This window comes from Macaca mulatta, chromosome 5 (genome assembly GCF_049350105.2).
Source record: "Macaca mulatta isolate MMU2019108-1 chromosome 5, T2T-MMU8v2.0, whole genome shotgun sequence".
In the NCBI taxonomy this organism is placed as follows: Eukaryota; Metazoa; Chordata; class Mammalia; order Primates; family Cercopithecidae; genus Macaca; species Macaca mulatta.
In genome coordinates, this window is record NC_133410.1 from 164658274 (window position 1) to 164730362 (window position 72089).

Here is a 72089-nt window from a genome sequence, read left to right on the forward strand (position 1 = left end):
TTACATTTTGAACTAATTTACAAATGCATGTCTTAGAAAGAAAGCTGCCCTTCTTCCAATAAGGATTTAGAAGTAATTAATTTAGTCATAATTATTATTAATTTTAGTCAATTAATTATTGGTAGCATAAAGATTATAGCTAAGAAACCTTTAAAAGAAAGCTGCCCTCCTTCCAATAAGTATTTAGAAGTAATTCGCTTATTAATTTTTATTAATTTAGTTTATTAATCATTGGTAGCATAAAAAATTATACCTAAGAAACAAAAACTCATAAAATGATAAGAACCATTGATAATTAGACATTGGATACATGTATTGAAATGTCACACTGTACCACATAAATACGTACAATTACTATGTGTCCATTAAAGATAAAAATAACAGCAAAAAATTTTTAAGCAAACTATAAAAATGAAAAATGAGCCGGGCGCGGTGGCTCAAGCCTGTAATCCCAGCACTTTGGGAGGCCGAGACGGGTGGATCATGAGGTCAGGAGATTGAGACCATCCTGGCTAACACGGTGAAACCCCGTTTCTACTAAAAAAATACAAAAAACTAGCCGGGCGTGGTGGCGGGCGCCTGTAGTCCCAGCTACTCGGGAGGCTGAAGCAGGAGAATGGCGTGAACCCAGGAGGTGGAGCTTGCAGTGAGCTGAGATCTGGCCACTGCACTCCAGCCTGGGCGACAGAGCGAGACTCCATCTCAAATAAATAAATAAATAAATAAATAAATAAAAAGAAAAATGATAGGAACCAGATAATTATCTCTGAAATTATTGTATAATTCTAGCACAATTTGGTTTCTTACAAATTTTCTTTTACTTGTGCATTCATATATCTCTTGCTTAGATTTGCAAGTGCTATTTTTAATCTAAAACCAATATCGATCGGTTTTTAGCCACACCTGTGTGATTATATACTTTAATGATAGGCCTGTCTATCTTGACATAATCCTTTGATTATATACATGCTTGACCTTTACAATTAATCTCATAAAATGTTACTTCCTTTTCTCATTTTTATGTGAAAGAATTGTGGCATTCTTGACTATAATATGTCTTTTGCTCAGATCTACCGTAAATGGTGGCATATCTTTCCCATGTTTCCCCCCTTCATACTTTTGAATTATAGTTACCAGCAATTAACTGTCTATGCTGTTTTGGTCATGAGGCACAGATTTTTTAATCTTAAAAACAAAACAACCAAACTTTAATTTTCATAGAATGTTAAAGCTCTTGGTATTTCTTCTGGGGGTTTCTAACCATTTTATATTCTATTTTTCAATTATGTAACTTTTCCTACACACTCTACAACACAGAATATCCCTGAGAGAAAATCGAACGTCATACATATCATGAAGATGGTTTGTCTAGCAGCATTCCTGCAAGAGTATTTACAAAAGTCTCCTGCTTTTGCTTTTATTTTCCTTTGTACATTTCCAAAGAATAGCTCAGGTGCTCTATTTCAGAAATGTCTTATGGTAATAGCACAACTTGTGCTATTATTTACTTCATCTGGAAAAGAAAATGTAAACAAATAAACCCAGTGGGTCTCTTCTCCTTGGTGAGAATCTCATCTAACTTATTTGTTAAATTTAATTTAATCACAGACCTGAAATGAGAATCCCCAAATCTATAGTTTACACACAAGACATGTTTAAGGAGTATTTCAGAGACAATTGTTGATTGCTAAAATATTAATTTTAATTCTTAAAATGTTAAATTATGTTAGGATTATAGAAAGTTGTCACAGCATATTATTAATTTTATAATTTCCTACTATATTTCTATGCAAGTGAACAGAAACAGGTTGGACCAATATTTTAAAATGACAGACCATGATTTAGGCTTTCAGAGCTTGCTTACTACTATAGAGTAATCATCATTTCTGTTCATTAGAGATTAAATAACAGTTAATAATTCATGTGCATACTTTAAAAATTGTGCAAGTCTGTTTGAATATCATATAGATTCTGATGAAGCATTATTCTTTACCACAATTCCAATCTAATCTTTCTTATATAACTCAAAAAAAATTAAAATAGTTTATTTTAGGCTGGGTGCCGTGGCTCACACCTGTAATCCCAGCACTTTGGGAGGGAGGCCGAGGCAGGCTGATCATGAGGTCAGGAGTTCAAGACCAGCCTGGCCAATATGGTGAAATCTTGTCTCTACTAAAAAATACAAAAATTAACTGGGTGTGGTGGCTTATGCTTGTAATCCCAGCTACTTGGCAGGCTGAGGCAGGAGAATCACTGGAATCTGGGAGGCAGAGGTTGCAGTGAGCCAAGATTGCCCCCCTGCACTCCAGCCTGGGCGACAGAGCGAGACTGTGTCTCAAAATAAAAAATAAATAAATGATTAAATAAAATGGTTTATTTTGTTTGCATATACTTTTTATCGCAAAAATTAAAATCATCTCTATACTGCCATTATAGCCCTAAAGTTTAAAATTAGAAATGAGTTTTTTTCAAGGACTGGAAATAATGAGAGTCAAGACAAAGAAGTTTTTCAAATTTCTCATTTATAGTACCATCCATCTAGTTACTAACACATGCCATTCAATGTTTCTCTCAATGGTCCTTTTGTTTTTTGGTCATTCATTTTTTTACCACCATGACAACGGGTTCTGTAGTTGCAAGTAACATTTTAAAAATTTATATTCAAATGTATCATTTCTCTTAATGAATAAGTAAGGTATTCTTTGATATGGCACTAATCTGTCCTTTCTTACAGAGCTGTTTTATAAAATAATTAATGTAATCATATTTGCACATACTTTACAGGTACCAGCAGATACAAGGAAAGAGGGACAGGCAGGGAGGAATGACCTCAATTTGTGGATTCTTACATTCCAGAAAGATAGTAAATTATCTTTCGCCAAGAATCCTCTTTTGCGTATCCTAAGACCAACCCAGTCACCATAGAACCTTGTATAAAGTACATTTTAGTAATTTTCATTTTATCATACTTTTTAGTGTTAAAATGAGAAGTCTAAGGGAAAAATGCAAGAAGTATTTCTGAATTTCTTAACTGCACTTGGCTTATACTAATGGTTAAATGGTTTCTTGTTATCAACATTGACCTTTGTAGTTATTATTAAATTCTGCCAGAAACACAGATATTCTACCATTCTAAATATTCATTTTATAATGTTAAATATTAAAAATGCCTAATGGATTAATGGTATGAATGGGAGGGACATAAGTATATAGAAGTACATTCAATATACTGTGACTTATTAATATTTTTTTCAAAGTTTTTCATCCACTAGTGATGTTATGTCTGGGCCTCAGTTTCTGTGCCCATGAAGAGAAAATCTTTAAATCATTGGTATTCAACCTGCATTTCAAGGAGTTTCACAAAAGCCTCCAACTCTGATGCAAAGGCTGCCAATACCTATGAGTAGATTTTGGACCTGTGAACCACTTAGCTTTAATCTTGCACTAGCTTTTCTGTGTTTTACAAACCAAATCTTTGCCTAAACTTTTGTTATTGGAAATGAATCCAAGTATAAATGTATTTTAAACTATAGCATATGGTTATTCCAGCTTTGGATATACTCTATGTTTTTATAATTCACTAGATCAATTCAACTATGCAGTCATCCCCTAAAGCCCTTCTCTAGCTTCTCCTATTTTGCTCTACTGAAGTCACCTAGAGACTCAATCTAAGCTCATTTAGCAAAATTTTTTTCTGAGATAAGAAATGAATTGATAGCACTAGCGCTAAGGCCTCTTTCATGTCCTATAGATCTTATTCATCTCTTTCCCTTGTGCCTTTCCTCAGGTCTAACATTTTTTGTTTACCTTAGCTTTAGGCCTAATCTTCTCTATGACAGGTAAGTACCTGTCTGACTCTGGATTATTCATCATTTCTTGGCTTTCTTGGTATCATGCTCCATCTGCCCATGGTCCCAGGTATTTATAAATCATCATGAAAGTCATCACATTGGTAGAATTTGCAAGCTTTCTATTTATAGGTGAATAGTTTTCCTATCACCTGTGTTGCATTAGGCGGCGAATCCTAAGCCAGGTTTCAATTCGATTGTCCTCTCACCTTACTCTTTCTTCCGTGTGGTTTGTCTCAGACCTCACTCTTAAATCTTAAGATTCAATGTAAATGAAATTTCAAAGCCTACTTGATTCAACTGTTGGTAAATGGTCATCCTCCAAAAAACACATACTTCCAGTCTAGCCATCAGGGAAACATCAGAAAAATCCCAGTTGATGAACATTCTACTAAATACCTGACCAGCATGCCTCAAAACTGTCAAGAGCATCAAAAACCTCCTTGGAAAGTCTGCAAAACTGTCATAGCCAATGGGAGCCCAAGAAGACACGATAGCTAAATGCAATATAGTCTCCTGGGAAAACATTCCATTAGGTAAAAACTAAAAAATCGGAATAAAGTATAAGCTTTAATTAATAATTTGTACTTGCTGTTAAATGCCTAGAACTTTTTCCCTAGATAGATTTCCTGTTTATTTTCTTCAATTTTCTACTCAAATATAACTCTTTGTGAGGTCATTTCTCTTCATATTGTTTTTAAACTATCCATCCCACTTTCCCACTTTATTTCTCTATGGCACTTATCACCATTGAACATATCACATATTTTACATATTTATTGCTTGTCTCTTTCCACTTCAAAGTGAGTTCCAAGGAACTAGGTATTTTTTGTATTTGTTGTTTATTGCTAAACCAACATTAGCTAGAAAAATGTCTGGCACATATAATTGCTTAGTAAATATTTGTTGAATGAATAAGTAGATGGATGGAGACTAGACTACACTGTGGAATTTAAATAACATCACTGTTTGATTCCTGCTCTAATTCTTTCATTTAATATTTGCCTAGAACTTACTAACCTAGAAATTGGGGTTGCAAAGATAAACATTATAGTCTTTACCTTTAAGGAACTCTCATATTAGTGAGGGGTAATTTTTAAAAGATAATTGTTATAATAAGATACGGAAGATTCTATGAAAGAGTCAAACATTTAATGAGCTCAATCAGGTTGAGTCTTGAAAGACAGGTAAAACATAAATGAAAGCATGGAAATACAGGAGGTGGTTGAAATGGTGGAAGCAGCATGAACAAGAGACTGGGGTTGGAAGGCATGGGATGTTCAAAGACTTCTACTGGGCAGTGGGGAGGAAGTAGAGAATAATAGTCACCTGACCTGAGGCAGCAGTGGTGGTCAGAGTTTTTTTTTTTTTTTTTTTAATTATTAAGTCTATGTGATTCATCCTATTTTGGGATATGAGTGCCCTAAATAATTTAGAGTTGCACATATAATCCCTTCAAAATGTTGAAGTTTCAAACCCAGAATATCTAAATTTCTTTCTAGTTGGAAAAACTGTATTTTGAAACTGGAAGAAATCAGAAAAATATCATCCAAAGCACTCTTTCCAATTTCCTTAGAAATATTTCAGTAAAGAAGTTAACTTTTTCATAAAACAGTACCATATGTGATACATTATATATGTGTCATGTTTGTCATATCAAATTTGAAATTTTTGTGTAAAATTTGACAGAATTATAAGCAGATGGATTTTTAATAAATAATCCATCACTTTTAGATAATTATCACTTTTAGATAATGATCTCTGAGAGAGATAATAAAAATTCCTTTTAATCGCTAAACTAAGACTTATTAATTCCTTGTTGCTTATTAAAAATTCATCTCCCCAATATCTCCTCCAATCACAAGTTTGAATCAGAATCTTGGGGGTGGGACAAAGAGTCAGAATTTTTAGCAACTTTCCTATTGATTCATATACAGATACAGTTTTAGAATTTTGGCTTGCAAGCTCTAGCTTGTGTGTGTACATAAGAGAGAATGAAAAGCAACATTTATTCTGGAGCTGAAAGACACTTTTGTTGTTCTTCATTTTTTCCCGTTCACCTTCTACAAGATTATCTGCTACAAAACTGTCTTCAATAAGCAGTAAGAGCTTGCTTATTGAGGCATATTTTAGATCAAGGACTACGTCATATATTTCTTTTTGTGTTTATGGCCTACTTTAGTAGACTCTACACATAATAGGTGGTTAATAAGATAATTTTAATAATAATTTATTCTAAATCTTAGTAACTTGTATTATTATTATTATTACTACTATAGATGGAGTCTTGCCCTGTCGGCAGGCTGGAGTGCAGTGGCACAATCTCAGCTCATTGCAACCTCCGCTTCCTGGGTTCAAGTGATTCTCCTGCCTCAGCCTCCCAAGTAGCTGGGATGACAGGTGCGTGCCACCAGGCCCAGCTAATTTTTGTATTTTTAGTGGAGACGAGGTTTGGCCAGGATGGTCTCGATCTCTGGACCTCAGCCTCCCAAAGTTCTGGGATTACAGGTGTGAACCACTGCATCCAGCCCAATAAATTGTATTTTAAAGTATTTTTCTCTATTTTAGTTATCACTGGTCTTAAAGAACTCTAATCCACTATTTCCTCCCATAATCTATATTACTTGAAAGCTGTCATTGATTGAAATTTTAATTTTTTTTCACTTTACAGTGAAAAAAACTCCGTATTTTCTTAAGGGCGTGATTTTCTGCCCTCTAATATATCTTTATTACTATTGTCTGCATCTTCTTCAACTTCTCCATATCTCTTCAGTGTTGTTGGAGTGATTTATCTGTATCAAAACCTCCATGTGACAAAGATCAGGTTAAAGCTCTCAAATGGTGCACCTCATGGTCTTTTTTATTTTTCTTTTAATTTCCATAAGATATTTTCTTTTGACAAATGTATTTTATATCTATCGACCTATCATTTATCTATCTAATCTCTGCAAATATAATATTTAATCCTCCCAGAGACCATTTGTGTTTTTACTATACATATTTCCAATTTAAAATGAGGAATTTGAAGCCCAGAGATGTTAAGTGATGTGTGTAAGATCACACAGCTGGTAAATGGTACAGACGAGCTATGAACGCAGTCTGATTCCAGAGGACCCATGGCACAGATGCTTTTATAGTCATTTGTGTTTCTACATCTATTTGTTCTTATTTTTCTATGCTTTTTTCTCTTCTCCCTTTTGAGGAAGATCGTTGGATTTTTTTTTTTTTTATTCCATTTGCTTTCCCTTTGCTGTATTGGGATTTATATGATCTCTTTCTATTCTTTTAGTGGATCATTTGAACTTCCACCAAGAATATTCCCTTCAGCCAAGTCCAAAACCGGAAATAGTATCTTACCATCACTTTCAAACAATTTACCTGTCTTAGAAGATTTTAACTTCATCACCCATCTTAATGTAATTTTTATTTAGTCTTTTTCTTCAAGAATTCCTTTTGTTTCTTATCCTCATGGACACATTTTATTATCATACTTATTAATGTTGCCATTATGATTGGTGTGGCAACATTCTTACTGTTTTAATGAACATTTCCCTGACTACTAGTGAAAGGAAACATATTTTCATGTTTCTTCCACATCCAGATTCCTTCTGTGAATTAATTCCTCATCAATTATTTTTAGTTTTCTAATTCTTATTGGGTAATACAATTTATTTATTTACCAAAGCTGCAAATCAATCTTAAATTTTATGCTTTACAAATGTCTTAGTTTAAATCACTGGATCAGTTTTTACTTTATAGATGTTATTTCAAGATATAGAATTTTCATTTTTATGTAATAAGATTCATTAAGAAAAAATATTAATTAAGAACATTCTTACTGTTTGTATTTCTGTATCTGATTTAAGACATCCCTCTATTCATCTAAGTTCATGAAAAAATTATCTCATCTTTTATTCCAAAAGTTTTAAAGTTTTTCTTTTTACACTTCATTCTTTAATCTATCTGGAATTTAGGTTTATGCTTAATGTGAGGTGCAGATCAAGTTGATTTGATTCTCCACATGAGTAACTGTAGTCCCAGCAGATTTATTTATGAGTTCACCTGTTTCTCCCTTAATGCTTTCCCTTGACGTTCTATGAACAGACACTTTTGTTTCCTGTTCCTCTATTCTATTCCATTGCTCTATTTTTCAGTCACATTGTCATTTTCACTGCGGGTGTGTATGTGTGACACTTTATACAAAATCTTGATACTTGAAGGGGATATACCCTCCCATCCATTTTCCCTTTTTTAAAAAATAAAATCTAGAATCATTTTGTAAAGTACCACAGAAGTATTATGCAATTTAAATTAAAATTGAGTTTACTGGCTAAATTGGACAGGATGGATATAATTTCAAAAATAGGAACATGATATATCTCAACATTTATTTAAGAATATATTAAAGTCGTTCAATAAAGGTTTCTACTTTTAATAAATTTTACATTTTTGTTGTTAGATTTATTTCTAGCTAATTATGAACTTTTGTTGCTATTGAAAATATCTTGGGGCTGAGCATGGTGGCTCACATCTGTAATTCCAGTGCTTTGGGAGGTGGAGGTGGGAGGACTGCTTTGTCCAGGAGTTCAAAAAAAAAGCCTGGGCAACATAGTGAGACCTTGTCTTTACAAAACAATAAAAAAAATAAAAAATAAATAAAATAAAAAAATTAGCCAGGTGCGGTGGCACATGCCTATATTCACATCTACTCAGAAGGCTGACATGGGAGGGTCGCTTGAGCCTGAGAGATCAAGGCTGCAGTGAGCTGTGATAGTGCCATTGCACTCTAGTCTGAGTAACAGGGTGACATTCTGCCTCAAAAAAATAAAAAATAAAAAATAAAAAATAATTCTTAGGCCAGGCGAGGTGGCTTACACCTGTAATGTCAGCATTTTGGGAGGCTGAGATAGGTGGATTACTCGAGACCAGGAATTTGAGACCAGCCTGGCCAACATGGTGAAACCTTGTCTCTACCTAAAAACACAGAAAAATTAGCCTGGCATGGTGGCACGCATCTGTAATCCCAGCTACTCAGGAGGATGAGGCATGAGAATTGTTTGAATCAGAGAAGTGGAGGTTGCAGTGAGCTGAGATGGCGCCACTGCACCCTAGCCTGGGTGAAAGAGAAAGACACTGCAAAAACAAAAACAAAAACAAACAAACAAAAAAACTTAAATATAATTTTAAAGATTACATTTTCTCTCTATTTCTGTTGTGTAAGACTCAATATGATCACTAATTTTAACACTTTCTATCTAGATTTTTTGTTTTTATATGGATAACTGTAACAACTATAAATATTATTTTGCTATTGTTCCCTTTTTATCATTTTATATTCATTTCTTATTACATTTATTAGGATATCTTTATGACATTAATTTATCTGATTTGTTGACATTGATAGTGATATCACTAATTTTTCATCACTGAATACAATGTCTGCTGTGGTCTTACTAATATATGTATATTAGTTGGAGTGAAATAAAATTGGTTTAAGAAAAAAAATCAAACAACAAACTATCTCTAAAACCTAGCACTACCAATGTGGAAGGTCCTTGTTGATGGGGAAGCTCTGCTCCACCCAGTCTTTCAGAAACTAGGGTTGTGCCATCCTGTTCCACAATACTCTATGTTTGAGGTCTTTAACCATTGCATGAATCCCTTTGGCCATCTGGTGACGCTATGGCTCTGCCTCAAAAGAATGCTTTAAAGTAAGTGCATAAAATAAAATGTATGTCATTTTAAGACAACGAATTGTAATTGTAAAGCAGTTTCAATACTGTACAGTTTCAAACACTTCTACTAATGTAGATTTTAGTTTACCTTCATTATTGAAGGAAATGCTAAATTGCAGTTAAAAACTTCTAACATTACAACTACAATTTTCTTCTCACAGATCCAAAATTCTATCCACAGAATTTTGGGTTCTCGTAAGCCCCAGGTTAAGAATGCCTACTCAAGGCATAGTTAATATTGTCATAGCTTCATAGCTTAATCTATATTCAGGTGAAGACAGCCTGTTAGAGGCACAGCCAGTGTATCAATGCCCAAGGAGAAGATGAAACCTATCACTTCTGGTCACACTCTGTATTAGTCAGTGTTATCCAGAGAAACAGAATAGGAGATATATATAGCTATATAGAGAGAAAGACATACAGATATATATGATATATAGAGAGATATATAGATACATATGATATATATAGAGATATATAGATATATATGATATATATATCTGTTGAATCAATCAATCTGTCTATCTATCTATCTATCTCTATCTGTCTATCTAGATAGATAGATAGGTAGATATATCTAACAGAATAGGAGATATATATATCTTCCAAAATCACATCAAACAATTCTTATAATAAATCACTATATATATACTATAATGTATTAGAGTTATTTCTAGCTAATTTTGAACTTTTGTTGCTATTGAATCACATGAACCAATTCTTACAATAAATTATTATATATGTAGTGATATATAGATATATATAATAAATCACGACCGGGCATGGTGGCTTATGTCTGAATCCCAGCACTTTGGGAGGCCGAGGCAGGCAGATCACCTGAGGTCAGGAGTTCGAGACCAGCCTGGCTAACATGGTGAAACCCAGTATCTACTGAAAATACAAAAAATTAGCTGGGCGTAGTGGCATGCGCCTGCAATCCCAGCTACTCTGGAGGCTGAGGCAGAAGAATCGCTTGAATACTATATATAGTGATATACAGTATCACTACATATGTGTGTGTGTGTGTATATATATATATATAGTGATTTATTATAAGAACCAGTTAGTCATGATTCCCTTACTGTATGTAGGACTGCATATAATTGTATCTCAGACTATAGGCCCTATGCTTCCAATTCTTTTATTAGAAAAAAGGTTTTTATTATGAAATGCAAGAAATAAACCTACATTTCTATACAGTCCTTTTCATTTAAAATGATTTTTAAAAATCTCATTATCCTTAATTTTCCATCAGGTGATAAATTAAAAGAAAAATATTATCATAGCATATCAAGAGTTATTTAGTGATGGGATTATATTAACCTTCCAGTTAGCTAATATCCAGTTTCCTTAGCTAGCTTTTACCTAGTTTTTAATTTACAATAGTATGGTATAAGAATATATTTTCTTTTAAATATAAAAATAGAAGGAAAGAATTATTACGTAATTCCTAATCACATATGTTCCTACATTATCCGTAAAGTTGATATTAAAATATCTTTGGAAAATATTCTGGAAATATCAATACTTTGAAACATTTTTTTTTAACATTTTGAATTTTGAAAAGTAGGTTAGCTGTACTAATTCCTAGTTGTTTTCCTCACAGCATTTTAGAGAATTTTCAACATATTAAATGTCACAGAATGAGTGAAAGTTCCAAATCTCAATTTTAAGGCTGACATTGTCCATTCCCTGTGGAGTTTTTCACAGTCTCTAAATAATTCATCCATCATACCTAGTGTTTTCACTTCACACTTTTCCTTTTGAAATAACTCTCTTGAGCTGCACTTCCCAATAGGGTAGACACTGAGCACATGTGGTTAAACTTAAAATTAAAATAAAGTGATAAAGTGAAATAAGCTTAAAAATGCAGTTCCTTAGTCACACTAGCCACATTTTAAGGTGCTCAATTGCCCTGTGTGGCAAGTGGCTACTGTATTGTGCAGTGTAGAAGAACATTTCTATTATTGCTCAAAGTTCTATTGGGCAGTTCTGTAGAGAGGAGATTCTTTTACTAGAATTTTATCCATGTGTTCTATTAGAACTATAACATTGATAGTTACAGAGACCATCCATGAGATAAACAAATTATGAAAATACACAATTTTATCAGCAGCATTATTTTTATAACACTTTTTATCAGGAAAGTAGCAGACTGAAAATGAAGTGTGCTTTTTCATTTCCTCAGTGATTGCCTTGCATCATTTAATTTCAATTTTAGGTAAGATACTGTTCTTTCAAATAGAAATAATTTAATCTATTTTCTTTATTTTTATATTAATCCAGAGTTTATTAATTTTCAGACATTATGTGTTGTACATTTTTGTGGAAGAAATGATTTATTCTGAGTTATATCCTATGGCAACGATGAACTATTCATTTATGAAAAATAAAAGCAAGAAAAATAAAGAAATAATTTCAGAGTTTCTTCAAATGCTTATGTTGCATGTAGTAGGGAAGAGTTTGTACATGGATTACTATTTCATGGTTTAATGAATTTTCCTCTTAGCTAAATGTGAAGAATAATCCTTTTCCTGTTAGTTGTATTTCTTTCCATTTAGTTGATTTTTCCCTACTTATGAAATCATTCTTTCTTCTATTTTTTCCCACTTCTTTGATGAAAGAATTGATTTCCTTTCTTTTTTCTTATCGTGATAGATACCTGGTCAAAAAAAAGAAAAAAAAAGAAAAAAAAAGAAAAAAAAATTAAGCCTGAAGAAAACAAACGTTTATTTCTGTGCTAATTTTATTCACATCCTTTGAATATTAGAAGCCCCACTGTGGCATGTTACCTAAATGCATTTTAGCCTCTGGAGCTGTGCATAAACTGCAAATCTATACGAGCTTTGGTTATTTTACTGTCACACATGCAGGCATCAGATACGGCATTTGGATAGCTAAACGCCAGGAAATAACAGGCCCTTTCTCTCAGAAGGAAACATGGCAAAATAAATATGTAAATAAATAAACAAATCAAACATAGCATTGAATTCAGCTGCCCAGTACTGCTAATTGTGCACAATCCAGATATTAATACAACATGAAAAAATAATAAATTACTTAAAAATTCATGTTTTTACTATGCTTAGTTTAATTATGAATTAACAGATTAGTAAATGTTCTTTCCTCAAACTCAACAAATGCATTCTAGTTTAAAGAAATATTAAGAATTTATACGGAAATATAGCAAAAAATACTTAGTTGCAGCATAGTTTATGATTTGAAAAAAAATGGAAGGACTTAATATAAAACGTAAATGATTAAACAAATATATCTGCAGATGGAAGATTTTTAAAACTTCTTGCCAAATCAATCTATAAATTCAATGAAATTTCAAAAAGAATTGTCCTGTGATTTTTTTCATAGAAGCTGACAAACAAATGTAAGATTCATATGAGAAGAGAGGATAAAGGATTCAAAGGGTCAATTTACTTTTGAAGGAGTAGTGTAAACAGAGGGTTTGTTCTAAAATAAAAATATCAGGATATTTTTTAATCTACTTGGTTTATGATAATGTGGTATTGGTGTAAAATTATGGAATACATCTTGGACATGTGCAGGAGGTGATTGTCATAAGTGTGTTCCTGTTAAAAATACATGTACAGAAAAATACTTAAGGCTGGGCACAGTGGCTCATGCCTGTAATTCCAGCATTTTGGAAGGCCGAGGCAGGAGGATTGCTTGAGTCCAGGAGTTCAAGACCAGTCTGGGCAACATAAGCACATTTCTACAAAAAAATTTTTTTAAAATTAGTTCAGGCATCGTGGTGCGTGCCTGTAGTACCAGCTACTCTGTAGCCTGAGGTGGGAGGATTGCTTGAGCCTGGGAGCTCAAGGTTGCGGTGAGCCGTGATAGTACCACTACACTCTAGCATAGACAGCAGTGTGAGACCCTGTCTCAAAAAAAAATTAACATTTATAAACCACTCAGTGGTTATGTAGTTATATATGGAGTTGCTAACAAATTTCGTATTTCATTTTCTTATTTTTGTTCATCTGTAATTTCTATTGTTAAACAGTGTGTTTGTATTGCTTTATAACTTAAAACAAATTATTTTGTTTATTGATTCTTTTAGTCCAAAGCTTTACTTTCTGGGGACATTAGCATACAAAAGTTGTTATTTTACATGCAATGAATTCCTTCATATGAATCCCAGAAATATAAATTCTTTTATTTTCTTACACTGAAAATCATAGCTGATGTGGCTGATTTATGGCATAATCATTCAGCTCTCTCTAAGTTCAATCAGTAACCTCATGAAAATTTCAAAATCATTTTGTTCTCTAAAACAAAATAAATGTCAAAAGAACTGTTAAATGTCAAAAAGAACTGCTAACAGAATAAATTTCACCTAGTTAGTTACATGTTAAGACTTCAGTGGATTTTGCTTACTTAGAAGAGAATCAAATGTCATTTTGGGCAGAAGTTTGCCAATTTAATAAAAGCCATTGTGCATATTCTCATAGAATCAGTGTTCCCCTCATTTGTGACTTATGTCATGGTTGTCATGCAGCGGGATAATTAAGGAATCGGAGAGACCGAGGGGCTGAGGAGGAATTATTTAATTATTTAGGTGCACCGACCCAGTCGGGTTAACATCCAAAGGACTGAGCCCAGAACAAAGAGTCAAGATAACTTTTAAGCATTTTGTGGGGAGGGGGGAGATTTGTGCAGGGGGAAGCATATTACAGAAGCAAGAAACAAAGACAGTTGTTCAATTAAGACATGCATTACATTATTTCTTACTTTTTAAGGAACAACCTGTTTTATGACTTGAGATTATCTGTCTAGTGACCTTGCAGCTGCACAGCTAGAGAAAGAGAGTCTTCACAATGCCTGGGAAAGGGAGCGATAAGACTCACTAGCCACAGAAAAACAGGCAGTGAATTTTTAAAGGACTTCAACTCTTTCTCTTCCTCAGGGGGAATTGGTTTTTCTTACATACAACTGAGGTTTTGCTTACAGATTTTAAAATTTCTTTTAATTCCTGTTCTAGTCACAATGATCCTAGAGTCTAGGAGGGGTAAAGTGGGCCCTGTGAAGACCAGGCTGTGCCCACTGAGGCTGTGGGACTCTCTGCAGGCCAGGTCCGCAGGCCAAATGAGAGGGCCGATTATAGCGTGTGACCACAATTCACGTGGACCACGTCAGGAGAGAAAACACAACTGGGTCAGAAACAGAGAACGGTGGGCAGGAAGGGTACATTTAATGAAAACAACATATCAGAGCAAAAGATATCATAAATGTTAAAGAAACTCTCGTAAAAAAATATAAGAAACTATTATAGAATAAGGGAAGATGCCATCAGGGCAAGAGAACCAGGCTTTGAATCTCTCCCATCTACAAATAACTTGAGTTTGGACAATTTATGATTTTATTTTACTTTTTAAGTTTCAGTACCCATTAAGATAACATATCCATTTTTAAGTTTTATGGATTACCTGGAAAATAGTCATCACTTAGTAGATAATAGCTCTTATTATAGTTGTAAAAGAAACATATGGTGGCAAATGAAGTTTTTTTTATTTTTTATTTTTATGGAGTAATCTCTAATGAACTCTGCAGATGCCTGATGCTGTCTACAGTGACGAGCTCCTTCTGGACAAGTTTATTGTTCAAATAAGGCAAATACTATCAGAAGATCCACAGAAAATGGAGTTTGTAAGTGGGTTGTAAATGAGATAGTTATAATTTATATTAAATTCCATGGGTCCTTTAGAAATTTATAAATAATAATTTATGTAATATGATGTAAGAAAATGGAAGAAATCTAGTCATATAATAGTTATAATAAGCCAAGCACTGTTTAGTTGGACACTATATATACATTCATATCTACTGTATATCTACTGAATATGTATACATTCAATAGAAACTTTGTACTTCTTTTTGAATAATTTAGCTAATATTTCCTAAATGTCTGTCATTTGCAATACTTTATTAACTACCACTTATTTTGAATAGAATAAAGTCCCTGACCCATTGCCATGCACATTGACTAAAGTAATTGTTAAAATATTTCCTTCAGAAGTGATTGGACCATGACAGCTTTCAAATGACTAAGAAAAACTTCATTCAGGTTTGTACTCTTAGCTTAAAAAATGAATGAATGAGAAGTGATATGTGAATTCAGTTTAAGATTTAAACATCTTTTAGCATAAAAGACAAACATCATATTTTTCTGTTTTAAATAAATACATATGTATTTTTGTATATGTGTATGTGTGTTGGGGGGAGTGTGTCTGTGTGTGTGTGTGTACAGAATTTATTTAGTGGAGGAAAATGTTGCTATTAAACACTCAGGGATAATGCAATTTCAAACATTCTGCAATTGACAATGGGCTTCCTTACCCACTCTGTTCTCAGATATAGGCAGGCTCAAGTTGTTGTCTTCTAGGTAGAAAAGAGTTGAGGAGGAGAGGACAAACAGTAAATATCGGCTGGGCACAGTGGCTCACACCTGTAATCCCAGCACTTAGGAAGGCCGAGGCAGATGGATCACTTGAGGTCAGGAGTTTGAGACCAGCCTGACCAACATGCAGAAATCCTGTCTCTACTAAAAATACAAAATGGGCTGGGTGTGGTGGTGCGTTTCTGTAATCCCAGCTACTTGGGAGGGTAAGGCAGGAGAATCGCTTGAACCCAGGAGCTGGAGGTTGTAGTGAGCCAATATCATGCCATTGCACTCCAGCCTGGGCAACAAAAGCAAAATTCCATCTAAAAAAAAAAAAAAAAAAAAAGAGTAAATATCAAGGCTTGGGCAAGAAAGAGCAGGGAACCCCATTTTCAAAGCAGGTAGTCATTCTGAACCCGCACAATTCCCCATTCAGCAAGAGCATCAAGCTCTCTGCACTGACTGCATTGAAGCTCCCAATATTTCAATCTTGCCTTTTGTTTGGTTGTATTTTTGAATCAAAAGTATAATAAAAAGTAACTGTATTTATTAAGTTATGGAGGAGTTGTACTGTGAATACAAAAACCATTTTGTTTCATGTAGTCTAAAATATGATTAAAAAGATGTGTACAGAATACGAAATGTATACATATATGCAGATGGTCTAATTTTCCACTTCATTTCAACTTTGCCTTTTTATTACTTCTTATGCTTTTCTTTTCACTTGTATGCCACACAACTGAATGTAAAACTGCCACAAATTTGTTTTTTGTTTTTTTAATACAATTCTTTTTTTATTCACCCTTCATCTTTTTGCTCTAGTCATTTTGTTTAACAACTAAGAAAAATAGAAACAATAAGCACCCTTTGTCCCAGTACTAATTTCAAATACCCGTCTCTCAGCTTGGGCAAGGGTTTTCCCATTCCCTATTATCTTCTTTGCTTCTTGGACATACTGCATGCTAAATGTTCCAGAACAAATGCTGCACTTCTTACATTCTTGCTCGCTGATAGTTAATTTTTAATGTAAACTTGACTGGGCCACAGGGTGCCCAGATATTTTGTCAAACATTATTCTGGAAGTGTTTTTGAGGGTATTTTTGGATGAGACGAACATTTGAATCAGTCGACTGAGTACTGTAGATTGCCCTCCCTAATGTGGTTAGGCTGCATCCAGTCCGTTGAAGACCTGAATAAAATAAAATGATTGATCAGGAAGAGAAAAGGGGAAAATCCTCCTGCCTAACTGCTTTAGCTGAACATTGGTCTTTTTCCAGTCTTTTGACTTGGACTGAAACATGAGTTCTTGTTGGGTCTCAAGCCTGCTGGCCTTCACACTGAAATTTACACCATTAACTCCCCTGGTCCCTGACCTTCAGACTCAGGCTGGAACTACACATTGGCTTTCCGGGGTCTTCAACTTTGCTGACTGTAGACCTTGTGGCTTCTCATCCTCCATAATCATGTGAACCAATTTCTTATCACTACATATATATGTGTGTGTGTATATACACACGCACACTCACACACCTATGAATGCTGGGAAACATCATGAACACACACTTTATGGAATAGGTGGACTTTAGTTGATGAGTAATGGGAGTATTGGAGAGTACAATACTAATATTTATCAAGAGTCTATCACGTACTAGGCTTTGCATTCAGGACTCCTTTTGCAAATAGCAGAAACCAATGCTGATTTATTGAAAGATAATTTATTGGAAGACTTGAAAATAGGTGAGATACAAGGTCAAGTAAGTGGCTGACTACCACCAAGGTAATGCCACAGGAACATTGGCTTTGAGTGGAATTAACATTGCTTCCAGTCAATGAATGGCACCAACAAAAGGCTGCTGGCACCACACACAATTGGATGCTGGGCACTATCATGCCAAAACAGATACCACTCTGCTGCAGTGAACTCTAAACCCTTTCTAAATTCTTCTTTCTTAGTGGGAAGGTCTCCTGCATCTAGATGCAAGGTCTAGGAAAGCAACATCTGATTGATAAGGATTATGTAAATTGCCATTATTATTATTATTATCATTGTTATTATTGAGACTGTGTCTCACTCTTTAGCCCAGACTGGAGTGAAGTGGCTTGATCTTGGCTCACTGCAACCTCCGCCCTGTGGGTTCAAGTGATTCTTCTGCCTCAGCTTCCTGAGTAGCTGGGATTACCGGTACACACCAACATGCCTGGCTAATTTTTTGTATCTTTTGTAGAGATGGGGCTTCTCCATGTTGGTCAGGCTTGTCTTGAACTCCTAACTTCAGGTGATCCACCTGCCTGGGCCTCCCAAAGTGGTAGTTATTACAGGCGTGATCCACTACCTCAGATTCCTTTTCAAATCTCAGTCTCTAAAAAGAGAAGAAGAAATTCGGATGCTGAGGAGCAAAAACATGACCAAATCAAAATTTATCCACCATGCTGACTTTAATGATGTTTTAGAAATGAATCCTCAGAACAAATACTAAAAGTACATATCATTACATGCATATCACACATGATAGCCTGAGACTCTAATAAAATTACTTTCCAAAATTCATTTAAAAATGCCAAAACTTCGCTTCAAACACTGGATCTTATTTTACTGTGTCGCAAAATCTCCCTCACATTTCAGTATTAGTATTTTATTCTTTAGATTTTAACCAAATATTTGCTTCAAATGTGTGTGCTTCTGGATATAATTAAAGGTGCACTTCTGGATATAATTCTCCTAAGTATTTTTTGGTGTGCCACACCCACTCAATTTTGTGTTTTATCTTACCTAGATAATTATAGCTCAACAAAGACCAATGAAATCGAAAAAAGAAACATATGGGCAAGTAAAAATGGCTAGCAAATGTTTGATTTATACAGATTCAGCATGAAATGATCAGAAAATATAGATCATTGTTAAAAAAACCTCTTCGACTATTGCACTCACTTATACTGGTCTTAGTCATTTATCCATGTTTAGGGTTTTCAATGTTCACAGTTGTCATCAGCTAATCCTACTTTCCTTTTCATATGTGCATTGATTTAAAAAGGTAATATTTTGAAGTTAAAACTACTCAGAATTCTTAATCTCTTCCATTCAGTAAAGAAATTAGAATATTCCAAGCTTTGCAAAAAATTGAATGTCTTCTCATTTCATAAATTACAAAGAGAATTGTGATACAACATTTCATTTGATTCACAATAAAGTCTTCAGTTCTACAGAGGAGATAGTTTGTTTCTGAGAGCATAACTGTTTTGCCCCATGTCACATAGTATCAACCCAGGTTTTAGTTGTCCTGCCCCACACTGCATTTTAAGATAATGAATGCATGATCATGTTTTCACAATTTAAGTGAAAAACCAAAGATTATAGCCATTGCAGATGGCTGTCCCATTTAATACCTATATTAAAATAACATTTCATAGTATGTGAAGATAGTTGTGACATAGTGAAGAAAATATGTGGCTAACTACAGCTGAGAGATTAGCTAGTTAAAATTGTGCATGAAGGAACCCAGGAAACAGTGATTATTTCTTTTTTCCTTTTCTTTCCCCTGTCCCCAACTACATAGGATGTTATACACAAGTTAATAAGAGTTGCTGGTACAAATTTCAGAAAGAAAAAAATCAATGGGAATCGAAGTAGCTTTTAAATGGGAAAGGCAAGAAGGGTTTGGCTAAGTGTGGGGGAGAAATGGATGAAGAAAATCATGTTTTCAAGTTATTTCTTAGGAGAATAGTAACTTCTTAGCCAGTGTCTGCACTATGCAATATTTAGGAACCTATTATTTTCCTGCAACCCTTATCTTTCTTCTGTTAAGGTAACCAAAAAGGCAGAGAAAGCTGCAATAATAATAGAACTAGATTCTTTTTTTTTTTTTTAATTATACTTTAAGTTCTAGGGTACATGTGCACAACGTGCAGGTTTGTTGTATTTGTATACATGTGCCTTGTTGGTGTGCTGCACCCATTAACTCGTCATTTACATTAGGTATATCTCCTAATGCTATTCCTCCCCCCTACCCACTCCCTACAATAGGACCCGGTGTGTGATGTTCCCCTTCCTGTGTCCAAGTGATCTAATTGTTCAATTCCCACCTATGAATGAGAACATGCGGTATTTGGTTTTCTGTTCTTGCAATAGTTTGCTGAGAATGATGGTTTCCAGTTGCATCCATGTCCCTACAAAGGACACAAACTCATCCTTTTTTATGGCTGCATAGTATTCGATGGTGCATATGTGCCACATTTTCTTAATCCAGTCTGTCACTGATGGACATTTGGGTTCATTCCAAGTCTTTGCTATTGTGAATAGGATAATTTGATCAAGTAGTCTCACTTCTGCTAGTAAAAACTTATTACACTTATAAAGCATCACATTGTAAAGAGAACAATGGTTTCCTGGCACTATTTTATTTCTATTTGTATTATTTTCATCAATGTATGAACAAAATATTATAAACCATGCCCTTTAGTGACATTATAAATATCAGGTAAAGTCTGGCTTATTTTACCTATACAAAATCAAGTAAGTATCTAGGTAACAAAAAACAGGTATTATTGATTTTCATCTGAAGATATTTCTTTAAAAATTATTGACTATATTTATAATGAAATACAGTTAATAAATTGGAGAATAAGTAGTTGTAATAAAAGCAAAATAGAAGACATATTTTTCCTTGAAAAAATAAAATAGAATCCAGAGCCAATTTTGCCAGGTATTATTTATTCTGGCTTCATTTCTTTTAGCCTGTGTACAAGAAAAAATTGTTAAATACAAACAAAATTGTTTCTTGTATTTTAATCTGTCATTTGATTTCCCTTAGAACATTAAGGTCCACATGTGATGAAAGAATAAATAATAATTTATGTTGATCACATGAATTCTATAATCCATATCTTCTGCAGAATTGCTACATTGAATTTTATATTCTTATTATCATCTCAAAATTGTCTCAATTTAAATTCACATACCAGTGCTTTTGCCAAAAACATGAGTTATTTCCCCATGTTCTTCTTCTATTACGGGGTTCTGATATATAAATGAAAATAGAATGAATAGAAGCAACTTGTAATTAATGGATTAAGTTGTATAACAAATAATTGTGTAGATGAATAAATCTCAGTAACTAAAACATCATGGATTCAGAAAAATCTCTTTAGAGATTATAAAAACCTGTATGTTTTTATAGAGCTCTATTTAGTTAATTTGAAATATTACTGAAAATTATGAAGCATGAAAAAAAAAAAAAAGCCAGGGTTCTTAAGAGAAGTTTAAAGAATAACCTGGCCAAAGCCCAAGGTAGCAATTCTTATGACAGATTTTAGGCTACACTAACACATATTTTCCAATCTCCTGAATAAATCTACCTTTGCACAGGGTTGAAGTGTATGGGCACAGTGTCAAGATGAGCAAAGGCACATTTTAAAATGTTAGATATTTGTGGTTATAGTTGTTGTAGTTTAGAAATCCTGCATCTGAAAATGGATTAGAAAAGGGATATTTTTGGTGGAAGGCATAAATTTAAAAGAAAATTACTTAACCTTCATTTATATCATGAAATAGAAAAAAATGACTTCCACAATTTATGTTATTTATTAATTTGTAGTGAAGCATATATAGAACTCCATTTTCTTTTGATCCGTTGTTGGAGATAATGCAAATGTAATTAACTCGCCTATGGTGAACTTCATTTTTCAATTTAATTAAAGGTCAGAAGTTATCTAAATCCTTTTAAACAACTGAAAGGAAATTAAATAAAAGACTGACACTTACTGAGACAAAGTTTAAAAGAAAGACCCAAGACTTAACTTGAATCTGCTGAGCAACTTTGGTGGAAGTGATTTCTGAGAAGGTCAGAAGCAGGAAGTAAGCTCATCCACTTTGAGTAGTAGGAAAGAAGAAATGGGGGTGAGGAAAGGGGTATGAACCTCTTTTCTTTTCATAAAGTTATCCTAAAATTTGCCCAACGATGAAGGCAGTTGTTATCTGGCCTGTGCTAAGGAGTACACAGTGATTTTACTTCCTCCAGGTTCCCTGTATTAGCCTGTTTGCATGTTGCTGGTAAAGACATACCTGAGACTGGGCAATTTACAAAAGAAAGAAGTTTAATGGATTTACAGTTCCACATGGCTGGGGAGGCCTCACAATTATGGAAGAAAGCAAGGAGGAGCAAGTCACACTTTAGGTGGATGGTGGCAGGCAAAAAGAGAGAGCTTGTGCAGGGAAACTCCCATTTTCAAGCCATTAAATCTCATGAGACCCATTCACTATCACGAGAACAGCACAGGAAAGACCTGCCCCATGATTCAATCATCTCCCACTGGGTCCCTCCTACAACACATGGGAATTATGGGAGCTACAAGATGAGATTTGGGTGGGGACACAAAACCAAACCATACCAGTCAAATTTTTTAAAGTAGGGGAAGAAAAGGGAGGACTGTGTCCTTTCTATGGATAGACAAATAGTTGTACAATCCTGATGAGTTTTCTGTGTAAGGTGGAGCAATGCAGCTGGAACAACCCAAATGTCAATCTAGAGGATAACCAAAATATGGTATAAACATACACAAAATCAATCAAAAAAGGGAATGAAATTCTGAGGCATTTTACAACATGGATGAACCTTGAAAAAATTATGCTAAGTAAAATAAACCAGATACAAAAGACATTATGTATGGTTTTTCTTATATGAGGTTCCTAAATTAGGCAAATTTATGAGAGGCAAAAGTATACTAGAGTTTACCACAGGCTGTAGAGAGACGGGTATGAGAAGTTATTGATTAATAGGTACCGAATTTCTGTTTGACATGATGAAAAATTCTAGAAATGAGTAACAGTAATGGTTGCACAACACTTTGAATGTACTTAATGCCCTGAAGTGGTACACTAAAAAATGGTAAAAATGGCAAATGTTATGTTATATATCTTTACCACAGTAAAAAAATTCTAGGGGGAAAAAAGAGAGCAGTGTAGAGCAGTTATAGAAAACTAATTAATTTTTATCTAAAATAAAGAACACTTTAGAATTCTTATCTCCAGTAAATCAAAATATGTAATTTGTTTGTTTTCCAATGTGTGAATTAGGAGTGGAAATTTAATGAGTGTCAGTCTCTAATATAATATTTTATCAGTATGTGTACAGTTTTCAAGTTTAAATAATTTCCTCACAAAAAATAGCTACCAAAGAACTGCCCTTTAGCAATTGCAAACTTAAAAATAATGTTCATAAAAGTCACTTAGAAAACTTTTAACTTTCCATTTTATTTAAATATAAAAAGAAGACATTCAGAAAACTTTCATTGCAATATAAGGATCAGACTAATAAAATGGGGATGCTGAAATTCAAATAATTTTCAAATAATGTCTGTTCTTGAACTTTCCAGGTAGATTTTTAAAATGTTTTTCATGTGGTTGTTGGTTATTCGTTTTTCTTTTAACTCTACAACTTTTCAAATACCCTTCTGGAAGAAATTCCTTTGGTCTGTAAGTTAAAGATAAACAATCTGTCTGAGAGTCTCACCATTTTCAGATCAACCCTCTGGTGCTGTTGTTGCAGCTTCTTCATTCCCATTGTTCAGTGAGCAGGAGGGAATATTACAGTTCTTTGACCCTTGCCACCAGCAGCTCAGTGAGCAGGACCTTTACACCATTACAGCTCCTTTGCTCCTGCTGTTCAGTGAGTTCCAGGTTCTTGACCCATGACTAAGAAGAATAAGCCACGTGGACACAGGAGAGTGAGTAAGACAGGGATTTATTAAGGGACAGAGAAGCTCTCAGCAGCAAGAGGGGACCAGAAGGAGGGTTGCTGACTCTGGTACTAAGTTTGGTGCTTTTATGGACTAGGAATAAGGAGTGCACTGATTGGTCTGCAGGCTGTTTTGGAAAAAGCACCATTCAAAAAGAGACATGATAATATAAAGATCCAATTAGAGGCAGAAATGAAGGCTTGGCTAGCAACCAATCAGGAGCAAGACTGATGTTTCAATTTATGTAAATGAAAATTTGGCCCCCTGCCAATCACAGAAATGTATATGCAAAACAGGTGAAAGGCAAGAGCCAATTGGGTGGAAGCACATGAAATGGGACAAAGGTGTGCCAAGGGGAGAGAAAAATGCCCAAAAAAGGAGTGGAATTTTTTCATTTGGGCTCACAGGGTGGATGTTTACACTTAGGAACACAGGCTTTTTCTTACTTTGGGCCCACAGCTTGATTCTCAGGCTGTTCTTGGATTGAAGGAGTTCTACTGAGGACCCACTGTAACTGCCTGCCTGCTTGATTTATTCCTTCTTCCTCTCTCACTATTACTATTGATTAATTCTGTGGGGAGTTTCTTTGAAGTTTTTACCTTTTCTGGTGAGGTATACGAACTCTGCATCAAGATCTTAAAATCATATTTTGAGATATATTTTTCTTTGTAAGAAAACATTTCTGCTAAACACAAAAGAGACAGGCAGCTTGATGCTATGTAGAAATAGCAGTCTCCAAAAGCCTGCTGTATAAATCTGGTCTCAAAATTTAGGCCTAACTATGAGGAATCACACAAATATGGTCTATATATCATGGTTACAGTTCTCAGTCTAAAATTAGTCAGCTTAGTCCTATGAAACTTGACTTACATTAAGAGGTTGTGATAGGTATGCTAAATCGTTTGGATTTTAGCTTCTTAAAGACAAAAAACCAGTATATTTTGAATCCCTTTACCCTTCTACCATCACCACCTACCCCAGCCTAGCTCAGATCCTTGTATTGAGTAGATGATTTAACAAATGAGGAATGAATGAGTGGATTTGTAATACTGCATAGTGCCCTATGTGTATGTCTCATTGGAGGCAGAATAATACAGAGTATATGACATGTGCTAGAGCTGGAAGACACATAGTCATATATTTTATACAGGCACAAAACTATTTCTTTTGATCAGCATAGTTACTGTTACCTATTTACATTGTATTTGAGTATTTCAGCTAGGACGTATACTCTAATCTATAGTTTTTCAGAGTAATCATTGGTGCCCCCCTCCGAGGAAACAAAGTGTCCATGAGGTCTTGAGTTTTGAGCCCTTAAATAATTGATGCATCCTATTTGGCCTAAATTTTCTAATCTGTTAAATAAATAGATAAAGGCCAAATAATTGTTAAGGTTCATTCTGAGTCAGAGACTCTCCTTTTAATGCATTTTTTTGTAACAATTTCATTGAGATATAATTCACCTGCCATAAAATTGGCTCAAAGTGCACAATTTAGTGATTTTTAATGTAGTCACAGAATTTTGCAACCATCACTACTATCTAATTCTACAACATAACTATCACCCTATTATCAGTCGTACCTCATTCCTCTCCCGCCTCATCACTTGGCAAACAACAGCCTAGTTTTGGTCTCTACGAATTTACTTTTTCTAGATATTTCACAAAATTTGAATGATGCAGTATGTGGCATTTTGTGACTAACTTCTTTCATTTAGCATAATGTTTTCAGCACTCAGCCATATTGTAATATGCATCATTACTTCATCTATTTTACTGCCAAATACATTTTTAGTTATGTATTCATCCACTTATGAATATTTTGGATGTTTTGACATTTTGGCCACTATAAATAATTCTGCTATGAACATTTGTGTACAATCGTCATGGAAAATATATTTTAATTTCTTTTGAGTATATATCTAGAATTGGAATTGCTAGGTCACATGGGAACTTTAACATTTTGAAGAGCTGTTTGTTTTTTAAAGTGGCTGTACTGTTTATGTGCCCATTTGTAATAAATGAGGGTTCTTTTTTCCTCCACATCCTCACTAATATTTGTCGTATCATCTATTTTATTCTATTTCAGCCATTTTTCTGCATATAAAATAATTTTTTGTTGTTTTGATTTATATTTGCCTAATGCTATATTAATAAGCATCATTTGGTGTATTAATTGGTTGTTTTCATAACTTCTTTAGAGAAACATCTGTCTATCTAAATCCTTCAGTCATTTTTTTTTTCTTTTGAGACGGAGCTTGGCTCTTATTGCCCAGGCTGGAGTGCAATGGTGTGATCTTGGCTTATCTCAACCTCTCCTGGGTTCAAGTGATTCTCCTGCCTCAGCCTACTGAGTAGCTGGGATTACAGGCATGCACCACCACGCCTGACTAATTTTGTATTTTTAGTAGAGATGCGGTTTCTCCATGTTGGTCAAGCTTGTCTTGAACTCCCGACCTCAGGTGATCTGCTTGCCTCAGCCTCTCAAAGTGTTGGGATTACAGGCGTGAGCCACCATGACTGGCCTAAATGCTTCAGTCATTTTTATTAGGATATTTGTCTTTTAGTTGCTGAGTTTCAAAAAACTTCTTTATATATTGTGGATACAATGTTAGACCTGGTCTTCTGTTAGGCATAGGATTTGCAAATACTTTCTCCCATTTTGTGGGAGACCTTCTCAATTCCTTGATGGTGCCCTTTGCAATAAAAAAGTATTTAATTTTCATGAAGTAAATTAAACTACTTTTTCTTTTGTTACTTGTGTTTTTTGGAGTCATGTATGATAAACTATTGCCTAATTCAGCATTACAAAAATTGACTCATATATTTTCCCCTGTGGGTTTTATCATTTTAGCTTTTAAACTTAGGTCTGATTCATTTTGAATTAAAATTTGAATATATCTTGAAGTAGGGGTTCAACTTTATCTTCTTTCAGTCTATAACAAGCTTTCCAGTACCATTTGTTGAGGAGACTGTTCTTTCGCTATTGAGGTATATGGGCACCTTTATTGAAAATCAGTTGACCACAACTTTCAGGGCTGATTTCTGGACTTTTACTTCTATTTCATCTATCTATTTGTCTGTTCTTATACCAGTACCATACTGTCCTGGTTACTATTGCCTTGTAGTAAGTTTTCAAATTAGGAAATGTAAGTCCTAAAACTTTATTTTTTTTTTCAAGGTTTGCTTTGGCTATCCTGAATCCTTTGCATTTCCATATGAGTTTTGGGATCATCTTGGCAACTTCTGCAAAAAAGAAGCTGGAATTTTGGTAGGGATTGCTTTAAAGCTGTAGAACAATTTGGAAAGTATTGTCATATTAGTAATAATTAGTCTCCCGATGCATGAACATAGGATATATTTTCAGTTATTTAGATCTCCTTTAATTTCCTTCAAAATGCTTTACATTTTTTTCAGTGAATAAATTTTACACTTTTAAAATTATATTTATTTCTAAGTGACACAGGATCCTTTCAGTGCCGCTTTGCCAGCTGGAAATCTTCATGGCCAGCAGTACCTCTGCCCGGGCTTTGCTCAGCTCTGGGTTCATGGCTGGGCTCACTCCGCCCACTTGGCCCAGCAGGCTGCAATCAGCTCATGCTACTAGCCTGGATCCTACACCTACACAGGGACTCCTCACTCTCAGTTCATGACTGAATCCAGGTGTGCTCTGGGCAGTTTTCACAGTGCTCCCTGACCTCTGGACGAGGGGGACATGGTGGAATCTGAAAACTTGAAGATGCCAGCAGCCACGAAGCCCCAAGGGATGTTACAGCTCTCGTCTGGGGATTTCAAAGTTTGAGCCCACAGGAAGCATTACAGTTTGTTCATTCCTGCCGTCTGCACACTTTGGCAAAGGAGGACACAGCTCGTTTGGTCATGCTGCCCCACTCTGGCCCATGGCTCCTGGTTGGTCTGGTCCCACTGCTGCAGATTCCCATCATGTGAGGTGGAGGGTGGGATGGTTACAGTGTTATAGCTCCTTTCTCAATCGCCATTTGGTGGGTTCTGGGTTCTTGTCCCGTGTCCAAGAGGAATGAGGTTACATGGACACCAGAGAGTGAGCAAGACAGGGAAGAATTTTTTTGAGCAAGAAAAAACTCTTGACAATGAGAGGGGACCTGAAATAGACAGACCTCTCTATGAGACAGGGCCCAAAAGTGGGTAGTTCAACATATGACTGAGTCTGTTTTGTTGTTGTTGTTGTTGTTCTTTTTTTGAGATGGGGTCTTGCTCTGTCAGCCAGGCTAGAGTGCAATATCACGGTCTTGGCTTACTGCAACCTCTGCCTCAGCCTCCCAAGTAGCTGAGATTACAGGCACACACCACCATATCTGGCTGATTTTTGTATTTTTGGTAGAGACTGGATTTCACCATGTTGGCCAGGCTGATCTCAAACTCCTGACCACAGGTGATTCACCTTCCCTGGCCTCCCAAAGTGCCGGGATTACAGGTGTGAGCCACTGTGCCTGGCCAAGTCTGGGGTTTTATGGGATCAGAATGGGGGAATGCATGCTGATTGGTCCATGGGAAGGCCTGGAAAAAGCACCATTCAATTGGCTAGGAGTCATCAAGGAAACTCTCATTGTGGACTCTACCCAGAACTGGCAACTCAGTTTTCAGGTTTTAAGTTGTCTTTGGTTTGAAGATCAGGTTTCACTGGGGACCCCTCCCTGTCTGCCTAGGAATTTATCTGCCTCCTGCCACTATCATAAGTATTTTATTCTTTTAGTATTATTATAAATAAGAGCTTCATAATTTAATTTTTCAACTGTTTGTTGCCAGTGTATAAAAATAAAAACAATTATGTATACTAGCCTTGTGTCTTTCATTTTTACTGAATTCATTTCTTAGTTTTAGTTGTATTAAATAAATTCCTTAGGATATTCTATATATAAGATTATGCCACCTACAAATAAAAATATTTTTAATTCTTCTTTTCCAATATGAATGTCCTTTATTTCTTTTCTTTCCTTTCCTTTTTTCCCCCACATGCTTTGGCTAAAACTTCTATTCTAATGTTTAATAGATGTAGCAAGAGATGATATTGATGTCTTATTCCTTATCTTAGGAGAAAATCATTCAGTTCTTCATCATGAAGTATGATACTAGTTGTGGGCTTTTTATTGATCCCTTTATTGAACTGAGTAAATTCCATTATATTGCTAGTTTATTGAGGGTTTATATCTTAAAAGGATGTTGAATTTTGTTAAATACTATTTCTGTCTTTGAGATAACCACGTGTATTTTTTCTCTAGTCTGTTAATATAATGTGTTCCCTTAATAGACTTTTGGATGCTAAACAAATGTTACACTCCTGGGATAAATCTCAATTAGTCATAGTTTACAAAACATTTTTATGTTGCTGGATTCAATTTGTTAGTATTTATTAAAGATTTTTGCATCCATGTTAATAAAGCGTATTTGTCTGTAACTTTTTAATCTTGTGATATCTTTTTAGTATCAGGGTAATATTAGCTTCATGGAATGAGTTGTAAAGTGTTACTTTCTCTTCTATTAATTGGAAGAGCTGTGACTTCTTAGTGTTAATTTTTATTTAAGTATTTGAAAGAATTTACCAGTGGAGGCACCTGCCTTTTCAACCTTATTATAACACTTTTTGTATTAATTTGATATTTTCTTATGTATTATTATAATCTTGTTTTCCTTTACTGTATTCTTTTGAGTTACCATTTTAGTGGTTTTCCTGGGGATTATAATTTATGTCTTAACTTAAAGTGATCTAATTTAGATTAATACCTATTTAGTTTTAATAGTATAAAATACTTTGCTCAAATATAACTTCATTTATTTCCCCTCTCTGTGCTAGTATTGTCATATAAATTATATGTTAATATAAGTCCATCAATTGGATGGACTTTATAATTACCTTATGCAGTTGTCTTGTTTAGATAGAAAAGAGTTACAAAGTAAAAAAGAATTGATAACAGTTTTTATGCAGTATACTTACAATATAGGTATTCTTATTGGTGCTATATTTTTTACTACCTTTGCCTATATTATTTATTTGTTCATGTGTCTTTAAGTCTGTTTCTAGTGTCCTTTTATTTCTACCAGAAGAAATCTCTTTTTGTATAGCATGTGGGTTGTCTGTTAGTAAAGAATTCTATATTTTTGCTTATTTGAGAATATATCCATTTACTTTTCATTTTCAGAGGATAGGGTTCATGGATGTAGAATTTTGGTTTGCCATTCTATTTATTTCAACACCTCAAATGTTATCCCACTGATACTTCATCTCAATTGATTCTGATGAGTTGTTGTTAGTATTATTGAAGCTTACTGGAGAACTGATTTTACACCATAACATTGTTAATTTTATTCAGTTTAAATCTGTAAAATTTTACTGCTAATAAAAATGTTTAAACCAAAGTGTTTGAGAGTATTTTTAATACAAATTCTAATTAGGATGTAAGATGTATTTTTTATTGCACTGACTTTGAATCATTGGTTTTTTAAAACAAATTCACAAAGGTAATAGATTCATGCAGTTATCTTTCTGTATTATACAATTTTTAAACATAAACTGAAATAATTTAATGAGAGGTAATACATTTCACATGAACTGGAAAACGTGTATTTATGAGATTTGAACATAATTTGTGGTGTAATACACAGCTTTCTTGGATAAATAAACCTCAGTAAAGCATCACTCTCTACTTAACAACTTTACTTTTCTGCCCACTAAGTGGTACCATGTCTCTGATTGCCATGGTCATTCGGGGCTCACAATATTCATGAATCTTACTACTACGTTATTTCAAAGGGTTGTTAAATGAAGATTTTGTAATGACATTAAATAACATTATGTAATCAACAGAAGATTTTGAATATAGCCAAATTAAAAATAGTGAACAATGACGGTAACTTCTAACTTTATCTCTTGGAAAGTCTTGCCTGTGGCTGAGGAAACTGCCTTTAATATGGTTGTCTCTGGAGCCTCTTGCATATGTCAGCTTCATTCAATGATCTTCAACTATACTCCACTGTCATCCATGTTAGTAGTTATTTGGGAGCAAAAAGGGTACTTTATTCATCTTAGACATTTATTCTTTCTTGGCTTAAATATCTTTTCTATAAAGTGTGAGTTATGTAAGTATTTTGAGAATTTAATCAGATCACACATACAAAACATTTAGTACATTGATTGTTGTAAATATAATATATATTGTGTTTATTATAACATTTATTGAATGTTTATTATATGCCAGTTTATGCTAAGCCCTTTACACATAAACACATAGTCCTATGTTGCTTCCATTATTATTAGAGTGTTGCTATTGTACTATGTATACCTGGATACTTCAGGTACACTGGCTGCTTCACAGGACCATGCAATGCTGGTATTGGAAATTTCTTCTCTAATTTATTCTACAATATAAATTGCAGTGACCTCTTACCTAATAAGTTTTTCCTTTTTTCTATTTATCTGATCTTCTAAATTCTAGTATAGAGGCAAAACAATTTTTACTACAGAGTCTTGATTTTCATAGAAAAAAAGCAGATTCCAGAAATACTTGTTGGAAAATGACTACATTCTTAAACCTTTACATTACCTTCTGCTATAGTTTCAATGTGGCCCTTAAAAATTCATGTATTGGAAATATAGTTACTATTGTAACAGTATTAAGAGGTGGGGCCTTCAACACGTGGTTAGATTACGAGGACTCTGCCCTCACCAGTGGATTAATGCCGATATTTTGAAATCCCAAAATGGGATCCTGATTAAAAAGATGAGTTTGTTTTTTTATCTGTCTCACGAGCTTACTTGCCCTTTTCTCACAGTATGAGGCAGCAGGAAAGCCCTGACCAGATGCAGCTCCTCAATTTTGGACTTCCCAGCCTACAGAACTGTGAGCCAAATAAACCTCTTTTGTCTATAAATTATCCAATCTGTTGCATTGTGTTATAGCAGTAGAAAACAGACAAAGACATAATCTCAATTAATGTACATAAATGCATAACCTGTTTTGCAGAAAGGGAAGTGAAAAGCCAAAAAGGTAAATTAATTTGCTCAAAATTACACAACCAAGCAGTAAAAGAAGCATTTGCAGAAGGTTGTGTTTAGTTCTGAAGTCTCCAGTCTTCCTAGAACTTGGAGGAATTGTATAGGGCTCATTTCCCACTGTTCATGTCCCCACCTGGCACATAAATTTAATGACTACAAGGCTTGGTTTTTCTTAATGCCCTATCTCTAGTGCCTAGGACAGTGCTTGACACATGGTAAGCAGTCAAAATGTGGATTGATAAATGAGCACCAATGATAAATTTAATGTTTTTCTTATACCTTTAAATTCAACATTATGGAATAATAGCCATCACACACACAGAATGTTTATTCACAAGTCGTTAAATCTTCTCCACTTTTTGCCCCAGCTTCAATAGAACAATGTCTTAGTTTTCCCTGCTAATGTCAGTATAATCTTGAACATTTTATCTATTCTTTCTGGGTTTAAAATATCTTATGAAAAGTATGATTTATATGACTACTTTGAATATTATATGAGATCATACATATAAAACATTAAACACATTGCTCATTGTAAATATAATAAATACATATTGTGTTTATTATAACATTTATTAAATGTTTATTTTATTCCAGATCATTCTAAGGGCAGCAAGAAGGCCCTTAAATGATCCTGATTAGTGATTCTTTAAATTTAGTCTCATTTTAAGAATGAGGGCAATTAAACACCCTCACTAAGCAAGATCTTTTGTTCATACAATCAATAGCAAATGATTATAAAGCTGCAATTGGTTTGTTTTGCACTGCCTAATAGAGAAACTCACTTCTAAACGATTGCCTTTTGTTATTTAGTCTCATGACAGATATGATGTAAACTGATATGTGAATGAATATACAAAATAATGTAAATCAAGAACCTTCATAATTACTTGTAAATAGTGGATTTGTTCTTTTTGTGGGAACACCAAGGGCTTAACCATGACATTCAAAAAGGACACATGGGTACTACATTGATTGGAATGGAAAAAGCTAGGAAATTACTGTGTACAAGAGATCTTGTAGGAAAGCAGTTACCATAGCAACCGTAGCCTCATAGACTGTATGAGATGATAGAACTTCTTTCAGCATAATTACACAGACTTTTGATGTGCATCCTTCCCTGGGAGATACCAAACTCATGTAACGTGGCTTTACAAAGAAAATTGTCTTAATTGGAAAGGACTCCCCTCTTTAATATATGCTGATTGAAGTTTTAGTATCAGTATTTGATGTGAAATTGTCTTTGTAGTTACCCTTTCAGAGAGGTTTGCCTAATACATTTCATGTAAAATCTAAATATAGGCATCCTTGTGATGTGAATACAAATAAAAGAAGAGAGAATATAAATGTGCAGCATGCTATTTATACTGGATGGGCTTTTCAAATAAATTAAACTTTGCTACAACCGCTAATTGAATTGGTATTAAGCTCATTTTTTTCTTTCTATTTTGAGTTTTCCTTGGATATATTTAAATTCATAGCTTTAATTGCAGAAGGGGTACAGAGATCTTCCCACAATTAGGTTATTAATAGTAAATTTGACTATTTCAAGACAAATGCTAAATACCTTCATATCTGATCATTTTCATTTTGAAGAAGAAAGTGATTCTATTTTTACAGGGAGAATGAACTTTTAAGATCACAGCTTCTAGTCAGCAGGTGCACATTACTGTATTCATAAATGACTGTCTGTGGACCATAACCTTGTAATTATTCTGCTGAAAGACATTTCTGTCACTTGCTAACAACAGAATGGGCCAAGAGCACATCTCCCTTTGGTGTTTGTGCCTTCTGACATCTTGCAGTATGGTTTGCAGACAGAAGGAGCTTTCACAGAGCTGTGAAGTGTTCCTTTTGTAGTATAACCCAACTGAGACTAAAACCCCCCTCAGCTCTGATTGAAGGACCTGATGTTTTAACCCCTGCCCTGCCATAGAGATAAACATTAAATAAGCCACTTATTGCATTCATAATTTAAAACTGATACTTGGATGTCTATTTTCTCTTTTCTAACTGGGTGGCATGTGCTATAAAATGAGATATAGCCTCATAAAATAGATTTTCTATTAAGTTTGAAGTTTACATTAACTTTATATATTATTATTTATTCTCTTAGTGTGGATTATTATAAGAACCCCAAGAGGAATCCTATAACTCTTTAAAGTAGTAAAAAATTAAGTTCAGCATCATTTTTGTAGGCTCATCCCAGCAAAAAAAAAAAAAAAAAAAAAAAAAAAAAATATATATATATATATATATATATATATATATATATATATATATATATACACACACAGAGAGAGAGAGAGAGAGAGAGAGAGGGTAGATAATTTTGAAACCAGTAAGGAAAATGACAGTAGCACTATCCTAAGAAAGTGTGATTAAATCTAAACGTTCCAAGTCCTGTAAACAACTGTGTTTCATCTCTTCCCCCTAGCAGCTTACTGGAATGAAAAGTAAAACCAGCGTAAAGCCAGAGGCGAAAAGGAGTTGCCTTAAACAGCTGAGGTAGGACATCCAGTCCTGTATCCTGCTCTCCTACAATACTGTCTTTCCTCCACCTATGGAGAGAAGATGTGTAGAAGATGAAAGAGATGTGTAGAGTTTATACTCTCCTCTAGTTTTGCCTCTATTCTGTGAGCCTATAGCATCAAATTTTAGTTTGCTCAATACTGATCTACATGCCCCGCACTGAAGCTGCATCCATGTTTTCTTGCCCTTATGGGAATAGCCCAGAGGCTGGCAGGTGGTTCATGAAGGGTTGCAGATGTGCTTCGGTTTTTTTAAATGTGTGCTCTATTCACTGCCTGATTTCTTTTTTGATTATGAACCATCTGTAATTTTCAATCTGTTCTAAGGATTTTGTTTTACATGTTATTTGGCTAGAGCAGGACTATTGTTTGTAATTCTCCATATGTGACAAACAAGGAGTGAGTTAAGACTTTTTGATATCTCAACCCAAATGCTCATAATGGCAAACCTGCTTATACAGTAAGAAAGTGAGTATAATTTCTAGAGCCCAGTCAGCATCCCGATCCCACAGCCTGGAAAACCACCACCCACTTGAAATGATCTTCTCAACATTTTAAATTTATTTTCCTAACTCTTTTTTGGAAACAAAAGGGATACAATGCAGGTAAGTATGTCCATGCTGACAAGGGGAAGAGAAATTCCAAAATTGTATTATTTAATTCTAGAGACAGGAGTGGAAGTAGAAAAGTAGAAGTTACCCTTCATCTTTTATTTCCTCCCACAGTTGCCTCTCTTCTTCCTCATTGATATCCTGACATCTTTCCAACCCCCATATCAGGAATGTGGGTGTGGGTTCCTCCTGGACCTTGCCCTCTCATCTCTCCAACACTACGTAAAGCAACGTGACCTGTGCAGAACAGCTCTTTCATTACCCTCAAATCCATCACCAACTCTCCATTATTTTAAAGTGCAAACCAAATCAGGTTACATTTTTGCTCAAACTTCCTAATCATTCTATCAATCTTTGTCATTCTCAAGAGGATATTTAAATTCCTTAGCTTAAATAAACCATGTGCTTTATCTATTGTCAACCAATGAAGATTTAGTCATACAGACACACACAGACAAGCACACACACAATATGGCATGCAAATACATAAACACATATGTGTATATAAATACATATATATGGATAGATAGATTTAATTATTTTTTTCTCTACGATTCTGCATATGCAGACCATTTAAAATCCTTTTTCCCGTACTCACTGATCCTTACAGAGCCAGCTCAGCTAGAACGTCTTTTCCTCTTAGTCTTCCTTGACAAGGAGACAAGGAATTAGGTTCCTCCTCTCTTGGTTTCTTCTTTTTAATTCTCAGAGCACCCTGTGCCTATTTGCTTAACACTTCTTACTCTGTAGTGTAATCAAGGGTTTTTGCTTTCTGTCTCTCTTTGTAAATGTGACTTCATTGAAAGCAAGGCCTATGCCTAGTTGTTTTCTCTGTCTCAGGATATAGCTTTGTTTGGCTCATACTAATAATACCATTAATGTAACCAGAATGAATGAATTATTGGCTAAACAAGGCACTAGTGTTTTGGTTATGAACTTCTTCATTCTAATACATTAATGTCATTTGAAAAATAAATAACCATTCTGGTATTTTTACAACCATTTGGAGCTACTCTCTCTCCTCCTTTAATTTCTGTTTTAAAGATCTGTTGAAGCAAAGCTTGTTTGGCACTGAGCTATTCATCTTTCTGTATTTTTTACTTCTTGCCTATAAATTCTAGGCAGAGTTAGAATGATTAGTTGCAATGGGCATCTCACTTAATACACACAGAACATGAGACATCATCCATCATCAAATAGAAAAAAACAAAAAACAAAAAACATGTAGGCCTGTTTCACTTACTCTCTTGTAAGGTGACTCAAGGCCAAAGAGAGGGATTCCTCCCTGCTATACAAGTCTTACTGCAGCAAAAGTCTCTATATTTTCCAAGTAATAACTCCTGAAGCCCGTACTTATATTCAAGTACAAGATACTTCTATATATCAGATACTTGTTGACCTTTCTATTATTTAGAAGTCTGATAAGCTTATCATAGCAAACATGTGCACCCTTGACTTTGTCTTCTCCCATCACTTTTCCTCTTTGCCCACCTTACTCCAGACACTAGAGTGGTTTTACTGTTCCTCAAATATAAGAACTTCCTCCCACTTTAGAGCCTTAACAATAGTTTTTGCAATTCATGGATTTCTTGTTTCTATGAATTTTTATGGCTGGTTTCTTTCTGTCTTCCAAGTTTTTACTTAAATCAATGCACACAGAAAGGCCTTCTCTGATAATTCAAACTTCATGTGCCATCTGATCACTCTATATCATTCTTTTAAAAAATGTTCATAACATTTACTATCATTTAATACTTTCTAATTTACTTGTTTGTTGATTGCTTCCTTCCCAGCAATAAAATTCAGGCTCCAGGAGGGTAGGAAATCATTGTTTACATTTGAATGAGGACCTGGTTATAATGTATGTTTAGTAAGTATTGTCAAGTTAGGAAATATGCTCTCTTTGGAAATCATTTCATTCTTGTTGTTATGGAATCCCTGTCATTTACTTGTCCAGGACAAAATGGAACAGAGGGTCCTGAAAGGTGAGAATTCAAACAAGTACCAAATTTCTAGGACAAATCCGCACTCAGTGATGTAGACAGAACAGATAAGAGAAGTGAACAAAGATGAGTGAACTAGCGGGGGTATAAGTAGGGATGGGATGTAAGCTTTGTGTTTCCTGATCTTGGGCTGACATGGTTTGGTTGTTTGTCACCAACAAATCTCATGTTGAAATGTGACCCCCAGCGTTAGAAGTGGGGCCTGGTAGGAGGTGTTTGGATTATGGGAGTGGATCCCTCATGAATGGCTTGGTATCACCCTGGTGGTAATAAGTTCTTGCTCTATTGGTTTACATGATAACTGATTGTTAAAAAGAGCCTGATACCTTCTCCCCTATCTTGCTCCTTTGCTCTTCAGGTGACACACTGGCTCCCCTTGCCTTCTGCCATGAGTAAAATCTTCCTGAGGTCTCACCAGAAGCCAGGCAGATGCCAGTTCCATGATTCCTGTAAAGCCGGCAGAACTGTGGGCCAAATAAACCTCTTTTCTTTATACATTACGCAGCCTCAGGTATTCCTTTATTGCAATGCAAAATAAACTAATACATAGGCATAGTTACCCACTATGCAATTTGGGACCCTGGGGTTAAATACTTTTGAAATATGGTAGCAACAGTAAGTACAGTTCCATGATTATTAGACCACTTGACATATGGAGTAACCCTAGTTTTGGAAATAATTTCCTTCAAACAGGGAGATTTAGCCATATTTGTCACTACTGCTGCTTTGATCTTTATTGTTACTTTAGCTTTTCATTGATAGTAATGCTCCCAAGAGGCTGTGAATCTACTGAAGACAAGTTAAGACTGTGCCTGACTCACACGGAATTCTTACTAAATTTTCACATAGTAAGGGCTCAGTCAGTCTCTGTTTTCAACTGTGTTAATTTGAAAGTATCTTCCTTTTACTGTCGCCTATGTAGTAATCTTACCAATATGTTTAACTTGAATGTCTTATTGAATAAACAATGAGAAGTGTCCAAATTGTGAGGAATTCTGCAAAACTGCTACCCTATACTCTTCAAAAAATATCAATATTATGAAAAGCAAAAAAAAAAACAAACAAACAAAACAAAATGAACACTGCTGTACATTAAAGAGACATCAAATTTAAATTTAACCAATGGATAATCCTAGATTGGATGGTTGATTGAAAGAAAAAGCAGACATAAAGGTTATTATTTGCTCAACTAGGGAAATTTGAATAGAGAAAGTAGTATATTAGATAAGAGTATATGTTAAATTTCCTGAGTATGATAGTTGTATTACATTTTGTTAAGAAAAACATCCTCATTCTTAGGGCATACATACAAAATACCTAGGGGTAAAATTGCATGTATGGTTGTGTCTTTCAATGACTTAACAGCTTGATTTATGGCTGCCTAGAGAGAGAGAGAGAGATTGAGAGACAGATAATGTAACAATTGCTAAAATGTGATGAATTTTAGTGAATATCATGGATGTTTGTTTTACCATTGTTGCAAAATTTCTACAATTGGATATTATTTAAAATAAAAACAAAAGTTTGATTAGAAAAGTAAATAAATGTAAAAAAATTAAATGAATGTATCTTGACAGTTTTATTTCTATCTGTACCTTGTTTCTTTTTGGAAGGGACAAAAGTCTTTAAGAAAAAAGAAATTCACTGTATTTTGTAAGCTGACTTTTCAATAGTTTGAAAATCGGCTCCTCCAAATAGTAAATTTTAAACCAGTATTTTATATCTTGATTATTTAAAGATATTTTGAAATATGAGGGAATGTCTCCTATTTAGCAATAGAACAAGAAAAGTTCTGCTTCTTAAGAATCCATGGGATATACTTATGGGATTAAAATTTTATTATGAATATAACACATAAGGAAGGAATCAATTATATTGAAAATAATGATATTATGCAGCTTCTCCTTTAGCAAAGGAGATTTGCCTATTGATTAAAGGCCCTTGAGATTACTAGAGTTAGATTTGTATTAAACGTTTCCATTTAACATGTATAAATATTAGCCAGATTTCCTGAAGATTCACTTAACATAATTTAAAATTTAAATATCCATTCAATTATTGTTATCTCAGTGTTTTAGGTTCCTAGAAAGATGAATTTTAGATAGAGATGTCTTTTGTATACATCTGTTTCTTAATATAAATTCCTTAAATGATGGCATACAGACTGAAGAGGTGTTTCATTTTTGAGAAGGCCAACTCTTAGAAAGCATGTATTAAAGGACATAGGCCAGGCACGGTGGTGTGTGCCTGTTGCCTCAACTAATTGGGAAGTTGAGGCTGAAGTGGGAGGATCTCTTTAGTACAGGAGTTTGTGGCTTCAGCGAGCTGTAATGCGCCATTGTCCTCCAGCCCAGGTTACAGAGCAAGCCCTGTCTCTAGAAACAAAACAACACAAAACAAAACAAAACCCAAAACCTGAAGAACATCGGGGCATGGTGGTTCATGACTGTAATCCCAGCACTTTGAGAGGCCGAGGCGGGCGGATCCCTTGAGGTCAGGAGTTTGAGACCAGCCCAGCCAACATGGTGAAACCCAGTCTCTACTAAAAAATACAAAAATTAGTGGGTGTGATGGTGCTTACAAGTAATCCTAGATACCTGGGGGCCTGAGGCAGGAGAATAGCTTGAACTTAGGAGGTGGAGGTTGCAGTGAGCAGAGATCATGTCATTGCCCTCCAGCCTGGGAGACTGAAATAGAGTGAGACTTTGTCTCAAAACAAACAAACAAAAATGACAACAAATAAAGCCCTGAAGAGCATAGTCTTATGGTCACAGGTCACAGTATGAACTCTTTTATGTCTAGGACTAACAATTGTTTATGTCTGGCAATTCATCTTGAAGTTAGTATTATTTAAATTATTGGCTTTAAATTTAGCAGAAATGTAATGCAATTAATGAATGAAATTAAACAGGAAATATAAACATTGATATAGATATTTACTTGTAAAATTTGAATATATTTTCAAAATAATTGATTATACAGCATTGAAAATATACCCAACAGAAAACAGCACTTTCATGAGGATACTCTGGTTGAAGCATTCAGTTTGTCTGTTGTCTGATTTGTCTATTCACTCAGTCTTTATTGAATGCCTCCTACATTCCAGGAACATTAAAAGTTCTAGGATAAAGCAGAGCATAGAAAGGATGCAATCCCAGCATTATAGGTGATTAAACAAATACATATATTAAATTAAAAGTATGTTAACTGGTGATAAGTGTTAATGAAGGGAAGGTAAGGGAACAAAAAAGATGCATAGGATGTGCCTGTGTGGGTGTGGAGGATAAGGAGGGCGGTCACTTTTAAATAAGGTTATTAAGTAAGGCCTCATGAAGAAAATCACCAACATCTGAAGGTGATAAGAATGTGAGCCTTGAAGATATTGGGAAGACCATTCTAGCCAGCAGAATAGCTGTTGTTGTTGTTTTTGAGACAGTCTCACTCTGTCGCCAAGCTGGAGTGCAGTGGTGTGATCTCAGTTCACTGCCTCCCAGGTTCAAGCGATTCTCCTGCCTCAGCCTCCTGAGTAGCTAGGACTACAGGCACGCACCACTATGCCCAGCTAATTTTTGTATTTTTAGTAGAGATGGGGTTTCACCATGTTGACAGGATGGTCTCAATCTCTTGACCTCGTGATCTGCCCACCTTGGCCTCCCAAAGTGCTGGCATTACAGGCTTGAGCCACTGCACCCAGCCTGTTTTGTGTTGTTTTTGTTTTCATTTGGATGATATCATCTAGATCATAAGTCATACTTAGTAACTACTAATGCAAGGTTGTAAGTCAATTATTATTTACATTTAAATCTTTAGTTCATGTGGAGTTTATTCTGATGCACTGAGGGAGGTATGGTTCCAGTTTCATTGTTTGCCAAATGCCAGTCCAGTTGTTCCAAATAGGCATTTATTGAAAAGTCAAACATCTCTTAATAATTTGAGATGGAGTGATTGCCATATTCCCAACTCTATTATGTTTTTGGGTCTATTTCCAACCTTTGTAATTTTTTCAATTGGTTTGTCTTTCCAGAAATGCATCAGAAGTACTGTACACTGATGGTTGGTTTTGATCATTTAAAATATACATTGTTGTCTGCTGCAGATAATATTCCTCTTCTTTTTCAATTTTTTAAAAAATTATTCTCGCTTACTTTCCACATGAACTGTAGAATTAATTTGCTCAGTGTTAAGAAATTTTTATTGGTATTTTAATTAGAAATAAATTAAAATTTTGTATTTTTGATATCAATGACTTGATACCAATGTGAGGTTGAATGCTCTTGATTGCTGACCCATCTTTCTATTCTTTTGGATTTGTTTTTGATTAAATTTTATTTCTAAAATTTTTCCAACATAGTTTTGCAGATTCAAGTTAACTTTTAGATATGTTCTTTTGTGCATCTTCTCATCTAAAGATGTGATTTCTTTTCTTTCTTTCTTTTTTTTTTTTTTTTTTTTTTTTTGAAACCTTGTGTGGGATTGATGGTGGTGCCAAGGCATAAAAGGCTAGTATCAGCAAGAAAAGGAGAGAGCGTGTGCAGAGACTTGGTGGTGCATAATGGATATTTTTTAACTTGGAGAGCTATGTCTCTCAATCCTGTGGCTTTGGTGAGAGAGTGTGCAGAAAGCAAGGATGGCAAATAATGTGCAAATGTTTTTTGCATTTAAAGGACATCCACATCTGTTGGAAGACTTTGAGTTTTTGTTCTCAGATAATCCACATTAGTTGAATGTGTAAAGTGAAACGATACTTGTACTCCCCCTACCCCTTTGTCAACTGCCGTGAATGCTGTATGGTGTGTGTTCTTTGCTGTTACTGATATGTAAGTGTGGTAATGTGAACTGAAGCTGAGGGGCTGAGAACATGGACTGAGCTTGTAATGTGCTTTGCAGGAGTACTTGGAAGCAGAGTTCACCAGTGAACTCAGGTGTCTCAAAGAAGGGTGGAAGTTCTAATGTCTGTTAGCTACCCATAAGAATGCTGTTTGCTGCAGTTCTGTGTCCTGTACCTGGAAGCATTTTTTTCTTTCTTTTTTTTTTTTTATCAAATTACTTTAAGTTTTAGGGTACATGTGCACAACGTGCAGGTTTGTTACATATGTATACATGTGCCATGTTGGTGTGCTGCACCCGTTATCTCATCATTCACTTTAGGTATATCTCCTAATGCTATCCCTCCTCCCTCCCCCACCCCACGACAGGCCCCGGTGTGTGATGTTCCCCACCCTGTGTCCATGTGTTCTTATTGTTCAGTTCCCACCTATGAGTGCGAACATGCTGTGTTTGGTTTTCTGTCCTTGAGATAGTTTGCTCAGAACGAAGTCTCGCTCTGTGGCCAGGCTAGAGTGCAGTGGAACGATCTTGGCTCACTGCAACCTCCACCTCCCAGGTTCAAGCGATTCCCCTGCCTCAGCCTCCCAAGTAGCTGGGACTACAGGCGTGCAACACGCCCAGTTATTATTATTATTATTTTTTGTATTTTAGTAGAGATGGGGTTTCACCATGTTGGCCAGGATGGTCTCTGTTGGCCAGGATGGTCTCGATCTACTGACCGCGTGATTCCTGCACCCTGGCCTCCCAAAGTGCTGGGATTATAGGCATGAGCCACCACGCCTGGCCTAAAGACATAATTTCTAAAGGCAGATATTTATATGAACATCAATAATGTTCATACACTGCTACTTTACTGGATTTTCTTATTGTTTTAATAGCTTTTCCACAATTACTTGAAGATTTCCAGGGATTCAGCCATATTCTGCTAACGGTGATAATTTTGCCTATTTTTTTCAATATTTATACGTCAAATTATTTTATCCTCTAAATATCCAAGTATATCTGAGTATACATTTCCAAAATTTGAATAGCGTAGACAAAGCATTTATGCATATGTGTTTTAAATAATTGCTCATAATGCCAATATAATATTTCATAATTAAGGTATAAGGGCATCTTTATGTAACTCTTGTTACATATTCTTGTTCAGAATAGAATTGAAAATAATTTAAAGTGCTATATAGTTACATATATGTCTATATTATATATCATGTTAAGGAAGTAGTTGTTCTGTTATACCATATTGGATATTTTTAACAATTGTCAATATTTTTGAATTATTTCAGATGACTTTAGAACAGGTATTGAAATGATCAGTTGATTTTCTCATCTACTGAAAATGAATTATAAGTTTTAAATGTTAAATAATTTTGCAGCATTTTAAAATAAACAACCTTGATTATAATATGTTTAAAAACATGTTTCTGGGCCGGGAGCGATGGCTCACGCTTGTAATCCCAGCATTTTGGGAGGCCAAGGCGGGCGGATCATGAGGTCATGAGATCGAGACCATCCTGGCTAACACAGTGAAACCCCGTCTCTACTAAAAATATTTTTTAAAATTAGCAGCTGGGCGTCGTTGCTAGCGCCTGAAGTCCCAGCTACTCGGGAGGCTGAGGCAAGAGAATTGCGTGAACCTGGGAGGCAGAGCTTGCAGTGAGCCAAGATTGCGCCACTGCACTCCAGCCTGGGCAACAAAACGAGACTCCATCTCAAAAAAAACAAAAACAAAAACAAGACAAAACAAAAAAACATATCTGTGGATTATTTTTATAAATATGCTTTAGGAATTTTGCAGGGATGTTTTAGAACAATTTGACCTATATTTTATGTGTACATGTTAATATTTGTGTGTATGTGCATTTACGTGGTCTTTGCAGGTATTGGGGCTGAAATTATACTAACCACGTAAAAAGAATGTGAATGTCGTATTTGAGTTTGCATGTGTGATTTGGACTAATATAAGTGCTCTTAGAATTATCTGATTTTAAGAGCTTTTGCAGAATTGTTCTGTACGATAACCTAGGCAAGGTGCTTTTTGGCGATGGAGGCAGATTGTTTAATTTTTTCTACCTTTTATGAGGAAATCAGTCTCCTATTTAGATTTGCCTCTTTTCAAGTAAACTTTGAACTTTCTTAGATAATTGGCTAATTTATACAGGTCTTCATGTATGTGTGTGTCTGTGTTGGTATACAGACACAAACATATATAGTATATATATTAGATTACTAAATATGTACTAGATTAGATTATCTAGTAGTTTGCCAATGGTATTTTTTATTTTTATTACTGTTTATTAATTCTGTTTTTTTCTTTTCCAATACATGTTTTCTAATATTATTATAATAATATTTATAGTTTATAGTTATGTAAGTACTTTCCCTTTTGCTTTCTTTGAGTTTATTTTGTTGGCCTTTTACTAGGTTTTTGAGTTGGTTATTAAAAGACATTGTGCTCATGTTTTTATTTCTATAAATATGTAAAGTCATGAACTTTTCAATTAAATACTATTTTAGTTATATCTCGAAAGGTTTGATGTTTTCATTATTGTTATATTCTAATATTTTGCTTTATATTTTCCCTTTCACCCAAAATTGGTTTAAGAAAAAGTTGTTAAACTTCTTAGTGGAAGAGGCATTTCTTTTTATAAATTTTGTCAATGGTTTTGTTTCATTGCGTTTTGATTTGGAGTATTTTCTGTGCTATTTTCAACTTCTTTTTGGATTTATTTAGGATGTTTCTGTGGCCAATTATAGAGTTAATTTTCATGAGATTCTTGTGACATTGCAGATTTAGGTTTTGTTTTGCCATCAGACTAAATACATTTCTTAATAGGAGAATTAAGTTATCTATATTTATTACTATAAATAGTATTTAGTCTGACTTTTAAATTATTTTCTTTTCTCCTTATGGTTATTAAAGTAATTTTGCCTTGTAGTCTATTTCTTTGCTGTGTGTTTTTGTGTGTATGTGTTTTCTTTTATCTTGAAATGTTTTGATTCTTTTTTGAAAGGTTTTGATTCTTTTTATTATTGTTCTTAATAGTTATACCTTTCCTCTTATTATCAAGTTTTTAAAGATAATCTCTACCAGTTATCTACTATGAACAAGATTCAAATAGCATATTTCCTTTTCATCTTTTCTCCTCCTCTCTATTACCACCCAGTTTTGGTGAATAATATCACCTCTCTGGGTGTTTTTGTTCTATTCCATTGCTGTGTTTGCTTTGGGGCTTAAATTACATTCATGTTGGAGTTCCTTTGCCTGTCTTTTACGTATTTGATTCTCTTTCTAAAGATTCTCTTTTTCATTTCATCTTGTTTTTCTTATTTCTAGACTCAATGCCCTTTACTGTGATTTTTTTTTTTTTTTTACAAAACGTATTGTGCTTTGTGTTCTTGTAATATCTTCTTCTTGTCAGAATTTTTTTCTAAATTTTTTCTTGAGACCACCTGCTCACATTTCATCTCCTCTTGTTATCTTCACATGAATTTCTTGAGTTCCTGTGTTTCTGATCAGTGCTTTTCTTTAATAAAGGTGATTAATTCATTAAGATGTTTTAATACATGGCAAAATATTTGACTGTAGTATTTCAACTCTTTCGTGGCAATATTTTTTCAGTAAGTGTTCATCAGTTGTTAATTTTTCTGCTTTATCCACTTTTTCCCCCTTTGATATGTTTTTTGAATGGTACATGAGATGACACTTTTAAATTCATCAATAGATGCATTTCTATTAATGCACCAGGACCAGCCACCAGGAAGGGATTCCCATAGCAAGTATGAGGCCAGTGTAGCCATCCAAGCTTCACAATCTAAAGGTGGGTTTTCAACTGCTGCCAGCTTCCTAGGGAAGTGGCTCTTGGTATCTCTCCACACAGCCCTACCTAATTTGCCTTTTTGAATAAAAGCTGTGTTTCGAAAACGTCATTCAATCCTTCTGATCCAGATGATCCTCCCCGCATTGCTGCAAAGAATAGCTATGACTTAGTCCTCAAGGACAAACCACTCACTTGCAAGAAATGAATATTTTGCTGGTACCTACTGAGATCTGCTAACTTGAGCTACTATCTACATTCTTTTTTCTTTTTTTCCCAGTTCCTTCTGTTCCATCCTACCTGTTTTTACAAACTTTCCTATATATGTTTAAGTTTGAAAATTGTTCCTTCTCTTAGTTTTGCTGAGTTTGTGGCTTTAAAGTACATATTTCTCTCTATTTTTAAACAAATTCTAGGAGAAGAAGTAAAAGGTGACATGTCGTATATGAAGCCTTCGTAGATTGACTTTAAACATAGACCTTCTGGTTATAATTCCTGTAAAATTTATATTTAAATTTTATTAAAATCATCCTCACATTTTCTTAAAATCAAAAAAATACAGTTTTTTTTTTTTTTTTAAATTTACCGTGGGATTCTGTTTTGAGAAGAAGAAAATTACTTGTTTCGAATAAAACTTCATATGTGCTCCTGGTTCTTACCATTTCTAAATATGTGCTGACAGAAATGTATCATATCAAGGTAAACATTTTTCAGAATATAAAATTACTTGCCCTGGGCCACAAAATAATGATCTGAATGTAGTAGCTGTCAACATAGCCAATACAAGATTAGAATAAGCTCTCTGACAACCTGATGCATGCCTTCTTGGGAATATGGGCGTTAATTAGCTTCAAATACCACCTCAAATTCTTCTGAAGAACCAATGTCTATTCTCCAATTTTCAGGCTTGGAAAAGGCAAATTTCAAATTATTACATATAATATTGAAGAGAATATAGACTTTCTTAACCGGAAGAATGATTTTTTCATAGACTTTGTTGTAACGAAGTTCCCAGACTCTTAATCGTTAGCAGATTACAGGTCCTTGTTGTTAGAATTGGACACATTTAGGTTTCTGAATTAATAATCCTGATTCCTTCCATACCAGTAAACTTCAAAGAATGCCCTCTACTTAGGCTTCAAAAACAAACAAAAAACTGGGGAAGGAGAATTAATACTTATCAAGTGCGCTGGTACCTGCACAGGGTGCTTCACATGTATTAGCTCATTGAATCAACGCAACGCAAAGCCTCTGCCACCTCTGCGTGATTCCTGTCATTCTGTACATGAGGAAATGTGGGCAGTAAGAAATTGGGTAAAGATTCCAGGATATTGATACCAGAAAATAAAGAGCAGGGTCTCACTCAGGCTTTTCTGCTCCAAAGTCTGTTCATTTTCTAACACACCAGATGGCTCTCAAACAGCCTTCTGCGTTTTATATAGGAGGAACTGAGACTTATTTTTAAATTATTTCAATTTCACTAGGGTGAATCAATATTTATTCCAAACATTAATTACACCCTTGCCTCTTTTATTTATAATAAACTTTTCTTCTTTTTGGAGAATTAAGTGAGAGAATGAAATCCCTATATATATATAAAAATATATAAAATATATATATTATATATTATATATATATGTGTGGGGTGTGTGTGTGTGTGTGTGTGTATATATACACACATATATATGTTTCAGAGTACTGAAAAATTAGGCATTGTTCCCCGTAGGCTTTAAGGTTTTGGTTTTTTTTCCCAATGTGGTCTAAAAATAATCATTGAAAAGAGCAGTGTGCTATATTATGTACATTTTCTATATTTGTCTTTCTTTTTCGCAAAGTGATTATCAAGTTTGCCATGAGAAGATTCCAGATCCTCCTGTATCATGGACTTGAGGAAAATGTGAAAACAGTAAGTTGATTATGTTTATTAATGAGATAGCATTTCTCAAGTAACTTGTTATTTTTGAGAATCCACCAATAAGAATGTCTGAAGACAAGGATATTAGTATTCACTAATACTAACTGTGCCATAGCTACAGCTGGACGCGTAATCAAACAATCTGTATGTGAAATGTTCCCAACACAAAGAAACGATAAATTTTTGAGGTCATAAATATCCCAATTACCCTGATTTAATCACTACACATTGTATGCTTGTATCAAAATATCACGTGTACCTTGTAAATATGTACAATTATATACCCATAAAAATTAAAAATAAAAAAGCACTCTTCCCAGATCTCTCAACATTATGTTGTTTCTTTAAACATTTATTAACAGAATGAGAAGTGAAGAAAAGTCACCTCAAGTCTCACTGAAATAAGTCACCTGTGCTCTGTCTAGTGAACTTCTGTGTCCTCTACATCCTTACTGTTCTGACCCCTGTCCTTGCTCTCCATTAAAAAGACAAGGAAAATGTCAAAGAGTATTCAGTAGATATTTTTGTGTGTTTGCCCAAAGGTAGTAAATGTGAGAGCAGCTCTAGGTTCCTAAGTCCTGTAGGCAGATATCCTTGGATTGAGAAAATTAAGAAATGGTGGTTGAAGTTGGAACATTTAAACATAATTAATTAGTTCTACTGCAGTCTGAGATCATCTTAGAAATATGCTTTGGTACTCATTTTGAATTCAAGAATTCTCAAATTTCTTGTTTTCAGTAGTAAAAAAATTACACAATGATACAAAAGTTTACATATTCTAAAGGGACAATATGGTAGCCACTGAATATTATCTCTAAGACACAAATCATCCGCTGCAAAAGCATAGACTTAATGACTTAAAACCATCTTGATTGAGGCTTGAAAAGCCACTTAAAATATTATGGAGCTTAAACACCATCAAAACCATTTATGTCTACAGCTGTACTACAATTATGTTTAAGGCATTCCTTGTAATGGAGACAGCAACTCATCAGCAGAGGAGAATGTTCAGAGAAACTATCTAAATGTGCCAGCAAAAACATCTGTTCAACTCACAAATTTATGTGAGATAATTCAGCTGTATGGAATTAAAGTAAGTTTTCATTACTATACCCTATCAAACTGTAAAATGAATTATATCATGACATATAGATATGTCTTATTGAAGTAAGCATGAAGTCTTGTTTTTTAATTCAAAATTATATGTAAATATATCATTTCAGTCTTTCAATAATTAGAAGACAGTTCATAAACATCTTAGTGGGTTTACTTTTAAACTGAACACTGTTTTAGTTTCAATAATAAGTTTAGTAAAAGATAGGATATCTTAGAAGTGTTGGGTAAAGAAAGATTTCTGATCGAGTACATACTCAGTCCTCTGTACTCTCTGTTTTAGACAAAAGAAAGGTAAATGCACTGCAATACCATGGCTTGTATTTTTCTACTATAAGCACACAAATTAAGGGTTAAGCTCATTTTATTGTCTGTGGTTAAATATATATTGGGCAAGAGATATCTCTGTTGTACAATGAAACTAAAACAAACGAATATTTTAAAACTTGTAAGAAATTATCCATTTAAAACTTTTTTTCTCCAACAGAAAATAGTAGAGTCTTCTGATGGGTAAGTCATGTTATCTCCATCCTCGATCTGGACTAAGGAAATAATTTGGTCTTCAATCTAGATGGTTGACATTCTAATTTAGGCTCTTGAAACAATTATGATGGTCTGCTTCCTTTTAATGCAGTTGGTTTCCTGCTGTCAAATAACAATTATTCATTTTCCATGTTTATATTATAAAATCCTCTTACCATTCATCAAATCTCTTTTTTTCTTTTTAAATAATGAAGACAACTTAGGAGTTTAGAGAATCACAATAGACCACATTCCTGGTGAAAACCACTGGCATACTGTCTCCAAAAGTGTTGCCTTTTTGGCTCATTGTATTTTTCATTCAGTGAGAGAACTATTTTTTTAAAAGGAGGACTTTGTGATGGTTCCGAAGTGAAGCCCATGCAGTTTATCAAAAGTGATAGGTAGCAACGCTGCTGCGTAACAAAAAACCACGACTTAGGGTAAAACAAAATTCAAAAAACATTTACCCTAAAATGAGGCCTTGAAGGGGCAGGCATAATGTGAAATCTGAATTTTATTCAGTAGCCATGGGTAATAGATCATAACTTTGTGTTAAGGTGAATCTAATACCATTTTTATGAAATTATTGTACATGTATTTAGAACATCCTGATAGAAGTGGAAAAAACAGAAAAGAAATCAAACGTGACTCCAGAGTTGTGACTTTTGAAAATTAGTCCTGCCCCAAATGCAGAAGGAAAATCTGGATTTGTACCCTAAATATACTGGGTATCCCTCTGAGAAACCCATGACTATGTCTAACTCAGACTTTTCCCTGGAAACTGATGAGGAGACACAAAAGCAAAGTGGATGTACATTGCACAATGAATGGTGCTGGGGCTGGAGTGGCATTTTAGAACCAGAAATGTTCATGAAAAACATTGGCTGTCAGAAGAAAGAAACAAGAATGAAACTGATAATGAGATAAAAAAAAAAAAGATCAAGAGATGAGAGAGAGAAAGGCAGAGAGAAAGAAAGAATGAGAATAGAGGGTGGAGAAAGAGAGACAGAATGTAAATATGCAGTCCTGTGGTTTCTGACAATATTCTGTGTCTTGGTTTCAGTCCAACTCTTGCTCTTGTCCTTGAATTCCATGATATAGTGGTGAATTCTCTAAGATTTCTTTTCTTGCACAAGTTTTAGGGACTTTGTAGACATAGAATTTCTAAATAAGACAGTATGATTTATTTATGTTTATGCTAATTTTCACATTTTCTGTGATAGACAATTCTATTATTCTGTATATTTTGATACTGACTTAGTTAACATTCATGCAGCACAGCTTACACTTAAGAACCAGGAGTTTGAACGATGCCTTAAGACACCAAGAATCATGATGTAATAATCCTCTGCATATATTGTCAAGGGTTTTATACTCAAGACTTTTTTGAGTGTTTGCTTGCTTATTTCTTGTTCTATTTTAAAAGAATTTGAATAGGGTTGGATTACCAGGTATATCTAAATTAAGTCAACATTCAATCAGCTATTAGCATGTGTAAGCACTGGGCTCAACACTAAGCATACAAGAATACACAGAAGGCAATTTATGATCTAGTTTGGGATTTAGTATATATACATCAGACATTGTCCACTGTAAGGAGCAACTGGCAAATGAATTGTATAAATAATAAGGTTGGAAAAGGAAGATGTCATTTTCAGTACCCATGGTCAAGAAAACTTTTGTTAAAAAACTATATCATGCAGTAAATGTTTATGGAGCACTATCCATAGCCAGGACAGGTACCAAAATTAAATAACACAATGTTATTAAGACCCAAAAAAGTCATAGAAGTAAACAAATATAATGCAATGTGCTAAGTGTTAGCATTAAGGCATTAATATCATACTTCAGGGGTTCAAAAGAGAGTTCCTATTCGTCCAGAGAAGTAAGGAATGTTTTTGAAGCAGAGCTGTATTTTTGGTGAATTAGGAAGAAGTAGTAAGAGTACATCAGGCAAAATAGGCATTAAAAAATAGGTTGTTCTCAGCAAAAGAACGATTTATGTGCCTATGTTCTGAGCAGGCTGAGTAGGGAGGGACAAGGTGTTTTAAAATGCAAGTTTTATTATTATTATTCAAGTATGAGGAAGCCAACAGATCAAGACATGGTTGTCATTGAAAAGAGAGTTTGTTACTCACACAAGAGGAAGGGGCACATCATGTCACACATTGCAACACAGGGAACCACCAGCATGGGTGAGGAGGCAGAAGGAGTTGGGGGTTGGGGGTAAGTGAGCAACAGCCTTTATTTTGTTTTTTTCTTTTGTAGGAAGGAATGGGCAAGTCAGATGCTATGGTTTGAATGTGTGTCCCAAAAAAGCATGTGTTGGGAACTTAATCCCCAATCCGATAGTGTTGAGAGGTGGGATCTAATGTGCGGTGTGTAGGTCATGAGGGCTCTACCCTCATGAATGGATTAATGCCAATTTTAAAAGGGCTCGAGGCTGCAGTTCAATCTCTTTCTTGCTCTCTGTTGCTCTTCTGCCTTCCACCATAGGACAATGCACTGCCAAGACCTTTGCTGGATGCTAGTGCCATGCTGTCGGATATCCCAACCTCCAGAATTGTGAGGCAAATAATGTTTGTTTTTTTCTCTTCTTTTTTAAGTTATCTAGTTTCAGGTATTCTGTTGTAGCAGCACAAAACAGACAAAGACAACAGGATAAGCAGGCTAAGTAGGTTTAGAAATGGTTAGAGTCAATCATTTCTGTGAGCTCTGAGACTTATGGACTGACCCTAATTGTCGGATGCCTGGATCTGGGATGATTCAGTCAGGGTGACAGTGACCCAGGAGTTTAAGAACTTGGCCTCACCTCAGATGGAGTTGGGGAAATAGTAGCAGCAGCATGCTGAATCTAGCCAAGGAGCTGAGGGAACTGTTGGATTGCCCTAGAAACTCTGCCAGTTCTTTTCTTTTGCATGATGATACACGTTTCCTGGAACTCTTTAATCCCTGCCTGTTCTTCCTCATCCTGATACTACATGTTCTGTTAACTAAGGCGGGAAGTGGGAGGGCCAGGTTGTCTCCTATGGTTTGCTCTGATATGTCCCCTCATCCCTTATTCTCCTTAAAAAGACACTCATATACTTAAGATAAAATATATAGGTTAAATATGCTATGTGATTCCAGCTCCATACGGAAAGTGCAAAACCTATATTGCTTTGTCCTTTAATATACAAGTACCACCCAAGTTGTTACTGAATTTCAGGGAAGGGGCTCGGAGATCTGTTTATTTTGGAGCTAACGAACAGTAAAAGAGCACTTTCAGGAATTTTTGCTTAAGGGCAAATTTACTTCAGGTTTAATAAAACATATAAATTGGACATCAGGCAAAAAGATGAAGTGTGTACATTTCCGTCAAATACTCATGGACCCCTTGTTACATTGTGAGCTTTGACACATGCTTTTCTTAAGAGCGTCTTTCAGCCCAGGGTGTTTAATCACTTTACAGTTATTGTCACCTTGCAGGTGTACTTATTATCTCTCTTTTGCATCTAGAAAACCTGAGACCCAAGGGTTTCTTCCCTGGAGCTGCGCTAATTTTTCATCTATAAAAATAACTAGTATTTACTGATACTTTACATTCTTTCTGTTTAAAGAAACCAGGAATTATAGGGATTTGTCTATCACTTTTAAATCCAAAATTTATGGTTCTTATTTTCAATTTTCCGGTGGTATCATCATTATGAGGTGATTGTTAAAAATGTGTATGAAAAGGGCTTCTTAATTTTTAAAAAATTTGTATTTATTCCTGCTGAATGTACCATATTTTAAAATGCATTTTATATCCCAATATATTGGAGAATAATTGATTTCAATACCAAACAAATATGTTTTATTAATTAATATAGCACATTTACCATGTTTATTTAAACATTTCCTCTTCACCTATTTTGAGAATATACATCCAAAATATTTTTTATGTTTTCCTGTATATATTTCCCACCCACCCAAGCTCTGAAGGAGCATCTGCAGCTGTCGGAAGAAGATGTTAAGGATGGACCACAAGAATGAGGAAATTTTAACGGAATTTAGCAGCTGAATAGCAGGCACATTCTTAGGGGAACGTTTTCCTAATGCCTGGACATCCAGCTGCTTTCCTTAGCCCTCAATTGGTGAATATGAAAGTGAGCGCTACTGCTAACATCTGACTTAGATTCTTCTCTCCATCTTCCTTTCTTTCTTCCCTCTCAAATGTCTTAAACTGTGATCAGATGCTACATTCGGCGTGTTGCAAACTAAGTGTCGCTCAGCTAATTCACTCAAAGGCTGCCACAGTGTCCCCTGTGCTGGTGGACACTAATCCCATAAAGTGGGTCTGTGGCACTTGTATCTCCTTGTGCAACTAACCTGAGACTAAAAAATAAAGTTAAATTCTAAATATTAATATATAATGGAAATATACAAACAGTAACGAAATTATAAAATTCACTATGGTCTATAATAACTGCATGATTTTCTAGATAAAAGCAATTACCAATATTGAGTCAAGAGAGGCAGCATTATTTTAGATGATATGGCCATCAATCTTAAAAACTTAGAAGAATCTACTGAAAAACCATTGAATTTAATAAGAGGGCTCAGTCAGTAATACAAGATAAACATTAAAAAATGACTTTTTCCTATGCCTGCAATGACCAAATAAGCAACATGGAGACAGTTTTTATTCATATAGAAAATTAGCTTGCAATATCACTTTTACACACGTGCACAAAAATTCTAAGTTGACTACATGGGCAAATAACTTATACAAAATAATAAAAAGAATCAGAAGAAAATATAGAGAAATACTTTATTAAAATTATAGTAAGAGGCCAGGCGTGGTGGCTCACGCCTGTGATCCCAGCACTTTGTGAGGCTGAGGTGGGTGGATCACGAGGTCAGGAGATCAAGACCATCCTGGCTAACACGGTGAAACCCCGTCTCTACTGAAAATACAAAAAAAAAAAAAAATTAGCCCGGCATGGTGGCAGGTGCCTGTAGTCCCAGCTACTCGGGAGGCTGAGGCAAGAGAATGGCATGAACTCGGGAGGCAGAGCTTGCAGTGAGCCGAGATCGCACCACTGCACTCCAGCCTGGGTGACAGAGCAAGACTCAGCCTCAGAAAAAAAAAGTGTATATATAGATATATATACACTATATATAGAGAGAGTAAGAATGCTTTCTAGCATATTTATAACCAGGAAAAGAGCATGGTGAGATGACAATTACTCTAGAATTTACTTGAGGAAGATTTTCATTTTTCCATATCTACTTCTGTTGCAGCTTCAAGCTTGACCCTTGAAAGGTGAGTCAAAAAGAAAAACAAAAACAATCAGCCTTGAGGCTCAGCTGCAGAAAGTGAGTGGCATATAGAATATTATCTTTCACTTTTTATCTTACATGCAAGCACAGCAATATTTTGCCAACAGTAAGATATAAGTGGTAGGTTCTATTAAGAGAAAGTTCCATTTGTGTATTTTCTTGGCAGAAATTTCTGTACCAGTGGATACCAGAGGAGTAATCGATTTTTAAAGTTCTAGTTTGCTTTTTTAAAACTTCAAATAAAATTTCATCAACACAGATTTAGACCACATGAAATTCCAGAGTCTGAAAATGACCAGTCAGATTACAGTAATTTGTCCTCCTCAGGTAACTAATACCTGCTGTTGTTTTTGACCAAAAGTGGGAACAAAAGATGAGCTTCAAAATCCCTTGTATAATTTTAGAGCTCTTTATTTGTTTATTTTCCCATAAGGAATTATTGGTCACTAGTCGTCCCAAATGCAACCTTTTACTTCAAATATAACCTCAAACTATAGTAAAATACTTTTACCTCAAGGTGGAGCTGTTATATTTTCAGAAGAGAAAAAGACTCGCAACACCTTGGTCTTGTTCTAGAATTTTGTTATAATCCTGAGGAAATGCTATTTTTAATAAGAAATGACAGAAAAAAATGACCATTCCGTTTCTTCTCTCTCTTTTTCTAGAAGACAGTAATTAATGTTAAAGTTACAAAAGAACACTGACCCACAGGATCGTTGTGTGTGATGCCATTGTCTGTTCGGTCTGGCACAGGCTCTTTTGAGCATATTTGGCATGGAGCTTCTTTTGTGCAGCTGTATACAGACTATGCAAACATGGATAGAAAGACATTAAAACCATAACTGGCCTTTATCAGAGCTTCTAAAAACATGACACTTTATGAACCAAATTGTGTTTCTGTGCTCTCTGTTGACCTAATTAGGGATATTCTAGACAATTCTGGCAGATTTCCAAGTAAATGTAATCCCGGAAATATTCAAATCTAATATAGTTTTATGTCCTTTTAAAAAAACTTACCAGAGTCAGTTGTATCAGTAAATATCAGCAGTATCTGATGTAAAGTTTAGCCGAATGAAATAAGAGCATAATAAAGCTTAATTCATCTGGTTCTTTTTTAAAACAAGTAATTCTGAGAATAAAGAAAGTCTTTAAGGGGCATTTATATCCTTGTTATATTTATTTTGAACTACTGAAAAAAATGTAACTTCTACTTGAAAGGTGTAAATACCACAGAAAATATTTCTTCACATTTATTTTGCAGCTATTTTTAGCTGATGGAACAGTCTCACTGAGGAACTTTCAGGTGCTTGAATTGCAGAGAATATTCTTTTTTTAAATGAGGACTTCATAGGTTTCTCCCTGCCCTCACTATTTTTTGATTGATAGAGTAAAAAATCTAAACCTACAGGATTTTGCAAAATGTAAAGCTAAATATAAAGTCACTATCACACTGCAGTAGAAATTATGCATTCGATAGTATGGATGGTGACAGTCATAAATATGACAATTAATATGTCTAATATATTGTCATAAAATGCTGCAAAATTATGGAAAATAATAAAAAATAAAAGAATTAAAAAGTGGCATTTAATGAAGACAGTGTACTATTGTTTTTATTTATTTTATTTATTGATTTATTTTTTGAGACAGAGTCTTGCTCTCACTAAGGCTGGAGTGCAGTGGTGCAATCTCGGCTCGCTGAAGTCTCCATCACTGGGGTTCAAGCGATCCTCCTGCCTCAGCCTCCTGAGTAGCTGGAACGACAGGCGTGAGCCACCATGCCCAACTAATTTTTTGTGTTTTTAGTAGAGATGGTGTTTCACCATTTTGGCCAGGTTGGTCCTGAACTACTGACCACAGGTGATCTGCCCGCCTTGGCCTCCCAAAGTGCTGGGATTACAGGCACAAGCCACCGCGTCTGCAGACAGTGTATTATTAAAAATAAGAAATCTTAGGTTCTTTGTGACACATCATAAATTTATAATACAAACACAATGTTCATGTTTTTGAAAAACAGGTAGATATTAAAATGTGGTTTCATAATGCTTTGATATCAGAGCTTCCCAATGTGTCCTGATGGGAGCCGAGTGAGATAAAGGAGGAACAGAGCTTCTCATTTTCTCTCAGCTGCCTGATCTTAGTCTTTTCCCAGAATTTCCAAATAAAACATGTTTGCTCCAAAATTAAGTCCAAAGTAATTTGATATACACATTATCCTTATACTCACTATACTTTTGTTCTATTTTGATTATTAAGTGAATGATTTTTAAATCGACTTGGATTTCAATACCTATTTTGCTAATGAGATTATTCTATTTTTAGTAGTGTTGAATTACCTTCACAAGAACAAAATATCTGAATAAAACTATAGAACTAAAGGTCAAAATATTGCACTGCTACTGACTTCAAGGTTGTTGAATCACTTGTAACAATGTCTGTGATATTTTTATCAGAAGGTTCAAGGGCAAACCCCAACAATCCCCTGCCAAAGTCTCAAGATGTCTTTAGTTTAAAAAAAAGTAAGAGGTCTATCGTTAGATGCCACAAAACATGAAATCTCACCCAAATGCAATGAATTTATTGTTTAAAAGAATATTCTGCTACTCGGCTTTCTACAAAGAATAGATACACTTTTAAATTCTAAAAATGTTAGATAACTTTGCTATTCCATACCAAATCATTCTAAGATTGTACCTTTGTAGTCTTTGCTATATTCTATAGCAGCACCATGAAACAGGACCTTCTTAAAACACTGAAATGTTTCTATGACCTCACAAAATGAAGCCACTAGCTGTCCGTGACTACTGATCCCTGGAATGTGGTTAGTGTGCCTGAGGAACACATTTTAAAATTGAACTTAATTTTAGTTTTTAACTTAAATTTATTTTATTTCTTTCTTTTGAGGTGAAATCTTGCTCTCGTAGCCAAGACTGGAGTGCAGTGGCACGATCTTGGCTCACTGCAACCTCTGCCTCCCGGGTTCTAGCGAGTCTCTTGCCTCAGCCTCCCAAGTAGCTTACAGGCACCGGTCACCATGCCTGGTTAATTTTTGTATTTTTAGTAGAGGCAGGGTTTCACCATGTGGGTCAGGCTGGTTTCGAACTCCTGACCTTAGGTGATCCGCCCACCTCAACCTCCCAAAATGCTGGCATTAGAGGCGTAGGCCACCTCACCTGGCCTTTAACTTAAATTTAAATGGTCACATATGACTGGTTCCCTTCCCATCGGAAGGTACAATTTTAGATACTCCATTAGGAGAGTACTTCAATGCTTATTCTTCTTAACTCTACTCTTCTGCACGCTCAACACCAACACATGCTAAAAGGATTTCTTTTCTGGGATATTACACTTTAGATCTTGCTGCTTTAAATAAATCTCACATTTTCAGCAATACAACCTGATCATTATTCAAATAAATTATATATTTGGAAGTAACAGTTCTAAGAAAATACTGTTAGTGAGTACTCTCTCTTCTACATAGTAAATTCCTCACTAATCCCAGATTTAAAAGCTGATTTATTTCAAAATAAAATGAGTAGTATTTTTTTTGTTTTGTTTTTCATTCTGCAGATGTAAAGACTCATCCAAATCCCCAGTCAATGGGTTTCTATTTTAAATGACTTCTGATTGAATTACTTATCCTTTTAACTATCCACAGGTGCCCATGAAATAACCTTTAACCTATAACTAAACTAAGCATGTGTCATCTAGACATTCCTGAGAGCAGTAGCTTTTTGGGAGGCATTTCTCCTCAGGAGTTCTAATTCGGGTAGGGGCCATTTCACTGTCAGTCAAAGTGATATTAGATATGAACACATTCCAGAAAAGTAGTGATTATGGCTGATGGAAGTAGACACTTTAGAAATATTCTCAAGCGTCAAATCAAGTCAGAAAAGTTTTGGAATCTTATTGCTTAGCCATTTTAACTCAGATAAAAACTTTTGAAAAAGCTAATACTAAAGTTTCTATAAGACTTTGAAAAAAATCATCTCTAATTCCTATGCTGGTTGAATATAGTTAAAAAAATGTAAAGGCTTTGATTTAGAGTTGAGTGTACTCACGCCTTTCTTCTGAGGCACTGTTATTAATTAGCCAATAATTTGCTAATTGATCTAAGCCAATTGGCTTGCCAGTCACATTTTAAAAATGAAGATTCGATATATTTAAATAGTAATAGTAATGATAATATATTGAGTATTATATGTCATAGCACATATTAAGTGCTATTCCAAATATTATATATAAATGAGTTATATATATTATATATATAATGTATATATATAATATATATAATATATATAATATTTTATATATATATTATATATAAAATATATAATATATATTATATATATAATATATATTATATATATAACTCATTTATCACTGAAATGACACTGAGATACATACAACAACATTAGTTGCATTTTACAAATAGGAAGCTGAGCCACAGGGAATTTAAGTTGCTTATTTATGGCCTCAGAGCTAGTAAGTGACAGCAGCAGAAGCCAAATTCAGGCAGTCAGCTAAAATCTGAGTTTGGATGCTGGTTCTTCAATTGACACTCTTTAAAGTAGAATTTTTCAAACCATTCTGTGCATATCAATTGCATTTTAAGATATAAATTCTAATTCAGTAGATCGGGCATAGGACCTCAGAATATACAATTCTGATTTTTTAGTTTTGAAAAATAATTGTGTATATATAAAGTGTACAACTTGATTTGATATAGGTATGCATTGTGAAATAATGACCACAATCAATCTAATTAACATATTCATTGCCTTACATATTTACCATGTTTTGATGTAGTGAGCACACTTAGAATCTATTATCTTAGCAAATTTCAAGTATACAAACTATTTTATCATTTATAGAGAGATGATTATCTACAGATGTTATCTATAGAGAGATGAGATGATTATTCTCAAAGTCTTATAGAAACTTCAGTATTAGTGTTTTCAAAAAGCTGTACATTCGATCAGATCTCCAAGTTTATTCATCTTGCACAATGGAAAGTTTATACTTCTTTCCCAGGTGATGTCAATGCTGCCATTCAGGGACTCAAACTTTGAGGAGCAATTCAGATAAACAAAAACAAAAAAACTAATACAAACTTGGGAATTTGTATTGATGGGGTTTTTTTAGATCCCAAAGGGCTCTCAATCTATATTCCATTTATACTTTTAAAGCAGAGGTCCTCAGGATTTTTCTATAAAGTGCCAGATAGTAAATGTTCAGGTTTGCAGGACGTGCAGTCTTGGTAATAATCTGAAGTAGTTATATTCCAATGAAACTTTACTTACAAAAATAGTCAGGGGCTGGATTTGGTCCACTGGCTGTAGTTTGTCAACCCCAGTTACAAAGCACATAAGAGAAAGTTTATTTAAAAGTGCATTTTGAATACAGTGTTCTCAAAATACCAAAAATGTCAAATTATTTGTCAGAGACCATTTGGTCAGTATATGACTAATTCTTCAGAACCAGTTCAAATCCTACTTTTTCTGTGAAGTCTTATTTGACTAATTACTTAATCTAAATACATGCTTAGCTTCATGTACACTTCTTACAGGAGTCAAAATTAATAAGTACCTTAAAATATAGTAGATATAAATTTAAAAATAAAAAAAATTATGTCTAAGTTGGGAGATCAAGTGTCAGATATTAGGTAATATTTTTAAGTTAATCATGAAGCCTGGACAAAATTTGACAGGTTTAATAAAGAAATTCAAAGGGGGAGGAAACAGACCAAATCAAATGTATGTATGCTTATAAAGTTATAGACTTCTAGTTTCTGGTCAAGCACGTAAGGAGTTTAGAAGGCTTCACTCAGTCGTAACAAAAAATAAAAAGCTGAACAAACTAAAGCATTAAAAACTCTTCTTAGATCCATCAGACAAGCGGGGTCACAGGACAAATCTACTGCCCCAACAATTCGAGAGATAGGTGCATACAGAGAATCACAGCTTACTAGAGTGGAAACCCATTAGTAGAAACCTTCATAACAACAGTACTGGGTTAGAAAAATCTGAACAGTAGCTGATGGATAGCTGGAGGTTCAAAGTGTACAAGTCTGAGAGTTAAAAAATCTAGGGGGACCTTCAGACTCTTACAACTTTTATCTCCAGGAATTCTGCCAGATCCTTACAGTGAATACTGGAGAAAAATCCACTCATGCTTCTGGCAAGGGAAGCGGAATAGGAAACATTTTGAAACACGTCAGAAAATTCTCTTATTAATTAGGCCTACCCTCAAAAGAAACTAATTAACCACAGCCTAACCCACTGGGGTTATATCAGAGCTTAATCTACCTAAGGGTAGGGAAATACCCAACTCTAGCCCCTCTAGTCATTCTGTCTCACCTAATGTGGGCAGTAGGGAGACTGAGAAAAGTCTGCAGTCTAGAGGCCTGGGATTACCATAAGACTGAGATGTAATAGTAGGGCTATAGATCACTTCCTCTCCTCTCCCTTTTTACCACTTTATTACTATAAGCCTGTTTATAGAAGTTTCTTTTACCTAGCACAACACATCTACCTTTCCACAAGGTATAATAAGAAAATTAACAAGACACACTAAAAGGCAAAAGAACTGTTTGAAGAGACCAGACAATCATCAGAACAATATTCAGACATAGTAGGAATGTTGGAATTATCAGACCAGGAATTTAAAAATCAACTTAAACTATGATTAAAATGCTAAGAACAGAACATAATGTCCAAGAACTATGGCACAACTATAAATAGATTTAACTTAAACATAATGATAATACTGGAAAGAGAAGAAGGAGAGATAGGAGCTAAAGCAATATAGATACAAAAATGAGAAGTTCCCTAAATTAATGTCAGATGCCAAACTACAGATCCAGAAATCTTAGAAAATACCAAGAAGAATGAATGCCAAAAAAGTACATCTAGGCATATCATATAAAAACTTCAGAAAATCAAAGATGAAAAAAACATCTTGGGAGAAACCAGAGGAAAAAAACAGTTCACCTATAGAGGAGCAGAGAACTACAATGGACTTATCCTGAGAAACAAGGAAGCAAGCAAGCTTGCTGCACAGCAAGCAAGAAGAGAGTGGGATAAAATAGTTTAAGTGTTAAGAAATAAAACCCACCAACTTAAAACTCTGCACCTCGTGAAGTTATTCTTCAAAAGTAAAGGAGCAATAAGGATTCTCTCAGAAAAATAAAAATTAAGGGATTTTTTCTTGTTATTAAACCTGCCTTACAAAAGAAATTCTTCATAGGGAAGACAATTATGTAGGTCAGAAATTCAGATCAACATAAATAAAGGAAAAGCACCAGAAAATGAATATGTAAAGGTAAAATACTAACTTTTCTTTTCCTTAGTTGATTTAACAGATAACAATAAAAATAATAGCAACAGTGTATTCAATTATGTGTCCATATATATGTGTGTGTATATATATATACTCTTACACAAATATATGCATGCGTATACATATGTGAAATGAATGTAGCAATACTATAAGGACAGAAGGGAGAAGCTAGTAATATTTTGTTATTATAAGGTACTTGGATTACCTACATGGTGATATGGTGTTATTTGAAAGCAGGTTTGGATTAATTGTAAATGTATGTTGCAAAATTCTAAGGTAACAACTAAAAAAGTACAAAGAAAAAAAGTATGATTAACATGCTAAGAAATGAGAGAAAATAAAATCAGAAAATATTCAAAGTGTATAATGCATAATATGATCTGATTTGTCCATTTTTACTGTGGTTGAATGTGGTTCTGAGGTCTTATTCAAGAAATCTTTCCCCACACCAATATCCTGAAATGGTTCCCCAATGTTTCATAGTTTCAGGTATTAGATGTAAGTCTTTAATTAATTTTGATTTTATTTTTGTGTACGGTGAGATAACAGTCTAATTTCATTCTCCAGCATATAGATATCCAGTTTTCCCAAAGCTATTTGTTGAAGAAACATTCCTTTCTCCAATGCATGTCTTTAATACCTCAGTGAAAAGTGAGTTAACTGAAAATGTGTGGATTTATTTCGGAGTTCTCTATTCTGTTCTATTGGTCTATGTGTCTGTATGTCACTACTACAATGTTTCCATTGCTATAACTTTGTAGTATAATTTGAAGTTGAGTAACGTGATGACTTCAGCTTTGTTCTTTAGCTCAGGGTTGCCTTAGCTATTCAGGGCCTTTTCTGATTCCTTATACGTTTTAGTCTTATATTTTCTATTTCTGTGAAGAATGTCATTGGTATTTTGATAAGGATTGCATTCAATCTATAAATTGCCTTGGGTAGAATGGACATTTTAATAACATTGATTCTTTCGGTTCATCATCATGGAATATCTTTTCATTTTTTTTTTTTGGTGTCTTCTTCCATCTCTTTTGTTGATGTTTTATAGTTTTCACTGTAGAGATCTTTCACTTTTTTGGTTAAGTTTATTACTATGTATTTTATTTTGTTTGTGGCTATTGTAAATGGTATTACTTTCATAGTTTCTATTTCAGACTGTTTGTGTTGGCATACATAAATTCTACTCTTTTTTGTATGTTGATTTTGTATCCTGTGACTTTACTGAATTTATTTATTAGTTCTAATGGTTTAGTTTGTGGAATCTTTAGGTTTTTCTGAAAATAAGATTATATAATCTGAAAACAAGAATAATTTGACTTCTTCCATTCCAGTTTGGGTGCCTTTTATTTCTTTCTTTTATGTAATTTCTCTGGCTAGGACTTCCTGTATTATGTTACATAAAAGTGGTGAAAGTGGGCAAGCCTTATCTTGTTTCAGCCAGGTACACTGGCTCATGGCTCTAATCCCAGCACTTTGCGAGGCCGAGGTGGGTGGATCACTTGAGGTCAGGAGTTCGAGACTAGACTGGCCAACATGGTGAAACCCCGTCCCTATTAAAAATACAAAAATTAGCTGGGTGTAGTGGCACATACCTGTAATCCCAGCTACTCGAGAGGCTGAAGCAGGAGAATCACTTGAACCTGGTAGGCCGAGGCTGCAGTGAGCAGAGATTATGCCACTGCACTGTAGCCTGGGTGACAAAACAAGACTTTGTCAAAAAAAAAAAAAAAAAAATTAAATTAAAAAAATAAAAAGGAAAGGCTTTCTGTTGTTCTCCTTCAGTATGATACCAGCTACAAATCTGTCATATACAGTTATTAGTGTCTTGAGGTATGTGTCTTCGATACCCAGTTTTTTGAGAGTTTTTGTCATGAAGGGATATTGAATTTTATCAAATGCTTTTTGGTATCTATCGAAATGATCATATGGTTTTTAATCTACTCATCAAGCTACAAAGCTTTGGCCCAGCAAAGAGAATATTCAACAAAGTGAAGAGGCAAACCACAGAATATGAGAAAATATTTACAAACTACCCATCTGACAGGGGATTAATAACCTGAATATAAGGAGCTCAAGCAACTCAATAGCAAAAAGTCAAATAATCTGGTTTAGAATGGAAAAAAATGTCAGAATAGGCATTCTTAAAATGAGACATATAAATGGCCAACAGGTATAAGGAAAAATGCTCAACATCACTAATTGTCAGAGAAGTGCAAATCAAAACTAAAATGAGGTATCATCTCACTCCAGTTAAAATGGCTTTTGTCAAAAGACAGGCAAAACTGGAATGTGTGAAGAAAGGGGAGCCCTCGTATGCTGCTGATGAGAATATAAATTAGTACAGCCAGTATGGAAGACAATTTGGAGATTCCTCAAAAAACTAAAAATAGAACTATCATATAATCCACTGTCACAATAGCCAATATATGGAATCAACCTAAGTGTTCAGCAGTGGGTTAATGAATAAAGCAAATGTAAATATATAAAATGGAATTATTGAGACATAAAATGAATGAAATCCTAACATTTGTAGCAATATGGATGGGACCAATTATTATGTTAAATGAAATAAACCAAGCACGGAAAGACAAATGTCACATGTTGTCACTCACATGTGAAAGCTAAAAAAATTTATCTCATGGAGATAAAGTAGAATGATGGTTACCATAGACTACAAAGAGTAGTAGGTGGGAAAGTGATAAAAGGGTATATTTCATGGACAAACAAAAATAAAACTACATGGAAGGAATAAAACCTAGTATTTGGTAGCAAAATAGGACAACTGTAGCTAACAATAACTTATTGTATATTTCAAAATAACAAAAAGAGTAGAATTGGAACTCTCCTAACACCAAGAAGTGATAAATGCTTGAGATGACGGATATCCCAATTACCCTGATTTGGGCAGTGCACCTTTTATGCTTGGATCAAAATTTCACAGCTACCCCATAAATATGTGCAACTATTATGTATTTACAATAATTAAAAACACAAAATTAGATAAATAATAAAACTATAAAAAAAGAGAAAAACTGTGAAAACAAAAATAGACAAAATGAAAAGGAAAGCAAGCAGAAAACACGAACAAATATGGTAGAAATTAATTGAACTATATCAATAATAATCTTAAATATCAAGTCTAAATACGCTGATGAAAGACAAAGATTGAGTATATCAAACAAGAAGACTCAACTACATGTCATCTATTAGAAACCCACTTTGAATATAAAGACACGTACACACTGAAAGTAAATGAGTAAAGAAAAATATCCCTTGCTAGCACCAATTTTAGAAAAGCAAAGTATCTGTTAATTTTAATATCTATGTTACATTTAGAGCAGACTTCAGAGCAAGTAAAGATATCAGTGATAAAGAGAGACATAATATATTGATAATGGAGCTAATATGCCAAGAAGATATAACAAACCTTAAAGTATATGTGCTTAACAAGAAAGTGTCAAAATAGATGAGACAAAAACCAAAAATTGACAGAGCTGCAGGAAAAATAAATGAGTCCACTATTATAGTTGGAGATACCATTCAGAAATGAACTGATTCAGCATTCAAAAAGTCAGTAAGAACATACTTGAACTCAGTAACTGGAATTCAATAACTCATCCATCAACAGTAAATATGTGGCATCTATTGATTACTCCATTGAACGACAACAGAATGCACATTCTTCTCAAGCTCACATGGAATATTCACCAATTTAGAATGTATTATGCTATGTAAATCACACCTTAATAAATTTAAAAGAATGAATCTATCCTATGTCTGCTCTTAGATCATAATGGAATCTCTAACAGAAATCAATTTAGAAATCAATAACAGAAAGATAGTTGGAAAATTCTGAAATACTTAGAGATTAAACAACACGCTTCTAATAACACATGAGTCAAAGAAGAAGTCTTAAGAGAAACTAAAAAATAAGTTGAACTAAATGAAAATAGTAATAAAACTCATCATAATTTGTGAGATGTAATGAAAGCAGTGCTTATGGGGAAATTTATGCCACTTTATGCATATATTAGAAACAATCATCTAAAATCAATCATCTAATTTTTCCCCTTTGGAAACTAGAAAAGAAGAGCAAATTAAATACAAAGTAGGAAGAAGAGAAGAGTTAATAAAAATTAGAGCAGAAATAAATGAAATTAAACAAAAAATCAATAGAGAGTATCAATAAAACCCAAAGGCTGATTCTATAAAAAGATCAGTTAAGTCAATGAGCTTCTTGCCCTAGCAAGCCTAACTAAGCCAAAAAAGAAACACAAATTACTAATGTCAGAAATGAAAGAGGGGACATCACTACATGCTTATGAACATTAAAAGGATAATAAAAGAACATTCTGAACAACTGTGTGCTCCCAAATCTAATATCCCAGATAAAAGAGATGAATTCCTTGAATGACATAATTTGCCAAAACTCACAAAAGAGAGAATAGAAAATATGAATTGGCTTGTATCTATTAAAGACATTGCATCAGTAATTAATAACCTTCAAATCAGAAAGCACCAGGTCTAGATGGGCTCACTGGTGAATTCAACAAGACATTTAAGAAACAAATTATATCAATTCTCTACAATCTGTTTCAGAAAACAGATGAAGAGGAAATATTGAATAACTCATTCTGTGAAGTCAGCATTACCCTAATACCGAAACCTGCCAAAGACATTGCAAGAAAATAAAACTACAAACCAATCTTTTTTATTAATAGACACAGAAATCCTCAACACAATATTATCAAATTAAAACCAACCATATAGAAAAAGAACTAGACACCATGACAAAGTGGAATTTATCCTAGTATGCAAAGCTCAAATTTTAAACATCAATGTAAACCATCATATCAATGCACTAACTAGGAAAAAATCACATGATCTTATCAGTAGGTTTCAAAAAAAGCATTTGACAAAATTTCACATTCATTCATAATTAAAACTCTCACCGAACTAGAGATATATCAGAACTTTTTCAATTTGATAAAGATCACCTACAAAAATCTTACAGCTAATACCATATTTAATGCTGAGAAACTAGAAGCTTTTCCACTAAGATCAGGAACAAAGCAGCAAGGGTGTCTCCTCTCATCATTCCTTTTCAACAAAATATTGGAAGTCCTAGCTAGTGCAATAAGACAAGAAAAATAAATAAATATATAGCTTAGAATGGAAAAAATAAAACTGTATTTGTTTGAAGATGGCATGGTCATCTAATTAGAAAATCTGAAAGAATTTACAAAAAAAGCTTTTGAAACTAATAAGTAATCCTAACAAAGTTGTAGTATATAATGTTAACATAAGCCAATTGCTCTCTTACATGCAACAATGAACAAGGGGGATTTGAAATTAGAAGCATAATAATATTTACTTCAGCACCGCCCTCCAAAAATGAATTACTTAGATATAAATCTGACAAAATATGTTCAAGACCTATGTGAGAAAAAGTATAAAACTCTGATAAAAGATATCAAAAAAGAGCTAAATAAATGGAGATATTTAATGTACATAGATAGGAAGACTCAATATTGTCAAGACATCAGTTATTACCAACATTATCTATAGGTTCAATGTAATCATAATCAAAATCCTGGCATGTTATTCTTTAAATATCAACAATCTGATTTTAAAGTGTGTGTAGAGAGTGAAAAGATTCAAAATATTCAACACAATATTGAAAGTGAATAACTAAATCAAAAGATTAACAATTATAAATCTATTAAAAAGGGAGGTACCTAAGGAAACTTTTCGAGGTTACTTTGATAGTGGTGATGGTTTTATAGGTGTATGCATACGTTCAAACTCACACAATGTATGCAATGAATCAATTCATATGTCCAAACTCATTTAGATTTTATTATATTCATTACAGATGTGCAGATTTTGAGTATTATACTTCAAAATGTGGCTAAACAAAGGCCTTATTATAAAGAAACAGTAATCAAGACAATGTGGTATTGGTGAAAAATAGACTAATTGATCAACTAATTGCTAAATAGACTAACAGAATAGAGAGCTCAGAAATAAACTGAAATAAATCTAGTCAACTGATCTTTGACAAAGGAGCAAAGGCAATATTATGAAGCAGTTAGTCTTCTCAATAAATGGTGCTTGAACAACTGGACATCTATATACAAAGAAATCTACACACAGACCTTAATTCTTCAAAAATATTAACTCAAAATGGATTATAGACATAAATGTAAAATGCAAAACTATACCTATGTGGTGTTCAGTACGATGACTTTCTAGGTAAAACACCAAAGGCTCCATCCATTTAAATAAATAATTTAAAAACTGAACTTAATTAACAACCTCTGCTCTGTGAAAGACAATGTCAGGAGAAAGAGAAGACAATCTACAGACTGAGAGAAAATATTTTCATAAGACATACCTGATAAAGAACTTTTTTCCAAAATACACAAAAACTTGTAAAACTCAATAACAAGAAAATGAACAACCTAGTTTCAAAGCGAGTAAAAGACTTGAATGTCTGTTCACCCCATCAAAGAAGATACACAGATGGCAAATAAACATTTGAAAAGATGTTTAACATCACGTTATTAGGAAATTGCAAATTAAAATGAAAATAAGATTCCACTACACACATATCAGAATGGCCAAAATCCAAAACATCGATAATACCATATTCTGGTGAGGATGTAGAGTAAGAGAATCTCTCATTCAATGCTGGTGGGAATGCAAATAGTACAACCACTTCGAAAGACACTTTGATAGTTTCTTATAAAACTAAACATACTCGTACTATGTTATCTAGCAATTGTACTCCTTGATATTTATCCAAATAAATTGAAAACTTATGTCCACAGAAATTTCTTCACAGGGATGTTTATAGTTGCTTTATTTATAGCTGCCAAAACTTGGACTCAACCAATTTGTCCTCTAATAGGTGATTGGATAAATAAACTATGGTACATCCAGACAATAGAATATTATTCAATACTAAAAAAAATTGAAAAGTTTTCCTCTATGAAAATACATGAAGAAAACTTAAATGCATGTAACTAAGTTACAGTAGCCCATCTGAAAAGGCTACTATATGCATACTGTATAATTCTAACTATATGACATTCCAGAAAATGCAAAACTATGGAGAGTAAAAATTTCAGCAGTTGCCAGGGTATGGAGAGGAGGAGGGATGAATGGGCATAGCACAAGCAATTTTAAGGCAGTGAAACTATTCTGTATGATATTATGATTGCAGATATTTGTCAGTAAGCATTTGTCAATACGTATAGAATGTACAATATCATGAGTGAATACTAATGTAAACTAAAGAATTTAGGTGATAATGATGTGTCAATGCAGCTTCACAGAGTGTAACAAATGTACCACTATGGTGGAAGTTGTTGACAGTGGAAGAAGTTGTGCATGTGTGGGAACAGGGTGTATGTGGGAAATCTCCGTACTTCTGCTCAATTTTGCTGTGAACGTACAATTTCTCTAAAAATAAAGTTTTTTATTAAAAGTTAAAAATAAATAACATCAAAATTATATAGAGCTAAATAAACACAAAACTGGAGAAATCTGAATAAGATGACTAATATCAATGTCAGTATTGTAGTTGCAGCATTATACTACAGTTTTGCAAAATGTTATCAGTAGGGGAAACTGAGTGAAGTATAGAGGAGACTCTATATTGACTCTTACAACTGCATCTGAATATACATCTATCTGAATGCAAAGTTCAATTTAAAAAATAAGGTTATGTCTGCTACTGGATTAGACAGCCAGATCGAGAGTTTTATTCTAAAAATACAACGAAGAAAGTGTCATGAGAATCAATGAGAGTATCTACACTTCTTGGATGCTCACTGATTAATTGGTAGTGGAGCAGAAAAAGAAAATGACTAGATTTGAAAACTGAATGGTAGGGAGAATCACAGAAGTCACAACACGGCTAAGAAACCCCTGAAAAGCAAAAGCACTTGATATTTTATATTTAAATGTCTAGTAGGCCATCAAGTTGGAAGTGATTTTTAAAAAATAGAAAGAAAAAACGTGCTTAAAGCTTAGGAAAAGAGGTCAGGATTACAGATGTAGATTTGTACATCTGTAAGTTCCATGCTTAGAGATAATTGAAAATATGGCAGTGGTCAAGTTGCTTACAGAAAAAAAAGAAAGACAAAGGCAAAAATTATACTGTGACCGAAATATAGAAGAATGCCTATGTTTAGTTCTTAGGCAAGGTATATAGTGAACAAATAAATAAAATCTAGTGGAAAGGTAGAACATTAAAAAAATGGGTGATTACATAGAATCAAATGCCAATCCAAATTTTGCATTGAGTAACTGAGGAAGGTTTGAAATTTTGAGGTTATTGCTGTCCTCCAAGAAAACAATCTTAGTTTAATTTATAGATCATGGTAAGGAAAGGAAGATAGTTGATAAATCCAATGGCTCTAAGAAGTTTGGGGAACAAGATAGCAAACTGGCATACAATGCTGACTTTTTGTACCTGGAAATCTCAAAGCAATAGGAAAGTGGTGGTTCCCAGAGGCTGGCTCATTAACAGAAACATTATTCATATCCTGTAGAGAGACAATGGTGATTGAATAATGATTGTGTATGTGTGGGAAATGGTAAAAAACAAAACAAAACAAACAAAACCTGTACAGGATGAAGGGAAAGGTTTCACGTTAGGTCTTTTTGTTTCCTTGTCATAGCCCTGTATATAATTTCACTACTTAGGGCTAATTTGACTCTATCAAAAACATCTGTTCGATTAAGGATTCCATAGACAAAAAATTTGAGATAGACTGGGTAAATATACTTAAACATCTAAAACCAACAAGGGATGAACACATGTATTATACGTGGAACTCCTTTAAAAGGATGAGAAAACTCATATAAAAATAAATAGACAATTCAAAGTAAGAAGAATCTCAAAGACTAATTAATATAAGTGCATATGCAACCTCAGTAATAGCCAGAAAAAAAAAAAGAAAAAAGTAAATTGCACAAAGAGATACAAGTTTACTTATCACTGACAACATTGGATAGCTGGATATTAGTAAATGTGTTAATTATGTTGAAAACAAGAAACCCAACTGGGTGCAGTGACTCATGCTTGTAATCCTGGCATTTTGGGAGGCCATGGCAGATGGATCACTTGAGTTCAGCAGTTCAAGACCAACCTGACCAACACGGTGAAACCCATCTCTACTAAAAATACAAAAAAAGTAGCCGGGTATGGTGGCGCATGCCTGTAATTCCAGCTACTGGGGAGGTTGAGGCAGGAGAATTGTTTGAACCCAGGAGGTGGAGGTTGCAATGAGCCAAGATCACACCACTGCACTCCAGGTTGAGTGACAGAGCAACACTTCATCTAAAAAAAAAAAAAAAAAAGAAAGAAAGAAAGAAAGAAAGAAAGAAAGAAAGAAAGAAAGAAACCCACAAGCAATGATGGAATATCTACTGACGTAATCATTCCAGAAAGCATTACAATTAAGTTCCATTTCTCCTTTGATTCAGCAATTTCACCACTGGATTAAGCTTGCTAGGGAGCCTAGCTGATATTCACAGTGACCACTAACAGGATGGTCATTGTAGCTTCTGTATAGTAGTGAAGCACTGAAAACAACTTGGGTACTATTCTTTACATATAAATTAAGTTACATGCACAAGAAGGAATTCTATGCAGTGGAGGAAGGGAATTGGTTTACATACTTACCCAAGATGTGATAGATCAAAAGCTGAAGAGAGGACAGATGAATGCCCAAAACATAAGACTGAGGGAAAAAAAGGAGTAAGCAACACAAGATTAATAACTCGAAATTATTTGTAAGAATGTCAAACACAGAAATATACACAAAATAGTACATTTGTCAAGGATTTACATATTTTTATATAGAGAATTATGAAAGAAGAATTGAAAGAAGATATTCTACATACAGAAAAAAATTAAACAGAAACACCTTGCAGTGAAAATGAAAATTCTATGCCAGAAGACGGCCAACTAGAAGCAGTTAGTGTGTGCCAGTCTCATGGAAACAAATAGAAGAGGAAAGTAACTGTCAACTGAAACATCTAGGTACATGCATTGGGATTCATTAAGAAAGGAACCTGACCTGTAAAGGATGGAGCAAGGCAAGGCAGGATGACTGCCCACTCGGAGTGGCTTGGAGCCAGAGGAGTCTCCCCACCCCAGGGAAGCAGTGAGTGAGTGAGCAACCCTGGAGATTCATGTTTCTCCCATGGATCTTTGCAACTCTTGGATCAGGAGATTCCCTCATAAACCCAGTCCATCAGGGCCTTCATTCTAACATACCAAGCTATGTGGAGTCTCAGCAGAGCAGCTGCTCAGGCATATGTGGAGCCCCAGAAGCTTCAGATACCCAGGGT

At 34.4% G+C, this 72089-nt stretch overlaps 1 long non-coding RNA gene across 1 annotated transcript; it reads right to left on the reverse strand.

Moving 5' to 3' along the window:
• Positions 1-17719: 17719 nt before the first annotated feature.
• On the reverse strand, positions 17720-35696 carry LOC144340865 (uncharacterized). The gene is made up of 3 exons (XR_013417363.1): positions 35487-35696; positions 23483-23664; positions 17720-18337 (listed from the first exon to the last, which is right to left on the reverse strand). It is a non-coding gene; the product is annotated as an uncharacterized LOC144340865 (long non-coding RNA).
• Between the last annotated feature and the right edge of the window lie 36393 nt (positions 35697-72089).